The sequence below is a fragment of the Pinus tabuliformis genome, chromosome Q (assembly GCF_031772625.1).
Source record: "Pinus tabuliformis cultivar Carrire ecotype Pingquan chromosome Q, CPIR1, whole genome shotgun sequence".
Taxonomy (NCBI): domain Eukaryota; kingdom Viridiplantae; phylum Streptophyta; class Pinopsida; order Pinales; family Pinaceae; genus Pinus; species Pinus tabuliformis.
In genome coordinates, this window is record NC_142296.1 from 10,732,852 (window position 1) to 10,804,940 (window position 72,089).

Here is a 72,089-nt window from a genome sequence, read left to right on the forward strand (position 1 = left end):
TTCTAGTAATATTGGTTTGCAGCTCACTTGATGAACTACACAATACTAGTTGACCGTGCGGATGTATAGTAGTCGATAGTGATGGAGTCATGAGGTTTTGTGTCCACTGCAAACTTGTTCAATATACACAAAAATATATGATTGAAATCTTTTGCCTCTTTTTTTACTCCATCTTCAGGCTGCCCAACTCTTTGAGATACATGGTGAGGGTCTTATCATCAACGAATTTTTCCAAAAATCCCCATTTGAACATACCCCAGTTATGGATGGAGTTGACAAGAAGGTTGTGATACCATACTGTTGCGTGACTATTCAAGCTACACGGAAACAATCTGCAAGCAATGTCGTCATACCATACCTCGAGTGTCTGCAACTATAGGTAGAAGTTGTCCAAGTGGTCTTCTACTTTCACTGTGCTGTCAGGGTCATACTTTGTGAGAATTCTCTCTGAACGCTTTGGCATCCTGTGAAAAGCACCTAGGAGAGCCAATGGTCCTTGAGTCATCCATGCCAAGTTTCGGTCAGCCATGTCTTCTTCTTCTTTGTCCCCCTCCTCTTCTTTAGAATCTAACGGTTCCGGCTCTAAGTTTGTTAGTTCATCTCTGCCTTCGCCTCCTCTATTTCCTTCCCCTCTACCACTTGTACTAGAATTTGAACCCAAGATCACAAGGGTGTCTCATTCTCCCTGTTGGAAGAATATAGATTCCTCTCCATTCTCAACAACTTTTGCCAGACCTTCGAGTGTAGCAAGAACTGCTTCTTCCACCGATGATACAACAACTTGTGTGGTTGTGGTCTTTGGCTTTCTCGATGCGTATCAAAGATCTTGTATTCTTGGGATCAGTCTGACTGCTTTTGCGAACTGACGAGTGATAGGACAAACAGAGAGGCGGTGTTGATACAAAATTTCATGTTCACGTGTGGGAGGTGAGGAGTAACCAACTTCAGGGTTACGCATAGATGAAAGGAAGTGCAAGTTACTACCTTGACTAGATGATTGATGAGTGGGGGTAAGAGGACATTCTGCCATAAACAACTGGTGGCCCTCCTTCTAGTGCCAGAAATGTTGATGGTGATGGACCCACCAACATTCAGGGGATCTCCCCAGTATGAAGTCCCAACTAGACCTCACACCATTTGGTTTAGGAGTCCCATCTGGTATGATGGCCTGGTTTCCGTTGTCTTAAAGGTTTTCCTTAGCTCTTGCTTGTCAGCACATGAGAGTGGTTTTCTTTGTCTTCGAACAACAAGGTTTACGTGCCTGGTGAGTTCTTAGTGTTACTTGTGTCAAGGTTCTTTCAACATAAAGGGAGAGGGTGTAGGTGAGTCTCAAGTCGAAAGGGAATAGTCCAAACTCTGTTAGAGACACACATCACAGCATGACATGCACAACTTCTGGCAGAGTAGTCCACATGGATGCGGCATTCACAAACACATAGTGAACAGATAGCACATACAACACCCAGCGGAATAGTCCACACGAGTGTGACTGTCGTTATAACAAGTTTATGAGAATGGTTTTGTCGAGTGTCTGGCGGAATAGTCCACATGGGCGAGACAACATTAATAACTTATACCACACATTTTCTAAAGCATGTGTATTAGAACAACCAAATTAGTTCAACTCTCTTAATACAAGTTAAAGCAACATGCATTACAAGTGTCCAAAGAATAGTTTTAAAAATAGATACAATACATGTGTGAAAATGTGTTGGCCTGTTATCAGGCTTTTGAATTAAGCAAACGTTCCAAGACACATTGGTGCACCATTACATCACTAACCTTGATAACGGGGCGTTGGAGCCATTTATCCCTCCTCAAAGAAAAGACTACAGATTCTCAAGGCTATGTGGGAGGAGCCAAGGTGAAAAGTGCTTTGCATGTACAAATGAGGGGTATATATAGCCAAGGGTGAAACAGAACCTTGTGACTGTTCGAATTCCCTCATGACTGTTTGACTTACATTACTCTTCAACTTTACATGTGGGTCTCTTGGACTTCCATGTTACATTACATTGATTACAACAATATCACCCACAGTAGTTATGTGGCCGAGATGACTCATGACATGACTCGACATGACAGAGCTGGTATGTTCATGCTGGTGGTGGTGTCCATGTCAAGCTGCAGTGCTGCTGAGTGATGAATGTGCTCTTGGTGTATCATAGCTTCACCTCCGCATAGAAAGGTGTGCAGAGTCTTCAATGGTCTTGGTGTTCGCTTGATGTTGCACGTGCATGTCTATCCTTGACTTGTACTTGGCATGCTCCATGTGTTAATCCATTCGCAAACAAGTCTCTCAGCATGCACTCCATGTTCATCCAATTCGTCGTTGTGCCATGTCTTATCCATATACATGTATCTGCAATCACTCATGATGATACGACATCAAATCCAGAAATACCCTAGTCTACCATGATGTATTATCTTTCATTTTTGGCTGCAGGTGAACGAGAGAGAGGAAAAGGCTCTGAAACTATGCAGAGCACATTTCAGGCTGGGATGCGAGATCCGGACACTATCAATGAAAATTGTTCATAGGCCACTGGGAGACTGAGATGGGCTGTTCGGATCAGAAGTGACTGTCTACAAGATCTGGCTCAGTTGAAGGGAAGATTTGTGCAATCTTTCTAGGGAGACAGTGTACGAAACAGGGGGAAACCAGCAGTGAAAACTGCATAGATTCTCTGAGGCTGGTAGCGGGAGTTTGCTGGCCAAAACTGCATAGAGCTAGGAAGCTGGCCTGCAAGACATCCCTGTGCAGTTTCTGGGCTGAACAAGATACTGGACAACTGGGAGATATCCCATGAAAATTGTGCAGTTTTTAGGAGGATTAGAAAGCCAGCTAATAGGGTGACTGATTGACAGAACTGCGCAATTTTCGAGGACAGTGCAGTGATAGGTAGTGGGTACCTGTCAGGCATGCTTGCGCAATTTCTGTAGTCAGCAGAAGCGGGAACGCTTGGAAACTTCTACGCAATTTTTTGGAGGAGTGAAGCCCGAGGTCACTACCCAGTCAAACTCTCTAGTTGACCAGCTGGAGTCTTGATGGATTTGCTTGCGGGTAGCTTAGATTGGGATGACTTGTTGAGCAACTTTTGCATTGTTCTAGGTGACAGTCAATCAAGTCGACTCTAGGATTGTGCAGTGCAGACTACTTGGGAGGCAGCCTCAAGCTCTGCGTAATTCGGGGTAGCAGTACATGATCAATGAGAGATGAGACTGCTTAGTGCAGCTCAGTGGGGGTCCGACTGTTTGGGGTTATCTGGTTGATAGAGTTTCAGCAAAATGACTAAGTGTCTGAGTGATTGAACTTGTGCATACACGACCTTGAAAACACACACTCAACATGAGTCGAGAACAAGACACCTTGAATCAACAAGACAACATACACTCAGTGTGACTGAATTACGGGTGTGAGTGATAAGCGTGACACTTGAGATAGATCGTTGAATGACCGTGACGACACTTGCATGAAATTGCATACAACTTCGTGTGTGAATGATACATATGCTTACATAGTGAATACAACTTGTACACATGAAGAAGAGCTCTGTGCATAGCCAGAACATGGGTGCAACCATGACATTGTGACCAACATTCTAAAAGAGGTTCGGTGAATGGTCAAGCGAGGAGGGTACAAAGACTGAACATGAGCTCATGGGATGAGCCCGAGTGCTTGCAAACATTAAGGAAAAACCGATGGAAGGCTCTGAAATTGGATGCGGGCAAAACTTTTCGAGGGTGTTGCAGTCGCTACGACAATTATGTACACAAGGGAAGAAAAAGATCTAATTACAAATGTTCATGGCGATGATCAAAATTATAATCCTAGCTCTCTGTGTGGTAAAAAGGGGTGAGTCCCTTGTATTTGAGGCACTATCTCGGAGGATATACAAGTTTCTCAGGAAATTTATCTTTGTGTTTTTTCTCTTGTAATCAATTCCAAATTGTGATTATAGCAATCTAAATTTTCATGCCTAATATTGCTAATGTTGCAAAGAGATCTCTACGAACAATTTGAGGATTGACCTGGTTTCTGAACTCAATCTTATAAATAGAATAAGGGAAAATTTCATTGCAGAAGCCAACATGATTGATTTCTATTTGAAAATGTTCAAAGTGATCCTTGATGAAAATAAGAAGATCAAGTGTTTATCTCTATGGTAGACCAAAATTTTGATATTTTTATGGTCACTTTGATTTGTATCTTTGAAACATGATCTAAGGGAAAATTTGAGTTTTCATGTCTGAGATTTTTTTTGGATTAAAGGATTGATATTTTGTTAATGAACTCGTTTCTATACATAAAAGACCTAGTCAAAATGCACTACAATGATAGCCTGACTGATCTGATTCTCTTTATTATAAGTAATTTCCTTTATGAGAAGAATGGAATTTGTAAATATGGAGTATGTTGCAATCAAATTATGAAAGGTACTTTAAGGTTTATCCATTGGAGCAATGCAGTGGATACATTATGATTTGGAGCATGTAGCTATGGACATTGAAAATAAATGCAAGGATGTCAAGATTACTCCATTCGCTAAGTCTAAGCCTGAATTTTGATCAAATTATTATTGAGGATTTAAGATTTGATGAGATGGCACAACTAAGGTTAGAAAGTCTAAATGTCTTGGGATGTTTCACAAAACCGTAGTTAGGGTTTGAACAATAAATCTCTAGGATTTATGAAATCCCACGATTGTCGATGTTGAAAATAATGAAGTTGAAAAACAATGCAAGGATGTTGATATCGAAAAACAAGAATGATGAAGATAAGTGTTACTCAAATAGGGTTTCTAAATCCTAGATTGAACTTGAAGAATTATTAGGGTTTGAAGTCAAAACCCTACCTATACAAATTACAAACCCTAGGAAACAGTTGTTATCCCTATCTAGACAAAAAGGGTTGAAAAATCCTTGGGCTTATGGATTGATTGCTTCCACATAGAAAACCTTATCTCCTAGAACATTTGACATCTTAATGATGAGGTTGATTTCTTGTTTGGATGCAAGAAGGATACAGATTAAGATGGAGCTGGCAAGTTCTCAAAATATAAGTATCTTGTATTTTTTTATGTTTAATCATTATTGATTATGTAATGTTGATGATGATGTAGACTCCTTAATGACGTGAACAAGGTTAAATCCTTGACTATGTGGATGAGGATAACTGGATCTATGAAGGATAAGATCAAGAGGGAGTTGACACTTTATCGAAAGATAAGTACTTTATTGTTTGTTGTTTCATTATGAGTCTTGTGTCTTTATATATCTTTCTTGGTCGTATTTATTCTTCCATGAACTCCTAGTGAGGATTGTAGGTACATAATGATGGCTACCAGACTGTGGCAATCATTAGAAATGGATAGAAGAACAATGTGAAAAGAAGACTCATGATTGGATGAAATTTATACTCAGAGGGAGTAGACAAGACTTAGTCTGATTCAAGCATGTTTTGATCCATGATGTAAAGAATTCAGTTGTGACTTCCAATATGAAGATGGTTAGAGTGATGTTATTCCAAGTCTGTTGAATATGAGTTTGTAACTTTTCTACTATGATAGGAGATGACGACCTCTTCAGTGTAAGACGAAGATGACTAAATATTGTAAGATTGAAAGTGTGGCATGAGCTTGATGAAATCATTGCTAAGGTTGTGGCATGATGGACTGTGAGTCCATGGAAACTTGCTTGATGAAAAAGAAAAATGAAGAAGTTGTGAAACTCTGTTGTTGACTTGGTTGATTCTCTTATTGGCTCGTTGAACCACTTGATGCATGGAATTGTTGACTTTATTTGGACCAGATGTACTAAAGAAATAGAGTACATTTTTGGGTTTGTGTTGGTTTTAATGACATAGATGTTTCTATTGCATATTATGATGATTGCTTCTCTGAGAAGCCAGGATTGAAGCTGAATAAATGGCTCAATGTTCAGCCTATCATTGTCTATTTGGATTTGACCATGGTATACTTTTATATTGTTTAGTAGGTTGTTGATGTTTTCTTCTGTAAGAAGCCATATTTTTTCTACTAGATTCAACCATGGTTGTTGATGTTTGGTTTCATGAGAAGCCCCTATTGAAGTTAAATGAATAGATGGATGTGGTTTCCTGCTAAAATGTTTAATCAAGTGATGAAATCCACCATGGCTACTTTTCTGCTATTGAGAAGGTTTTTGATGTTTATGTGAGAAGTCTGCAATGGCTGAGAATCCCTTTGGAGAGGGAGAATTTATTGATAGTATCATGAATCTTCCTTAGGTTTTGGCTATGAGACCTATGGATTGGATAGGAAGATTGTCACTCCATTAGGTCTATTGAGCAAGAGACCAATGAGTCTAGTCAGAGAGATTGGTTTTAAGACATGAACTAATCCCTTAGGTTTTTATCGAGAGACCAATTTGGTCGGGGACACTGATTTTGTGATCTCTCCCTTAGGTGTTGACTGTGAGACCTATGGTTTGGTCAGGGATATTGATCTTCAATTCCCTTCCTTACGTTATGGCCAGGAGACCTATGGTTTGGTAGGCAAGGATGAGTTCTCTCCCTTAGGTTGTGGACCGAGAGACTTTATATTCGGGGATTGACATATGTATTCCGCCCTTAATTTGTGAGTTGGGAGACCTTGTTTGTGGTCAGGGAGATGTACCATGTGCATATGATTGATTTGGCCTCATTGATTGAGCCCACTAGTTAGTAGGACATTGACTTGGATGCCATAGGGTTGTGGATTTTGGGATGTGTTGGATGCTATGTATATTTCCTTATGATGGGACTTGTGATCTCTCCCTTAAGTTGTGGTTGTGATACCTATGGTTTGGTCAGGGAGATTGATCTTGAGAGAGATAATGAAAAGTACCTACCTAGATATGAGGGATTGTTGGAAATATGGTAGGCATGATCGGTATTTTCATCATGAAAAGAAAAAAATTGAATTTGAATTTTGCCTCCTATAATTGATAGATTCAGCCTCCTATTATTAAAGTTGGTTGGGCTCCTTGGAGCCACCCATTCAACCTCCTTTGCAGCCTATATAAAGGATACCACCTCTTCTCATTTAGCACATCAATCTATCTCATGATGAGCTCTATCTCGGCGAAGGAAGTAATAAAAGGGGGTCGAAAATCACTGGAGCCTTAGCACTTATGGATACTCTTGTTTCTAGTTAGTTGTTATGTTTTTTATTTTTCTGGATGTATTGATGAATTGGATTCTCTCCCTCATAAGGAAAGACTTTTTGGGTTTTTCTCTGGCCTTAGGCCTAATTTATGTGTCTCTTATCTCATTGTCTCATGGTTATTTTTCTACCGCTCTTTTATGTTTAATGGTTGAAATTTTCTTATGTATAACTACTTACTTATATTGGATGAATTCTATCTGAAATTAATGTTAATTGATCATTAGAAGTAGTTATCTATGGAAGAAAATTAGTTCTAGCTTGTTTCCTAGAAAATTAAACAATATGATATTCCTAATAGTTAAAGATCACCATGTGACAAAATAGGTCTTAGTTATGTGGGCAAGATTTCATATAGAGAAGATGCAAGCCTTAGGTCACTGGAAAATAAGATTGAGGAAAATCCTAAAAGTCATGCTAATATTCTTCAAATCCCCAACCATATTAGAATCAAGGGAAGAACTTAGGATGAGTTTGGAAGAGCTACTACACTTAGAAGTGTTATGGGAAAATCCCCTAAGGATAGGGTTGAAAACCCCAACAGAGCATAAACAAAAAATCAACAAAGAACGCTCAAATCATCACATAACTTGCATAAAATTGACAAAAGAGGGAATGAGGACTCACAAGTGCATCTTACATTTGTTGTTTATCCCCAATATCCAAACCCTCATTCTTACTCTAGATATATGGACCTACAATACCAACCAAAAAACACATAGCTGAATAACACATTCCAAAGCATACAAGTATATATGATAGATTAGTCCATAAACAATTCCATTATATATTCGCAACATGAGAAATAACAATATATATGGGACAAAATATGAGTTTCTTTTTGTCGAGTAATTTAATTGTGAGTTAAATTACTTATCATTAATTTATCAATCTAGGTCTATACACTTGTGAAGCACACTTGCACAATATATACTAGCAAATTGAATTTCACTTTCAAAGGGAAATCTAGCCTATTGAAAGAAATTGGGAGACTAAAATAAAATCCTAATCATGAAATGATATACAAAATGAGCACACACACTTTATTATCTTATGAAAGAAAAAAGACAAGGAAATAAGAATTGGTCTACGGAAAGCAATAAATTCTAAACTAGAAAGCAATGAAATTTTACTCTATTTGAAATGAAGGTATAATTTTACTCTATGAATAATAAATGCAATTATATTCTATGAAACTAATTATATGCTATTAAAGACAACTAGATTATTATACTATGAAAGTAATCATCTTCTTATGCTAGATTTTATTTCAATGAAATATTTTAAGTTCCTATCTTAAACCTATATTATGAAAGCTTTTAAAATATGTTCTTAAGTTTATTCCATGAAAAACTTCTTAAATTCTACTCTAATGAACATGAAGGTAGATTTATTCTATGGAAGTCATAAGATCTATTCTATGAATTGAAAACTTTGTTCCTAGAAGAAATTAAACTCTATGCTAATAAAAGACATTATTCTAAGAGAAAATGATGAAATGCTATTCAAAGAAATTGAATTGAAATATCATTTATCTATGAGATTGAAATAATGAATTGACCAGTGTGTGTGTTATCTATAAATCTGAGACTAATTGAATGTAGAGATAAAATACTAAAAGCAAGAAACAAGTAGTAAATGTTTTTGTTTCTTTTATAGGTTTATTCAAGCACTTGTATCTTTAGAAAAACATGAATGAAATGAGAAAAACACAGTGTGTAATAAATCAAAGAAAAATAAAGCATTTAAATAGAAGACTTCTAAGAAACTTTGCAAAGAAATGAGCATAAAGAAACTAGTTTATCTTGCATAAATGAAACATAAACAAAATTAAGATACACTCTACTCAACAGGGGGGTCTCCTGGGGTGCACGAGAGAGATAAAACTTAGGAAATGAACTGATCAAACACCAATTTATTCATGAATCCATAACCATATAAAAGGATTATATTCACTCAATAGTGTGTGAACTTCAATAGTATTCAAAAGTATTGAAATCATCCAAACATACTAAGAAACCTTCAACATTATGGTTCACTCAGTGAAGAATTTTATAACATTTTAAAATAACTACTATGAGAAATTGATTTCTAAAAGATAGCTATACAGATCTACATATCAAACTTCTAATTCTATTAATACTCTTATTCACATAATCCGCTATCAAGGAAGTGAATCACATGAGAAACAAATCACCATCCTTCAAATTCTTCCTGATTTTGCTCACTTGATAAGGAATCAACATCTCTGATACTCTGTTCTGATGCCTAGTGTATTTCAAATGTGCCATGTCATTTTTGATAGTAAGTTTGACTTTGAGATTGTGGTCAACTAGGATTCTTATGCTTGCTTGGAAATCCATGTAGGAAACATTTGGTATCTTCCCATGTTCTTTGGTTTATGTATCTCCCATGGGATCTATTTGAACCTTGGATTCAGCTGCAAAATGTTAGTGAGGTTGTGGAATGTGTCAAATTTTGTAACTCATGCAAATTAAATCAAATTTACAAAGAAAAATGTATAGAATTGAGAGAATATTGGCCCTTTACCTTATTTATTATTTATGGAGCTTTTATAGCTTTTTATTTCAAATAGTGGTGTGATGATGTAATGATAAGTGGAAAATGAGTGAAAGAGAAGGTAACAAACTGTCAAAAAGATGCAATTCTTGTGGCCCAACATTCCCCCATGCTTAGGGTTTTGCATGTCCACATGCACTTGTTGGTATAAAAACTTAAAAATTTGTAGCAATGAACTTTAAAGAACTATTTCAAAGGCTTGGATCAAGATGTCCAAATTCCTCCAAAATCCCTTCTTCTACATGGAAATTGCCCATCTAGGTTTCTTCATCAACATTTTGGTCTTTAATCCCTTATCTCTTTGTTGGAGAAACTTGTTAGCCTCCTTGCGTTTTAAATTTTTTAGATACCAATGGTACATGTGTTTAAGGATTTTGTCATTTTGTTCTTTCAGGAATTGATTTTCTCCCATCACTTGATTTTCCAGTTGTTGAAGTTTAGCTATCTCCTCCTTTAATGTTCTAATAATTTCTTGCTCCATATGAAAATGAATGTTATCATATTTTTGTTGGCGCCCATTTTTATCCCTAATTTTCTTCCTCTCATCCCTATTTTCACCATCTTTTGCCTATGAAAGTACTCCTAATACCTACCCTATCGCCTAGATCACTACCTAAACCCCACTAGTACATGACTAAGAGGTAAATGCACTTAACTGACATCGTTTTTCCATTTGTGATTGAATTTAAGTGAATTCATGAGTCATGCCCTTATATGATAACTATCTATTCATGGGTCTAGCTAGAAGCCTGGTGGCAGGATTAGCAGGTTAGCATGAATGGAAAGATGCCTTATCATCAACATCGATCTCAGCTTTCATATTCAAACAATTGATCCTTGACCGAGTTCGAGACAATCTGGCCAGGTGGACTCCTTCTTCTTGTTTTGACCATCGAAGTTTACACAACGATCTGTAAGGACAAGCGCGATGCTTCCAGGATCGATTTGTTATGTTAAGTATGATAATTCCAAGGCTGAATATCCTCCAGATCAGAATCAAAGCAGACTACTCTCATAATATCAATCAGTTACTGTAGAAGGAAGCAGTTTGTTCTAAGTAGAGTGAATATGATTTGGAGCAGATCGATCAATGCTTAGATTAGTTTATAGTTGCTAAGGTTTCCATAGCTAGTTAAATTGTTATTTTTACATTCACACGGTCGCCTTTAAAGGTCGTTGCGATGCAATGACAATGCTAGTGGAGTTAGCTGGTTAAGATTTAGAATTGTTGTTTTCATTAGTAAGATACAATATGATTTATGTAACTCAGTTCCCAAACTCTGTTTTGAAGTTATACATGACCATTTTCAAGTCGTGAACCAAAGCGTTTTTATCATGGTTGATTGCGAGTTATGTCTCTGATGTTTTAAGTCCTTCTTTCATTGTAGTAAGCTAGCTTACTCCAAGCATGGGAGGGCCCACCACCTCTCGAAATGAGCTTCATTAACATATAGGATACCTAGGTGTATGGATGTGATTTCATAGTCTGAATTCCATTGTGTTATAGTTATTGGTGTATGATTTCATAATATGTGTGGTTCGTGCCTTACAGATTAAATGATTTAAGGGTTTCTTTCTTGTGTTGAAGATCTCTTATTCATTTTATAACTTGAGCTCATACTTTGATGCAGAGCCATGCTCTATTCCTCCACTTAAGTCTCATTTATTCATATTTATAATTGGAGCATTCACAATATAGGAATATAATGATTTATGAGTTTTGATGTATGGTGTGGATTTGAATATGAGACTTTTGTATGCATTCAAGTGAACGATTTATTGTTTGAAAGGTTTTGATTGTAATTGCAAATGAATTTGTCCTTGGTAGAAATAGGTGTTGTGTTCTTCATTTTTTCAACTTGAATTGTGCGATTTATTTCAGTATTATGATTGTTTAATTCAAGTTGTGTGATTGATTTTAGGAATTATGATTTAGTTGATTTAATTTAAAGCGTTTCATTCGGAGAACCAATTTGAGTCATTAAATTATCATAGGATAATTTAGATTTATTTTCGCATGATATAATAAGTTTGATTCCCATTCCAAGTACAATAGCATAGAGATTGATTTCATAGTAGTGTGAACACAATTCAATTTTGTTTATAAACTCATATAGTTTAGTTATTATTTTATTTTCCATTAAGCACCAATAGATCAGTTCAATTTGATTTCAAAATCAGTCTTTGTAGCAGTATGGTTTGAATGTATTTTATTTCTAAACAGAATAGCCAAGTTTAACAGTTCAGGGTTTGACTATGGTTTTCTCTTTCAAGTTGTAGAATTACATTTTGATTTCTCAGATATTAGGTTTTGATGATTGCTTGCCTCTACTTTTTGAATAATTAGAGTTTGAACTTCTTGCCTTGAAAAGGTTTTATTTCCAAAATTGTGCTTAGATTGAATTTCATTGAGCCTTTTGTTTCAGGAGGTTTTCCTTTTGATTGCAGAAATTTAGGATAAGAAACAGAAATGTATTGAGTTAAATTGATTTCCTTTAGATTTCTTATGTTAAAGTAAAGAATTCTTTGTGAGAGTGGGATGAGTGCTAGTTTACTTAATTGATAGAAGAGTGGCTTTATCATTCTGTACTTAACAATCGTTATCAAGGAAAATTACATACTCTAACCTTAACCTTGAGCCAAAAACGCAGTACAACTCATGTTTACAATTCCTGGTTGACAATTAAATCTTAGGAGGTTTAATCATTAATTAAAGCTCTCAACATTTTGGCGACGTTGTTGGGGAAGTTGTATTTTGGTTCAGGTAAGATTATTATTATAGATTTTCAAGGGTATTGCAGGACAGTTAGAGGACAGAGAGAGTACGGTATTGAGTGAAGAGCCACACATCCACTATAGTGGAGTTGCACCAAAGTCTGATATTTTTTTATTATCTTTGAACTTTTATTTCCTTTCATTTATGCGTAGAAGTAGAAGTAGGCCTAGAGACAATAAAGGAAGATTCATTTCTAGTTCAAACTTTCCGACAACTTTTGGTCTGACAATCACGCCAATCACTAATCCTATAATCGGTATGCAGGGGTAAAGCAAGAAGAAGGAGGTGTTGACAGTAAAGTGGCTTCGAAGAGGGAGATTCTGAATCAAGACAAGGAAACAATTGAGCACATTGTTTTTGGGAGTACAGAAGGAATTGCATTGGAATAACCAGTCGAGCTGCAAGACCACACAGATCTAGAATTAACTAACATCATGGACCATCCTTCAGTACCTCTTGTTGATCGGGTAATCATTAACATACCTCTTCAAGAACCTATAGTAGACATGGCCAACCAGGGAGGAGAGAACATAAACAATGAGGAATGTTTGAGGGAAGGAGAAGGTCAACGTTGTAACATATTTGGAAGAAATAATGAGGAATGTCAGGGGGAGGAGAAGGCCCACATCACAACCTATTAGGAGGGAACCATGAAGGACCGAGGGGAGGACTGGAAGAAGAAGAAGAAGAAACCACTTTTGGGTTTCCTATTCTCGATGTAACCATGAATATCACTATGAAAAACATACCAATGGCATCTCTTCCACTCTTCTACGGTAAGTCCTCTAAAGACCTAGATGCCTTCTTATTTGAATTTGACATTTTATGTAGGAGTTATAATTATTACGAGGATGCACATAAGCTCAAGCTATTCCCAGCCACCCTGAAAGATGCAGCCCTTAGATGGTTTATGAGCCTAGGTGAACACACCATCTACTCTTGGGATGATATGAAGTCTGTCTTTCTTAAGAAATACCAAGACTTCTGCAAAAGTAGGGATGTGAACGATATTCTTAGGATGCAACAATTAGAAGACGAGAACTTAGAAGAATATCTTGAACGTTTCTTTTATAATTTCCATAAATCTCGAGGGGCACATCTAGATGAGAAGACTGTCAGAACTATCTTTTTAAAGGGGCCGAGGGATGAATGTATCGAAACCTTAAATCTTCTAAGTGGTGGGGATGTTTATAAAAATCCTTTTGTTGAAGTGGTTGAACTATGTCACACTTACTCACGAAGTCAGGCTAAAGTAGGAAAGAAGCTCCGTGACAATTCCAGAGATTATGTGCCAAGAAATCAACAATTTGTACCCAACACTGTCACTAGAGTGGAATTAGGAAACTTATTGGAAAACTTCAAAAGGGATATCCTAAACACTATTTATAACCAACTTGACACAATAAAACTAAAAAAGAAACAATAAGATGAGAGGGCTTCCATGGCAATCTTTTATCCTAAATGCAGAAATAAGAATGTTGAGAGGGAGTTTCCCATTAATGTTATTGAGGTTTGTGGGATTTGTGATTTAGAACATGCAACCAAGAAGTGTCCATCTCTTCCTGCTTTACAGGCTATCTATAAGGGTAATTCTGAAACAAATGACTTTTCACAAACAAACATGAAACCCTCTTGGAGAATCCAAAATCAAAACATGTTTCAAGATCCTAGTTTCATGTCTATGGTAAAAATCAACCCTAGAGTTTCCAGCCATCTTACCCTCCTTGGTTTAATGCTCAATTATAAAATGCTCCTTGGAATCAGTATTGGAGGGGAAATCCCTATGGAAACACCTTTCAATCCTAGAACCAATCCTATCCTCCCTACTCAAACATTCCTAGTACGTCCTACAATCCAAACATTTAACCTTATCAGCAGGGGTACAACCCAAATCATTATCAACAATCCTCGCTGCCTCCTCCTCCTTTACACTAGCTTTTATCTGCACCATCCAACCCATCATCCTCGCAGGCACCACCATCATTTAACCCGCATCATCCTACTTTGTTGCCTGCATAACCCATAGCTAATCCCAACCATAATAAGTAGCCTCAACTTGTACAAAATGTAGAAGTGCAACTTTTCCCTACCTATATGATCACCATTGTCCCAATAAATGAGATTCAACTACGATATGGGAAAACTGTCAATTAGGAAACATCAAATATCATTATTTAGGAAGAGGCCCCTCAAGAAGAAATTGAAAAACACCATTAACAAGAAAAACAAAAACAAAAAGAAGAACCAAATGAACCTCCTTACCTGAAAAGACTACTTGTTAAGAAGGAAGAGATCCCAATCGAATATGATTTAGAATCAAAATTAAGGAATGCTTGTATTAAAATTCCACTATTACAAGTCATTACGGACATTCCTATCTACACTAAAATCATTAAAGACCTTTGTATTAAGAATCCAGGAAGGAAAGGAAACAAGAACCAAAATGTGAAAGTCATGAGTGAAATGTCCAGGATGATCTCATATTTACCATTGAAATATAGTGACCTAGGAAATCCCATAGTGACCATCGAAATCAACGGATTACATATGCCAAACACCCCTGTAGACTTAGGAGAAGCGATTAACACTATGAATTTTGAAACCACGACATCTTTGTAATTGAAAGGGATCAAACCTACACCTATTATTTTAGAATTGGCAGATAAATCCATTATTAAACCCATGGGAACTCTAGAAGACATAGTAGTCACCATTGCTTCCTGGAAATATCCCATCGATTTCATTGTCATTTCTCCTAAAAAACTAGGACACCCTGTAGTCCTAGGACGCCCTTGGTTAGCTACTGCAGATGCTATGATAGGGTGTCGAAATGGAGAAATTGTCATTTCCAATGGTTCATATAATCAAACCTTGTTAATTCTTCCCCCTACTCAAATTGTTGTTGAAGTACCCTTATGGTTAGAGAGTCCTTATGGAGATGAGGATTGTATGTTTCCTTTATTATCATTAGAACAATCTAGAGGACTCTAGGAACAATCAGAAGATCATATTTTGCAGCAATTTTTATCTGATAGTTCTTATATTGATTATTCAATTTATTTTACTCGTTATCAGCATGTTTTCAGTAATGAGTTTTAGAAAACTTGTCATTTAGCTATATTTGCCTCATTCATAGCAATAGAGGACAACAATGAGCTCACTATGGAACCAATTGAAATTCGCGAATGAAAATTTTTGTATATCGAAAATGAACTAAATGAAGAACAAAAGCATAAATTGTTGAGCATGGTTCAAGAAAAATCTGGAGCTTTCGCTTGGGACTACTTGGCCATGAAAGGCATACACCCAGATACATGCATCCACCACATCTACACCAATGAGGAGATGAGACCAATCCGACAGCCGCAGAGATGCATGAACCTAGCCTTGAAAGAAATTCTAAAAGATGAATTGCAAAAGTTATTGGTTGCAAGCTTTATCTATCCTATTTCAAATAGTATATGGGTGTCAGCTTTGGTGGTGGTTCCGAAGAAGAAAGGTAAGTGGCGCATATGTGTTGATTAAGGGAGTTAAACAAAGCTACCTTGCGAGATTACTTTCCGCTACCATTTATTGATCAAGTACTTGACACACTTTCTGGTAAGAAGTATTTATCTTTTCTAGATGGGTACAGTGGGTATAATCAGATTCAAATAGTTAAGGAAGACAAAGAGAAGACCACTTTCACTTTCCCTAGGGGTACCTATGCCTATTGAGTTCTTCCTTTTGACCTTTGCAACGCTCCAGCCACCTTTCAACGAGCTATCCTAGCCATGTTTTCTGACTTGATCCATGACTGTGTAGAAGTCTATATGGACGACTTCATAGTATATGGAGATGATTTTTCCCAAGCTCTGGAAAATCTAGAAAAAGTGTTGATTCGATGTCAAGAATCCCACCTAGCCCTTAGCAGTAGTAAATGTAAAATGATGCAAACTAAGGGGATAGTCTTGGGCCATCACATTTCATTTGAAGGAATCAAAGTCGATCCAACCAAGATTGAGGTAATCTCACATATTTCAATTCCTAGTACACAAAAAGAGGTAAGAAGCTTTTTGGGACATGCAGGTTACTATCGTCGATTTATTGAAAATTTTACAAGGATTGCAACACCTTTATTTAAATTATTAACCAAGGACGTTGATTTTGTTTGGAATGATGATTGTCAACATGATTTTTAGGTATTAAAGGACAGGTTGTCCACCGCTCCAGTATTGAGAGGACCAAATTGGTCCTTACCATTCCACATTTGAACAGATGGTTCAGATACCGCACTTGGAGCAGTTTTAGGACAAAGAGAAGATCATTCTCCTTATGCTATTTATTTTGTTAGCAATAATATTTCCCCTTCTGAACTGAAATATATAGTTACTGAACAAGAATTGTTAGTAGTTTTTCATGCCATTAGCAAATTTATACATTACATAACCGGATATGAGACTTTTGTCCATTCCGATCATTCTTCCATTATATTTTTTATGAAAAACCTATCACTAATGGTAGGATTACTAGATGGTTTCTATTGTTGTAAGAATTTAACATTACTGTGATTGATAGGCCTGGGAGAGATAATTTGGCAGCTAACTTCTTGTCTTGAATGAATTTCATGCAGGTAAATGTACCAACACCAGTACCAGATGATTTCTTAGATGAAGAATTGTTTGCTATATCTACCATTTCTCCCTGGTTTGCATATGTTTCCAACTACCTGGTGTCAGGGAAGTTGCCTCAGAATCTATCTACCAAGGAAAAACATAACATTATACAACGTAGTTCCAACTACTCCTGGATCGATGGAGACTTGTTCTACACCGGACCTGACTTGATCATGAGGAGATGTGTTCAAGAAAATGAGATATTTGATGTGTTGAAGGCCTTCCACAATGAGCATTGTTGGGGGCACTTTGAAGACAAAAGGATCGCACACAAAGTCCTTCGTATCGGTATTATTGGCCCTCGCTCGTCAAAGATGCCAAAAATTTTGTATCCAGTTGTGACATTTGTCAGAGGATGGGGAGGCCAGTGTCTTCTGATGAGATGCCCCTTCAGGCACAAATATCAATAGAACCTTTCGAGAAGTGGGCATTAGCTTTCGTGGGACCTATCTCCCCCATGTCAAAGAAGAAAAGTATATTTTAGTTTGCACTGACTATGTTACGAAGTGGGTGGAAGCTAAGGCTTTGTATGTTGCAACTGAAAAGGCAGTGGTGGAATTCCTTTTTGAAGACATTTTCACTAGATTTGGAGTACCCCGAGAGATTGCTACTGACTAGGTCACAAAGTTCACATCAAAACTGGTCAAGGCCCTCACTAAACAGTATCAAATCAAACATCGGAAATCTAATCCCTACCACCTACAAGCCAATGGGAAGGTGGAATCCACAAACAAAGTGTTAGAATCCATCTTAACCAAGACCATTCAATTACATCATAAGGATTGGGCTGACAAGTTGTTGGAGGCATTATGGGCTTACCGCATAACTTGGAGGAATGTGACAAGGCACACCTTGTATGAGCTAGTTTATGGTAAACAGGTGTTGTTGCCTATTGAATTCCAAGTGAAAACATTTCGAACTGCCACTCAACTCGGGATGAATCTTAATGAAGCCCAAGAACAAAGGTTAATGCAGCTGAATGAGATTGACAAGATTAGACAGGATGCAGTCCATCGAACCATGTTGGTGCAGCATCAGAGAGCTCACTGGCATGATAAGTTTAATAAAAAGAAAGTTTTCGTCTTCGAGATTGGGCCTTGCTTTATGATAGTAAGTTCAAACACTTCAAAGGTAAATTATCAACTAGATGGTTAGGTCCCTATGAGGTGGATGAATTTTTTGACAAGGGCTCTATCTGTATTACAACTATTGATGATAGACAAACCTATTTTATAGTAAATGGCCACCGAATCAAGCTCTATCACTAACCGCTCTCTCAATAACAATTCCTCCAGGAAGTAAGAAAGCATCCACGGATGGACTTGGTTCATGAAAATGACCAACCTCTTGTTGGTTCATCTGGTTGATTTCAGATATAGAGAGAGATACAGAGAATAATCAGTGGGCTGTCATTTTTCATATTTTTAGGTGTTTCTCCCCAAAGCCCATGTAGAATAAAGGAGAAATTTGTCTTGGGTAGGTTTATTCCTTTAGCCAGAACTGACAGATTAAATTATGGAAAAGGAGCCTTTCAGAGTCTTCTTTCGATGTTTTCAGACTCTCAAAAATTGAAACTCCTAATTTGTAACTGATCCAGGCTCGTAAAAACTACAGGGAACAATGGTAGCCTAGGGATTCCTTGACGAACATGTTTATTCTTTTCTGGGTTGTTGGGTCGCCAAAATACCATATTTTTACCAACCTTTCACTTCACTTTCACTTCACTTTTAAACCATATTTCTCTTTCCCATACCCTTACATTAAACTATTTTCATGATTACAATAGGTTTAGACCTATTATTTTCCAATGCATATGTTTTAGTGTTTTTTAGTGAATTTATGATTAAATTTTTGAAAAATAACATGTTTTCACTTATATATGGAAGTGGGATAAGTTTCATGATGTTTGTAGGTGTATTTGAAGACTTCAACAAAGTCATATTTGACCACCAAGCCTCAAATTCGAATTTCTTCTTCAACCCTTTGAAGATTTGATGAATATTTGGGAGATTCCTTCAAGCTTACTTTATGGAGAAGAATCATGAAACTTTTGATTAGATTTCTTATCAAAGATATTAGATATTTGTGAGAGTATCTTTAGAGATGTTACTTTCTAAGTGTTAGCACATGGTTGTAACCACATGAGACATTTGTGGATTTAGAAGAGATTTGTGGATCTCAAATCTTTGTTAGTTATCTTAATTTTATGTATAAATAGGAATGCCTCCTCCATGCGAAGAGGAGGACTCTTGGAGCATGTATCCAACTTATGATGGAATAGAATAAAGCTTCATTTTACATAAATTTCCATTCTATAGTTACTTAGATGTGTTATGATTTCTGTATGATTTTTGGATGATTTTGGTTTAAATTCTAATTTGCGTACGAAAGGACAACCAAGGATTTAAGTTAAATTCTCTTTCTATCAAATTATGAATCACAACTAAAAAATCATCCTTTTGCATTTCTTGAATTGTTTCTTGAATTTCAGTTTATGATTTGATGCAATGGTAATGTTGTTGGAGTAGAACTCTAAGGAAGGACAACCATGACTTCATAAGTTAGGAGCCTCTTCTCTTGCTTTCTACACATCACAAACTATTGCTCTTTAGTTTCTTTTCTTGAGGAAAGTAATGTGGGGAAATACCACCAGGACCTCCTAAGTTAAGAGCCTCTCCCTTTGCTTATTGCATCTTGAATCAGAGACTTTGCTTATTTATGCATGTAGATCACGTTTTTATGGATTTACAGAATAGTATGTCACTTTGATCTTAGGAGAATTGAGCTCACTCCAAATGGATCAATGAAGAATTTTATTTCATTACGACCAAGTTTTCTTAACTTAGAGACAATTGCTTACTCGAGCATATATTTTGATGGCATCATAGCAAGCTTACGAGTATCCCTGGTTGATAATTAGTGAAAGAAATTTAAGCAATTGAATTGCCCAACATTTTTAGCGTCATTGTCGGGGATGGTGCTAAGGGATTAGGCATTAGGAATTTAATTCAATACCAATATTTTTCTTTGGTTTGATTCATGGAAAAGTTAACTTATGTTGAAAGGATGACTTGGTGACAGTAAGATCTTAGTAACATGGGGAAGTATACATAGGGGTTAGCTTTGAATCTTATTTTTAGATGCATATATAAAGCATGATAAATAGGATGCATAAATTTCAATCAATATTTGCACTATAAGAGTTTCCAATTAATCCATTTATGGACAATAAATCTTGAACGATATTCAAACATTTGGAGGAGAGGCAAGAGAATGCGGACCACATTGAAGATTGGTTTCAAAAGGTAACTAGGCTACAACATTCTTCCATTCTTCAACAAATTATAGCATTTAATCCAAATGTGCAATTGATCTCTCATATCCTTGTAAACATTCAAGTATATTTTTCACATTTGGATGTGAGCATACTAGAGATTTTGATCCGTAAATGGCTTCATTGGAAATACTTCTACACTTGAAAAAAAACCTCTTTCTCAAAATAGAGTAGGCTAGAATAGGAAAATAAAACCAAGCTTGGAGAGTTTTTAAAGTTTTTGATTTTCATATTTGATTACATTTATTTCTTGGAAGTTTTGGTGGTGCAGTAAGAGCCGCCTCATTCACTGACCATTGGCAAGAAGATCTACAATGAAAGGGATATTTGTGAAGAAGGAAAACAAGTGGAGTTTAGAGTGCTAAAATTTGAGGTTTGAGATCAATTCTTCTTACATTGTTTTTCAAATTCAAAAGTTCAAATGTATAAAGAATTAACAAAATTCCTAAGTATGCTCTATTCTTGTGCCTTCTCTGGCCTGGAAGATCAAAAAGGAAATTGAATAAGATAGCTTTGCAATTTTGTAATAAAATTCATAAATATGAAAAATAACTAGTAGATCTAAATTGACTATTCCTTCTACAAAAAATTGCCTAAATTTTGATCTCCATCTCAATTTCTCGTCTCAAATCTTCTTAAAACAAATTATTTTTCTTTGTTTATTAATAAAAAAGAACCTAGTTAATTTATTTATTTTTCAAAAAAGTACTATATAAAATCTTTATTTTTCAATTAAAAAAAAACAAAAACAAAAAACAAATTAAAAAATCCAGAACACTAAAAAAATTCATTTAAAAATATATATAAACCCAAATTAAACAAAACAATTAAAAAATTAAGACAAATATAAAACAAAGAAATATTAAAAAAACAACAAACAAAAATAAAACCTATAAAATAAATAAATAAACAAATAAATCACATTACACAAAATCATAAAATAAAAATATATAACAAAAACCAAATTTAACATTAACGAAGTGTATAAATTAAAAAGGAAAAGAAAAACTAAATAATAAGAAAAACCAAAGACAAATATTGAAAAACAAAACTTTAAAAAATAAAAAAATCTTATGCATAAAAGCCATAATCCCACCCATTGCATGATATAATCAAAGCAAGCACAACATAAATTCGAATGAGGTCGTTAAGGGTTTGAATGGATGCGCAGAAAAAATAAGAAACAACCAGCTGCAATCTCCAATTCTAGTTTCTGCTGCGGTCTTAATAGAAAACCTGCACATAAAATTTATGCCTCAAATCCTTTGAGCTTCGAGAATTATTAATTAAACTTCGAATTGTATAGCTATGGCGATGGAAGAATGCAATTTAACAAGAATGCATCGGTAGACGTTTACCAAATGTGCACGTATATTGCAGTGGCACGTAATGAATGCGACACGTTTTGCTGGGTGGAGATTTCATTTTGATTTGTAGGCAGAAATTCGGTAGAAATATTGGGATTCAATTCGTTGAGCAATTGTTATTTTGTCGCATATTTTGCCATGTTGTCGCATCAATAATAATTTAAACTGTAAATAATTTTTTTTCCTGCATCCATTCACAAATTGTGTTTGGGTGGTAAATTGTTGGATATTTTTGGATGAGGTCATGAGTTCTGGTCAGAGGTGTTGATTTAACTATTCAACATTTTGACACTTTATTTATGCGATAATTTGTTGGCACATGGTGACATTAGATTGGTCCACGTGACAATTTATTATTGGTCAATATTATATAGTGATTGTCTAGCTATCTATCACGTCACCTTATCCAGTCAGCGTCCACATCAGCGTCTATACTACTGCGTGGCACCTCCTGTAGCTGCCACATGGCACCCTTGCTACTGCCACGTGGCACCCATGCCCCCATTTTCACCGTTTTGCTAAAACTTCAAACATCAATAACTTTCTCATACAATGTTTGTTTGAGGAGATTCAAACGTCGTTGGAAAGATCTTGGAAAGATCTGCACGATGAGATAGGTTTCAATAACATTTGGAAAAAAAAAAAAAAGTTCAATTTTTCTGGATTTTACAGCGATTGGACTTGGAAAAAGCATTAAATCATTAAAAACATGTTTCTGATATGAATTTGTTTTAACCTGGTTTTTGAATCACTGAAATTCAATATCAAACAAACAAATTATCAATGAAACACTGACGGGTAGTCCAAGGTGCACCACTTCCTAGCAGATAAAAAGTGCAATTTATTTTTATTGTCTTCCTAGAATTTGTTTTATTAGCACTAATTATGAATTTGTTGCGTATATATTGTATGAAGAGGGACTGATCACCTCTCTCCTTCGATAATCTTACGTTTTATTGCAGATTAGTGCTAAGTTTTTGTAGGTTATAGGAAGATCAAAGAATATCAATCTATGCACAAGTGATTTTCAAAGACCAATCTATTTTTCAAAAAGGAACACGAAGAATTCAAGTCCATTTTAAATCACATCCATAATACCATTGCTACTCATTTATTTTCCTCTTTCTAAGCTTACAGTCCATCCATCAATTTCCATCTTCCTAGAGCATAACTTCAAATCATTTTTCCTTTGCAAGTTTCACACTTTCCTACCTCACTTACATTTCATTCCTAACCCATGAATAAAGTCATTCAGCTCACTTACAATGCTGAGTTACCTCATTGTCCTTTTCCTTTTGAAAAATAAAACCTGCTTCATAAATGCAAATCTTTCATCTATGGTCCTCTAAATCATTACTTTATGCTCGTGTTAGATGATGGGGGATTCATTAAGGCCCTCCTTCTAGCAAGTCTTCACCCATCGACTTCAGCACATTATTTGGGTTTCAGACTAGAGTTATTTTTAGTACCTTGAGGCTTGCATGCCTTAATGACAAGTTCTCTCACCAATGAACATTGGGAATATATCAATGTCCCATATTTGTCGGATCTTCTAGGTGACTCGACTTCAACTCATTTATTCGTACCTAGTAAGATGTACTTGGGCATCTTGACTCTCATTGACATTAATGGTGAGTAGTCTCGTGTTGGTTAACGACATTCATTAATGGTTGATAATCCAACAATTTCTTTCTATGTTCGACATCAACAAAATTTATTCACATAGAAAATAATTATGCCATGATGTGGATATGAATGAAGACTATATGGTTCCATGACATTTACAGCAGATTGTAGCAGTGTTCCAATAAATCAAAAATTTATCTCCAGAATTCAGCACCAACAGCTTAGTTCCAACAATAAGATGGTACAAATGTACCAATTTCAAATCTCATTCTATGTTCATACAACCAAGAAGATCAGATTGTTTCACTTCAAAGATCGATGATCCAACAGTAGCAGCCAAAACGATCCCAGCCATACAAAGATCTCTTATATGCATAGCTCATAACCTTCTCAGGTAGGTGAAGATATGTTGTTTTTCATTCTTTAATCAATAATTCCTTGAATACTAAAATACATGTATTTGGAAATTTTCCATATTTGTCTTTTCGTATCCTTCCCTATTTCATGTCATTCTAGGTCTTCCTTATTTGCTACATTTTCCAAGGATGGAAAAGACCTTCAGTTGGGGGGGGGGGGGGATATTCATCATTCCTTATATTCATTACACTATTTTTCGATCCCATATTTCATAACCTCATATATTTTTCACCAACATGTTTTTCCGAATTGAAAGTTGTTGTTCTTATAAACACCTTGATTGGCATCCATAATGCATCAATGGTTTTTATATGAAACATACATTCGTAAGCAAAATTACCATGTGGATGATGTTCCAAATAATTTTTGCATCCATTGAAACATAAATTTTCAATAAGCTACCCATAATTTTGTGGTTGCCTATACATAGCCTATTTAAAAAGCATGTTTTTCACAACAATTTCAAGCAAATGAGGTTAAAAAGATTGAATGGTTGATGCACACATTACCGAACCATCATTTGGAATGTATTCATATGGTTGAATTTGCAAGTTCATTCTTTATTGTAGTAAGAAGAAGAGTAAAAAGGAAAGTATTGTCACACAAGAACCAACACTTGCAATATTTATGGTTGTAACACAAGAACCAACCATAACAAAAAAATGTTGCTACACATCAGAAAAGAAGACTCCATTATACAGTTCAATAAAGTCAATGCAAGGTTGCATGAAGACATACAATACCTTCAATTGGGGGGAATGTTGGGTCGCCCAAATACCATCTTTTTACCAACCTTTCACTTCACTTCACTTCACTTTTAAACCATATTTCTCTTTCCCATACCCTTACATTAAACTATTTTCATGATTACATCGGGTTTAGACCTATTATTTTCCAATGCATATGTTTTAGTGTTTTTGAGTGAATTTATGATTAAATTTTGGAAAAATAACATGTTTTCACTTATATATGGAAGTGGGATAAGTTTCATGATGTTTGTAGGTGTATTTGAAGACTTAAACAAAGTCATATTTGACCACCAAGCCTCAAATACGAATTTCTTCTTCAACCCATTGAAGATTTGATGAAGATTTGTCCTTCAAGCATACTTTAAGGAGAAGAATCGTGGAACTTTTGATAAGATTTCTTATCAAAGATATTATATATTTGTGAGAGGATTTTTAGAGATGTTACTTGCTAAGTGTTATCACATGGTTGTAACCACGTGAGACATTTGTGGATTTAGGAGAGATTTGTGGATCTCAAATCTTTTTTAGTTATATCAATTTTATGTATAAATAGGAGTGCCTCCTCCATTCCAAGAGGAGGACTCTTGGAGCATGTATCCAACTTATGATGGAATATAATAAAGCTTCATTTTACATATATTTATGTTCTATGGTTACTTAGATGTGTTATGATTTCTGTATGATTTTTGGATGATTTTGGTTTAAATTCTAATTTGTGTACGAAAGAAAAACCAAGGATTTAAGTTAAATTCTCTTTCTATCAAATTATGAATCACAACTAAAAAATCATCATTTTGCATTTCTTGAATTGCTTCTTGAATTCCAGTTTATGATTTGATGCAATGGCAATGTTGTTGGAGTAGAACTATGAGGAAGGGAAACCAGGACCTCCTAAGTTAGGATCCTCTTCTCTTGCATTCTACACATCACAAACTGTTGCTCTTTAGTTTCTCTTCTTGAGGACAGTACTGTGGGGAAGGACAACTAGGACCTCCTAAGTTAGGAGCCTCTTCCTTCGCTTACTGCATCTTGAATCAGAGACTTTGCTTATTTATGCATGTAGATCAAGTTTTTATGGATTTACAGAATAGTTTGTCACTTTGATCTTAGGAGAATTGAGCTCACTCCAAATGGATCAATGAAGAATTTTATTTCATTACGATCAAGTTTTCTTAACTTAGAGACAATTTCCTACTCCTGCATATATTTTGCTAGCATCACACAAGCTTACAAGTATCCCTGGTTGATAATTTAATGAAAGCAATTTAAGCAATTGGATTTCCCAACACGGGCTCAAGGAAACACTTACAAAAAAGAATGTAGGAATTTACAGGGTCATTTCTTCAGCACCAAAGGACACCACTCACAAATAGATCACAGATCAATACACTAGTATTGTTGACGTGGTTAAAACCCTCAAAGAGGGAAACAGTCCACGGCCTGAGCCAACGTGGCCACTTTAGGCAATTTATTAATAAAAGAATGAAAATTTACATAAGATTCTCTCATGAACGGTTACCCTACAAATGACCTTCCATGCTCTTTAAATAGAGATCATGGACCAATCAGGTGTTAAGCCACGGATCAACTGTCGTAATACCGAGGAGAGAATGAACCGTCGGATCACTACATATCGTGACCATCGGATTGTAAGTTACAAAAGTACATAGTAAAGAAACACACCTTACCTAACTCTATACTAGACCAAGTTATACTTAACTATTTCCTATGTGTCGGAATATCCTAACATCCCCCCTTAAGAACAACTTGGGATAGGATTGAAGGATGTACAAATATGACACAATAGGAGAAGGAAGGAGGCATTAGAGCCTATCCCCCCTTAGTGACAACTTCCTGAACTCCAACCATAAATCTAAGTTTAGTAAACTTTGCCTCTGTGAGAGCCTTTGTAAAGATGTCTGAAACTTGATCATATGTTGAACAATATTGCACTTCAAGAACATGGTCATGAATGAGCTTTCTGATGAAGTGCATGTGCAGTTCAATGTGTTTGTTGGGTTGATGTTGGACTGAATCTTTGCATAGTTGAATGGCACTTTGATTATCACACCAAAGTGAAGTCGGATGTTGTTGCTGAAAGCCAAACTCTGACAGGATCTAACAAAACCACAGGGCTTCCTTACTAGCTTCTATGGCACCATGATACTCTACTTCTACTGAAGAAAGAGAAATGGCACTTTGTTTCTTGCAAGCCCATGTAATAGGTCCTAAACCAAGAGTGAACACATAACCTGTGGTAGACTTCCAATCATCAGGGTCACTAGCCCAATCAGAATCAGTGAAACCAACCAATAGAGGAGATGCTTCTGCACTGTAATGAATCCCAAACTGAATTGTACCTCGAACATAATGAAGTATTCTTTTAGCTGCTTTCCAATGACTTTCATGTGGATTTTGAATAAACCAAGCAATAAGACCAACAGCAAAGGAAAGGTCAGGACGAGTATGGGTCAGATACAAAATCTTTCCTACAAGTTGACGGTATAAGGTAGCATCAACTTCAGGGGAAGTACAAGTGCCTGAAATTTTGGCTCCAGACTGAAAGGGAGAAGGGGTTGGCTTACATCCTTCCATGTGAAAATGGCGTAGAATATCACAGGCATACTTGGACTGGGAAAGGGAAATACCTTCCTTGGATTGCAAGACTTGAAGACCAAGAAAATAATGCAAGTGTCCTAAGTTTATCATTTCAAACTTCTTTTTAAAGCTGGACTTCACATGGTTTATAAGGTTGGGATCACTACCAGTAAGGATAGGATCATCAACATGAAGAACAATTATGATAAGAGACTTGCCCACTTTCTTGGTGTAGACAGTATTGTCAGAATGACACCTAGAAAATCCAGTTTCTAAAAGAAAGCTATCCATTTTGGCATACCAAGCCCAAGGAACTTGCTTGAGACCATAAAGGGATTTCTTAAGCCGACATACAAGGCTGGAGTTTGTTTGTATAAAGCCAGTTGGTTGTTCCATATATATTTCTTCATGCAAGTCCCCATGCAAGAAGGCAGATTTAACATCCATATGATGGACTTCCCATTTGAAAGAGGCAGCAAGGGAAAGAACAAGGAGGATAGAGTTCATTTTGGCAACAGGGGAGAAGGTTTCAGTATAGTCAATGCCTTCAACTTATGAAAAACCCTTAGCAACAAGACGAGCTTTTTGTTTATCAACTTTTCCATCTGGTCCATACTTGGTTCTGTAAACCCGTTTGCATCTAACAAGTTTTCGTCCCTTTGGTAGAGGAACAAAATCCCATGTATCATTTGCCAATAATGAACGATATTCTTCATTCATAGTTGCGTCCCAATCTAGATGGCCTGAAGCTTCTAAAAAGGTGTCAGGATCATAATTCGCTGAAGCTTGAGCCAGTAAAGAAGAGGCTCTATCGAACTAAGAACGTGTACATCATTGATTTGTAGGATCACCAGCAAGAGCGCCTGCTGCATCCCGAGTATCACGGACCCATTTTGGAAGCTGAGGAGCTGAAGGAGGATCTTGAGAAGGTCGAGGAGGATTGTCATCCTCGCTTTCATCATCTGAAGAATAAATATTTTCAAAAGTAGAAGAGATAGAGAGAGGTGGCACATCCGCCGAACTAGGCTTGTAGGCCGATATATTTTCAAAAAACTTTACATCTCTTCTAATGATAACATTTTTGGACTTAAGTGGAATAAGTCTATATCCTTTGACATCTTTAGAATATCCACCAAAAATACATTTTTCACTCTTAGGTTCTAAATCTTTATGTTTCTCATCTGGAATATGGGCCCATGCTTCACTTCCAAGAGCACGAAAGTGACTTACATCTAGTTTAATTGAGCTCCATGCTTCTTCTGGAGTGATATTCTTTAAAACCTTAGTAGGAGTGCGATTTATTATGTAATTTGCACAATTAATTACTTCTGCCCAAAAATTAAGACTAAGTCCTTTAGATTGAAGTATACAATTAACCATTTCCTTTAAGGTGTGATTCTTCCTTTCAGCTACACCATTTTGTTGTGGAGTATATGGAACAATATGTTGCATTTGAATTCCATTCTCAGTGCAAAAGTTGATGAATTTGTTGTTAACATATTCTCTGCCATTATCAGATCTTGGCTTAAGAATTTGATGTCCAGATTATTTTTCAACAAAGGCCTCAAAGGCCAAGAACATGTTAAATACTTCACTCTTGATTTTTAAGAAGTATACCCAAGTGCATCTGGAGAAATCATCAATGAAAGTTAAGAAATACTTGTAGCCAAAGAATGAAACAACTAGAAGTGGACCACATAAATCACTATGCACAAGCTGTAAAGGGGCTGAGGCATGCCAAGAGGCACGTTTTTTAAAACTATCCCGATGATGTTTTTCAAGTACACATCCATAACAAACACCATATCTACAGGATACGATTGGAAGACCTATCACCATATTTTCTTTACATAGATTCTGAAGGGAGCGATAGTTTAAGTGACCAAATCTCTCATGCCAAAGTTTTCTCACTTCATCATTATGAACAACAAATACCGAGGGAATATTTGATGACCCAAAGTTTTTAAACTTATACAACCTTGTAGAATCATTAGCAATGCCGGTAGCTAAAATCTATCTAGGATCTCTTAGGTCCTTAATTACAACATCGTGAGGTGAAAATTCAACGATTTTACCTTCACCTGAATGAGTTATCTGATATACAGATAGAAGGTTGCAGGATAAGGTTGGAACACATAATACATAATTAAATTGACCATTGTCTATATGAATAGTTCCAATCCCTACAACACTAAGAGATCTATCATCACCAACATATATATTTTTGGTGTTACAATCATTTAAAGAAGAAAACATGGCTTTGTTTTTGGCCATGTGATAAGAGGCTCCAAAATCAATGAACCACTCATGAGAATTAGAAGAAGAAGATATATTTAGTGCATATCCAGATCAAGGTGTTTGACAACCACATGTAGAAAGTGTTATTCCTGAAGATGAAGTTTAAGTTGAAGAGTGCTCCAAATGGATGTTATGCTTCTTCATTGTTGCTTCCAAGGCTTCCATCTTCTTAAAGCATTTGGATTCTAAGTGGCCATCTCAATTACAAAAGTGGCAATGTCTATCAGTATTCTTCCCTTTGTTTTTATTTGCCTTATCATTTTGTTGAAATGATTTTTCATTTTGAGGTTGAAATTGCTTAGGACCCTTGTTTGGTTTAGGACCATTCTTTTTAGGATACAGCTTCTTAGAATTCTTTGAATTTGGTTGTTTTTGGGCGGCTAAGGCTTTCTTAAAAGAGTTTCCAAGATTAAGAAGACCAAGGTGTAAGACTTTTTCTTGTTCTCTTATTAAAGAATCACAAAAGGCATCAAAGGAAGGGGACTTGTAGTCTTGTCCTTGAGAAATGAAGGCTTCTCTTGTAGAATTGAAGGTGGAAACAAACACAGAGTAGGTTGGTCCTAACTTAGTAAAAATGGAATAGATAAGGTTACCATCTTCTTTCTTAACCTTAACACCTTCCAAGAGAAGTCTAAGGGTCTTGAACTTGGACAGAAAATCTTCAATGGAAGAAAAATTATTGGGGTCCAATGTAAGAAACTCATTTTCGAGTTGATGGGCTCTAAGTTCATTTTTAATTCTAAAAACTTTAGTGATCTGTTTCATTGCTTCATTAGGAGTATCAAGTTCTGCGATATGGAATCTAAGGTCTGGAGAAATAGACATCCCTATCAACCCATGTGCTTGATCTTGCCTATTTTCCCATTAGGCTGCCTTATCTTCGTCTTTCGGTTGGTTTCTTGGCCTGAGGCTATTCTGTAAAGACCTTTACTTCTAAGTAAATCCACAATGTAGGACCACCATTGGAAGTAGTTGGTGCTATCAAGAATAACTTGGCATGGACTTTCCATTTTAACAAAAACTGAAGTTGTAGATGTTGAAAATAAGTGTTCCAATGGAAAGATCTCAAAAAAATAGGCTAATTAAAAAAAACGGCTCTGAAAACGGCTTCGGGATGAAGAAGTTATGGCTTTTTGAAGAAAAGTTGTTGAAGATGCTGAAGAAGTGCCAAAACGTGTGGAAATGAATGATAATGTTATATTTAAAAAAAAAATCTACCCCCTTTCCAAACTTAATCTAGTTAGTTCAACACAAAGAAAGACTTGAACTCAAGACCTCTATTATCATAAAGTAGCTTTGGACCAAATGAGCTAGATTAAAAGGTTAGTAATTTTTGGAAAAGAGAAAGGGGTTTTTTTTTTTTAGTCATTGAAGCTTTGGGGTGCATGCTTACTTTGAGAAAGATCTTTTTTGCCTACAAAACAAAAAACACAAAACCCAACACGAACATACAAAAAAAAAAAGCAAAACTTACGGCTTGAAGTTAGCTTTACCCAAAAACTAAATATTTTCCTCAATGTTTCTGATTTTCCGAATTCACACTAAGGCGCAGCAGAAAAGAGAATACACATGAGAAAAATCCTTCCTTTATGTTTCTGATTTGCCCAAATCGCACAGAGTCATGGGACAAAGAGCATACGCAGAAATGAAAGGTATGTTGGCATTGTGATACAGGTGTTGTCCTTGATGGAAACTCACTCAGATGTCAATTCTCAGTGCAGTAGCAAAGAATTACATATCAGACTATAGAGTATGAAGAAAGAGCGATATACGTAGGTTCATCTTGACAGAGTAGTGTATACACGTGGGTTAACAGACCAAAAGGAGTGTATAATGTACACACGCACTTTCAAAGAATGAAAAGCGTGTATATCTTGGAAAACTAAGTTTTGGTCCAAGGTATTTGGTCCATGGTATTTTGATCTATGGTATTGGTCCATGATATTTGGTCTGAGGTATTGACCCCAGGTATTGGGTCCAAGGTATTGGTCCTAAGTGGTTTTGGTCCAAGTTTTTGGCCCATGGTATTGAGAAGACCTAAAACTATATAAGGAGGAGAAGATCATTAGGACAAGGGGTGCAAGGATTGAATATTTGATGAAGTGTGAGATCCAATATGCAAGTTATGGGTTTGTGATGCTTTTCTTAATCTAAACTAAGGATGCACCTATGTGGATGATGATGGATGATGGATCAGGATCTTAAGGCTTGGAACATTTTATCATTATGTGGTTTGATCATGGATAGACTAGATCTAAATTACTGACGCATATTTTATTCTATAAATGTTATGATCTGGGTATGACTAATGTCTGGAATAGCTGCAAAGTTATGAGTAAATATTTGCAGATCTGTACGCAAGTTCACGTTGGCAAAAGCGCATATACATGCTTGTTCGGCTCATCAGAGTAGCGTATACATGATGAAATATGATATCTGAATTTGCAGATGGTTCTAGTGGTTGTTGTAGAGTTATAGGTTTTGCTCTGTGTTCTGGTGACTGTGTTTTGATGATAGGCTTTCAGTGATTCAGTTATGGGTGATTCAGAGTGTGATGATTGAGTATTTAATGATTGGTTAATGCAATGGTTGTATTGTAGTGGTGATCGATTTTAAGCTTCAATGTTGTTGATGGGTCCAGTATGAAAATTGGATGAAACGTGGCCTTCAGATTATGGTGTTGTGATCCAGGAGTATCCAGTCTGAAAATTTATGAAACGTGGTCCTTGGAGGAAGAGAGAAGGTCATAGCCTTCTGTATGTCGACCCCTACATACTGGTAAACATATCGGCCAGTACAAGAGCCAAGGAGTTGGAGCTCCCTTCCAGTAGTAGCTGGAAAATGAGTGAAGGTTGGAGCCTTCAGTAGGTCGGCGCCTACATACTAGTAAACAGATCGGCTAGTATAGGAGCTAGGGGGTTGGAGCTCCCTTCCAATAGTAGCTGGAGAATGAGAGAAGGTTGTAGCCTTTTGCAGGTGGGTGCCTGCGTACTAGTATGATTCTGCACCCGTAAAAGATTGTAAACAGGTTTTTTCTTATGTTAAAAGGAAGACAGCAACAGGTGGTTTTTGTCCCGCATTCGGTTTCCACCTTATATCTTGGTGTTCATGTGTGTTTCTTATGTGTGATGGTCTGTTCTGTTTTTACTGCAACTGGTTACTATTTATATGGTTAATGAAGTAATGATGCACTGATTAAATATCAACATATGATGAATTAACTGAATCATAAGTTTGCTGGATATACACTAGTTTCCTTAAACACAATTGCGTGTACACACGGGTTACCTTCATTGAAGTAGCATATATGAATTTGAGTATGGAAATGAAAAAGTTATTAATTTGCTAATACTAATTCACCCCCTCCCCTCTCAATATTATTTCCAACAAGGTATAGATCCGGTAATAATAAAAAAAACAAAGAGCTAAATAAACTGAAATAAACAGAGAGAAAATAACTAAAAACTACAAATAAACATTGTATACCTCCAAATCTTAAAAATGACATAGCTAGGGCTACCAGAAACCTTTTCGCGTGAAACGAAAGGGGTTCCTCACTGGAACAAATGTGCCTAACACAATAGAGCAGTCCTCTCGGACTGAAAGCAGTTAGAAATAGCAGATCTAGGAAATGACAGTCGGATGCAGTTCTACCAGCTTCAGATTTGGATCACCAACGGATGCGGCCCTCAACTTGGCTCTGATACCATGTAGGAATTTACAGGGTAAGTTCCTCATATAGAACACCAAAGGACACTTCTCACAAACAGATCACAGATCAATACACCTATATTGTTGGCGTGGTTAAAACCCTCAAAAAGGGAAACAATGCACAGCCTAAGCAAACGCGGCCACTTCAGGCAATTTATTAATAAAAGAATGAAAATTTACATAAGCTTCTCTCATGAAAGGTTACCCTAAAAATGACCCTCCATGCTCTTTAAATAGAGAGCATGGACCTTTCAGGTGCTAAGCCACGGATCAAGTGTTCGTAATACCGAGGAGAGAATGAACCGTCGATCACTACATAATGTGACCATCAGATTGTAAGTTACAAAAGTACATAGTAAAGAAACACACTTTACCTAACTCTATGCTAGACCAAGTTATACTTAACTATTTCCTATGTGTCGGAATATCCTAACAAAGAATCCCCTTGGAGTCTTCTTTGAGTGGTTTAGACTCTCTAAATATGAATACCTCGAGCAGTGGCTACTTTAGGCTCGTTAAAACTATGCAAAGATCATACATTGAATGCAACAAACAAAATATGGTTGAAACACAAGAACCAACCAAGTTGCAATTGAACAAACACACTTTGCAAACATTAGTAAATGATATCATGCAAAGCTTAAGCCAAAAAGCTCAAGTATCAAAAGTAATGTAATAGATTGCATGAGGACATGCAATACCTTCAGTTTGGGGGTATGTTGGGCCTAAGAATTATCCTTAAAATACATCCATTTTCACTCCATTCACACATTTTCTCACCTCCATTTCACCACCATGTCATCACATCAAGATTCACTTTCATCATTAGATGGGTTACCCTTGTGTTTTCCAAAACATTATTAATTCTTAGTATTTTTAAGTGAATTTGTGGTTAAACTTTAGAAAATAATATCCTTATACTTATACCTAATAATTGGAATGAGAAATTTGACATGTGTAGGTACAAAGGAAGCTTCCAAGGCATCTTTATGTGGCACTCTATGTTCAAATTCGAATTTGAGGAGATCATGGACCTCATGGAGGATAGGGTTATGTGTCACCATTGGTTGAGAAATATGTGGATCAAAGGAGGGAATAGTGGATCTACATTTATGAGTTTGTTATCATAGCTTTTGTATAAATAGGAGTGTTATCTCCTTCATTTGTAATCTTAATTTTTAGAATCTTAGAACCTAGTCCTTCATTGTAACCTAGTAATGTTAATCTAGATAGAATTTAGAATAGTTTTGGTTTGGATCATATGAGCTTATAGCCATTGTACTTTGAAAATTATGATGAATAAAATGGAGCTTCTTTGATCCTCTACATTTGACTTCTCTTTTGGTGTGCTTGTGAATCCTTGGAAGGATCCCCATTGCCTAGCAAGTACACTTTTGTTTTGGTAAGCTTTTATTTTATGTTTGTTTGTGAATTTCATTAGATTAAATTATTAGGTTCATATGTTTGAAATATTAATGAATGACCTTTCGTAAGAAAGTATTAATGTTTCCTTCAATGAATCTGATTTTTTATTTAATGTTTGATTTCATTAGTTTAAGTTTCTGATTTATATGCTTGAGATATAAAAGAATAGTCTCTTGTAAGAGAGCTTTAATATTTCATGAAATCAGTCAAAATTATGTTTAAGAGCTTTGATTTCATTAGTTTAAATAGATGATTATAAATATTAATGAACAGTCTCCTGTAAGGGAGCTTTAATATTTCTTACACTTATCACAATGTCTTTTAATTTTTAGATTTCATTTTGTTAAATAGATGATGGAGATCCCAATGAAAAAAACCTCATGTAAGGGAGCTTTAGCATTTATTCACCTAGCTTAGTTTAGTTTGTATCTGAGTCCATATATTGGATGATCCTCGAAGTTTTATTTATCCAGGTTGAAAGTAAATGAAACTCTAATTTGTATCCGCATGTTAGACCCAACAGTACCTCTCGCTGCTCCATACTTTTATATCGCAGCTATGATGTGTAGATTGTTTGATATGCCGATACAACCAAGTTTTCTATTGAGTGGTTGCCCCTAATAGATGCAATGGTAAACTCATTTATAATTGATTGGGGCACTATCTTTCCTAACAACCTTGCCTTATAAATTCAATAATATAGACAAAAATGATATGTCACCTATAGAACAATCCCACCATTCTTTATGAGTGCCTACATTATGGATGTAGTCTGTTTCACTTCAAGTTTCCCAACTATGGGGTGGAAATGGACTATTCAAGATCCTACCCCCGTTCAAATATATCACAAAATCCTATGGGAATCCAATTTCCAAACCCATTTTTACAAAATTTTCCAAGGATTTATACTACCCATCTACCAAGTTGTTTTTTACAAGAGGGCCCCAAGGTTATCTGATGAGGCCAAGATTGATATTTTACTAATAGGTAGTTGGTTTAGGGAAGAATTGCTTACTTATGTCCGATCCTTTGGAAGCATAGCACCTCCCCATGTTCTCCCATGGTATGTGCCAAACAAACTTCTTGCTAGATAAATTGCTTACCAAACTGTAGGGGATGGGATAACCAAGACCCTTAAAGAATCTAAAAAGTATCGTTGGCCTTCCTTTCCCCTCCAATGTGGTTTCTATGCATTACATGATTTCAAGCATGTTGCGCTTGAAATAGATAACATTACTTGTTTAAAGCTTGCCACCATTCCTGGCAGATAGTTTGACCCCAATAAGGTCGCACAGAATTTCACTGCTTCAATGAAAATAAGACAGTTCAGCCATGAGGAGGATGATTTTGATGACTTGTTTGAGTCAACTGAGTTGTTTTCACAAGTGCAACATTTGGATACTCTGAGATTCATCCCATAAGATTTAGCCCATTTCCACCAGTACAGGAGGAAAAGGTTACAAAAGGTCCCTTTGGATCTGTTAGAGATCCCTCAGCCAAATGTTCAAAAGGAACAAAGCTCAAGCCAAAATTCAAAGAAGGGCTCAAAACACAGTTTTGAGCATGATTTAGAGAATAAATAAGAACAAGGTTCTGAACAAACCTTGGAGCAGAAATCGGCCCAAATTTCAGAGCAAGACTCATAGCATGACTCAGAGCATAACTCACAGAAGAACCCGGAAAAGAGCCCATAGAAGAGTCCTTAAAAGGATACTGAGAAGGAATCTAAAAAGGCCTCAATAGAGAAAGAAGTGGAAGATGTTTCCACTAAAGTTCATACAAATGAAACCCCCTTAAAGAATCAACTGGATGAGGCATTGCAATAATTTAATCAACAACTAAGAGGACAGCAAGGGGAAAAAGGTGTTGAAACAGAAACAACATTCAACACACCCCAAAATACTGGACAAAGCTCGCTCACTGATAGGGCTACTGAAAACATTGTCACCACAGAAGAGATTGAAATCATCCCGGTCTTCCCTTCAACATAAATTGTTCTCAGGGTGGAGGAAAATCCTCCTCTTGATGTCTTCTATAGTCCAAAGCATCGAGATGTATTAAAAATACAAAGGAAAAGGAGGAGAACAGAATAGTCCTCAACGATAATTCCTAATAATGAACCAATGGATGTAGTATGGAAGGATACCCCCGTGGATCCTTCGGAAAATCTGACCAAACTATCACATTATGCAGGCACTTATGCATCTTCCACTATTGACAAGGCAGTGGAAGTCAAACAACTAGTAAGGGATAAAGATGAAAGGATACAACAACTAGAGAAGTAGTTGGCCGAAGAGAAACATAATGTAGACCATCAAATGAAGGCACAGATGGCACAATTACAACAAAGCTTTGACCAATTAAAACTCCAGTATCAAGCAGAGACAAGTGCCAAAGATAGTCAAATACAAAAGTTGTAGTTTTCTATAGATCAGTTGAAAGATAATCCTAAGATTGAGGATTGTATAAAAGAAGCATTAGAACTCAATTATTTATTATCTAAGCAACATGATACCTTCAGATAGAATCTATCAGTCATCAATCCAATGTGAAAGCAAATTGATTTACTGATAAATCAAGCATCTGATCTAAGGATCACATTTAATGAGATTGATGAAAAGATTTCAGGGTACATTACATGGTAGGATACTCTAGAGGGCGAAGTGGCAAACCTTCCCAGGATAGAGGAATCTCATAAAGACATCCTCTTTACCGATTGGGATATTCAACTAAAGCAGGCAGAAAGAGCAATTTCAAGATCAACTGGTGCTGCAAATAATATCATTGAGACCATCAATGATAATTTTCACAACGCTAGTTTGATACAAGAATGCCCACCTAGGAGTCTCCCCGATATTAGATCCATAGAAACACACTGGAAAGAAACTTTCAGAGCAGGAGAAGAGGCGATTAAACAACTAAAAAAAATTGATTGGGAAGTGTATTCGAGATATCTGGTGAAGCCACATATTCAGTGGCTAATTCTACATTGCCTTGCTGACTCATCCACGCACATGCTTCCTACTCTTTCAGATGCAGTGTATACAGGACAGCTGCACATGAGGAAGGTCATCCTCCTAAATTCAAGCCAATGATGGATATCTACGAGCTCAGACAAGGAATGAAGGAATAAACACCATTACATGTTGGAGCTCATAATTTTAATAATTTATGTTTTATGTAATTATGTCACTTATTTTAAGGAGAGTTATTTAAACCTCCTCATAACTTTCATGTAATTTATATTTTAGTACTTTGTTTTTATTATATAAACCCTTTCATGTCTTTGAAGAAAGGGTCCCAAATTTTATAAAGAAATACTTCAAAAGCTTGCACTTATGTACTTTAAAGTTATCTTAGTAAAATAATTGGGTCAGAGTCCTCAAGTCTTGTGAAGATGGCTTTTGGAAGCTTTCACTTTTGTACTTTTGGAAACCATCTTAATGAAAAACACTGGGTTGGAGCTATTTACTTCATGAGAAGATTTATATGCATCGGGTACTTCTATCATTGTGTATTTATTTGTTTTATGAATTGATATCCATTTTCCTTTATATTGGTTGTCATATGTATCTCTTTCATGCAGTTTTGTACTCATTCACTCCTGAACATGCTTGGATTGTTATTTTTAATACATAGATGGGCAAGTGTTCGAACGATATTTGATGTGATATATGTTTATCATTTATTTTGATTAACTATTTAATAAAAGTAATTATTTCAAAGGCTTTTCATCTCTGTCAGTGTTTGATTAATCGTCATTGTCATGCACTAAAGATAATTATTGTAGATCGCACAAGTATAAGTAAAATCTCAGGTAATATATAAATAGGTTAGACATATATGTATTTTAGTTGAAAGCCTATCAATTAGTTTTTGGTAATCAACACCTTATCCATCCTATCACATTTTTATTAGGAAACTAGTCCCATGATATCTAGTCGGAGCCACTAATCCAAACGAATAAGGGACGGTAATCAAGTCCCTGACCAGGTGGTTTTCCCCCATGTTTTTGTAGCGATTTTTTAGGCTTCAACAGAAGTTCGGGACCTGAAAAATTGCTAAAAATAGTAAATGCTACAATAAACAAGGAAATAGATGAAACTGACTCGAGGTCTAGGTGGAATAGGAGGGTGGCCACTAATATCCACTTGGATCATTCCTAGTGCAAGTGGTTCGGAAAATAATGTGCATAAATAAAAAGGTTAATAACCAAAGGTATTGCAGCAAAATGAACCCAAATGTATAAGTGTTAATTATTTTATTTTGAGTTACAATTTTGAGGATTCAAATTTTGATCATGTTGAATTGCATAGTGGAGATGAGAATGTTATTAAAGGTCTTAGAGCTAAGATTTCAAGACTAATAGTTGCATGCAAGGATCAAGAAAAATTGATGCAGATCTGTGATGATAAGGAGGCCAAGCTCAAGGAAGAGATTGACAGCGTAAAGATTGAGTTGGCATAATCTAAAAGATTTGAGGAAGCCATTAGGAAGTAGTACAAACATAAGGAAAATGAATGTGAGAAATTAGAAGTTGAAATAGTTTCCTTAAGAAAGAAACGAAAGATGGAGAAGAGCACAGTAGCCTTCGATAATTTGCTTGAGACCGAAAGATTTCCATTGGATAAATTTGGTCTTGGATTTCAAAAGGGTGAGTCTAGTTTGCATGCAAGTAAGAACATCAAAGAAGAACCCATGAAACTTATAGAAAAAAATTCCAACAACAAAAGAGAGATCCAAGGAAACAAGAAGCAAATCTAGTAGCCAAATAGCAAACAAAAGAACCAACAACAGAAAAACAAGCAGAACCAGAAGCATATCAAGCAACAGAAACAGCAGTAGAGAAGAAAATATCAAGGAGAACCTACATTCAGAAAACGTTTTACTCCTAGAGATGATGGTGACAATTTTTTAAAGTTTCGAATTAATCAAAGTCCTTTTGTTCCTTTTGTGCATAATGTAAAATGTTATAACTATCACAAGTTTGGGCATATTGCAGCAAATTGTTGGAGTAGAACGTATAGACCACATCAGTATAGATTCTAGCAATATCAGTAGCCAAGAAGAATGTCCAATAGGTATACTTGTGATTTTTATGGTTATTTCTACTCATGTCACTTGTTTGGCCATTGGGAAATAGGTTGCAGGTCTAACAGTTGGAGAAGACACACATTTAATGCAATGTTTAGATCTAGCATGAGAAGAAGAAGATTTGATCCTCTTAATCATCTAGAGTGCTTTATATGCCATAGATTTGGGCATATGGCAAAAGATTGTTTACTTCCCCGTTACACAAGCCAAAATTGACAAAATCAACAAAAGAAAAGAGGGCATAGCACAAAACCAGTGAAGGAAGAAAAGAAGAAAAGAAGCAGATGAAGGAAGAAAAGAAGTAGCCCAAGACCTTGTGGAAGAAAAATGAACTTTATCTCTTCCACTATTGAAGAGAATTCTCTCGTATAGTCCATGATTATTCATGCATACTGATAGAGGACTCCAGAATTTATGAGATGTGCACAACCTCAAGGGGAATTTGGTCACTTGATGAGTACGAAATTATTGCAGCAGCACTTGATGAGTTCTTTTGAGCCGCATGCACTTTCAGGTCCACAAGATCAACATGTTTATTGGAGGTATATTGAGCTCAAGGGGAGCTATGCATGGTACGGATTTACATGTGATATTCAACATTTTCTTCATTGTTTTTCACTCAATCATTTGTGGAATATTTATATGTGCTTTCATGAGAGAAAAAGAGCGCTCTTTTTAGCCATGTATATGATTTTGGTTTCCTCTAACAATTGGTTGAAAATATGTGCAACCATCCATAGGTTGTGATCATCATTTCAAGTGTATTAATATGACTTGTGACATGGACCAACCATGCATAGTCTATTATATGATGATTACTACAACCATGTATTTTATATTTGTTGCAAAAAATACTGAGAGGGGGGGTGAATCAGTATTTTAAAAAAAAAATTCCAATTTTTATATTATGAGAAATATATGCTAATGTTATTAAAGCAACCTATGTATGTATGCTAATTTAGAGAAGGAAACCCGCTTATATCTAGTTTACTGATTTTTATGTATTTCATCAGATGATTATTCTTAATCAGTGCATTAGTAGATTAATTAATTTTTAGTATGCAGTAAAGAACATAAAGCAATCACACCAACACACACATATAACACCAGGAATTTTTAGGTGGAAACCCGATGCGGGAGAAAACCAACACTGTTGTTGTATCTGACTTCTTTCTCATTATATAAAGAAAAGTATTATATTTTTACTGATGAAATCTTGTGTTAGTGCACAGGCACCCACCTGTAGAAAGGTGGAATTTTCTCTTTTTATCCAACATGCATTGGAAGGGAGCTCCAACCCCCTGATATCATTTACAAGCTCCTATCAAAAGGGAGCTCCTACAACCTTTCCGAAGGGTGAAACCCTCAACTCCTTATGGACCACTTTTCATAATATTTTAGACAGGATCCATATTTCAAACAATTATCACAAAACTTGTAGGCCACCTTTCATGAAATTTCAATCTGGACCCATATCAATCATAAACCCAAACAAATTGAAGCACTGAATCTGAGGTATTATCACGCTGCAAATCAACTGAAATTCTAATGTACCAAATCACTGAATGTAGAACCCAACCAGAAATAACAAATATCAAATTATGTACGTGAATATATTGAATAAGATTCATGTAAATACGTGTTTGCCCTGTATAAGACCCACGTACATATCTCAGAATACTAAATATTGAATCATCAATCATTGAAACATATATAGATCTTTTGTCAGTCACAAATCACTTGAACGAATCATAGATTGTTGAATCAAACATAGATCACTATACTATAGCATCATCACTAATCAACATTCATAGCCAACTCAACCCAACCAATATGTTAAACACACATTATCATGATAGAGACATTATCGACAAATAGCAACAAACAGAACATAAATGATAAAATTTCATCTAGAAGTCATACTGAAAAACCTTGGAATGTATACACGACTTCCCTACATCTAATCACATATGTGATGAGCACCAGTATTGCAGCAAGAATGCTGCAACTCCTGGGGCTACCAACATTACTTTATCAATGCGGGGTTCATCTAAACTTGGAGGGGACGATGTTGTATACACAAGCAAATGTAATGGGCCCACTCTTTGTCACTGCTGAGCTGGTGATAGACCACTATGGTTTCTCAAACCAACCTTCTATTGATTTAGAATAAGTTTGATTACCAATGAAGAAAGGGAATTTTACCCTAATTGAGAGAATTGAAACATTGTCTACTGCAGTAATGAAAGACTAAAATAAATTATTTAAACACACCACTCATCTAACTATTTGTTAAGAGATCTTGCTTCAGAAGAATTCTAAGCTAACATGTGTGTAATCCTAACTATCTTAAGCATGCAATCTGAGATAATCAAATACTTTACTACTGTGCATATGAACGAACAAAATAACTCTTTTTTCCTTTTTGTCCTTTTTTGTGAAAATGTGTATGCTAAATATTCTTGGTGGTATGACAGGTGGGTTAGAGATAGTTTTGAAGGGTCAGAAAGCTCAGGAGGAAAACAAGGGTCTACTCCCAACCCTGCTGGACCTACGAATTACTTCTATCCTCCTGCTTTTTTTTCTCTCACTCGATATTCGGCTTCTTTTGTACCTTCATCGTCTACCAGACCTTTGGCTTCTCAACCTTTCGACTTCTTCTTTCGTTCGCTTGACCTTTCAACTTCCTATGTTCCTTCAAGTTCACGAGTTGTGAACTATTACCTCTTCTCTGTGATAGATGCTCGAGATACGTTACCCATATGGAGGTCCCACATGCCACGTCATCACCTTTAATCGCAACCGCAACTTCCAAAGGTCTTCTCATAACATAGTCGATCCCCTACGGTCGACGGAGCGGATGCGATATGATCTTAAGCAGTTGTTAATAAACTCGTTGGGTCCACAACCTTGTCGCAATCAGCGATTTGACATCCCTTAGAAAATAGCGATGTTGCGGATGCGAAATTGTATAAAGTCATGTTATAGTGGTGCAGCGGGTTCGCAATACGATATCGCAATCGGACGTTTTACCATCGTTACATCTCTTCAAGACTTGTGATATGTGACGAATGCAATATTTCTTTAGGACGTATTATAATGGTGCAGTGGATCCACAATGTTATCGCAATCGGAGGATTTTTAGGATTTCAACTGGCACAGGGATTAAAACCAGCCTTAACCCCCGCAGTTGACCATGATCTAAGGCTTGACTATGAGATCGACGGCTAGGATTGAGTGTGGAACTTCAGGCACGATCAAGGAAGTCAGTACTTTCATACCCCCGCTCTTCCGATATCTGTTGCTCCTATGACTTGTTTCTTTGATGGCTTTCGATAAACTCTTCATCTTACTATTGCTTTACTGGATCTACCGCGTCATTTTCTATTCAATTGTTGTTCAATTGCTGATCAATTAACCTCCTGCATCATTTGTTGTTCAGTTGTTGTTCAATTGCTATTTAATTGTTGTTCAATTGCTGTTCAATTGTTGTTCAATTGACGCGTCATTTTTTGTTCAGTTGACCTCATGATGTTCAATCCACTTGGGTCCTCCATCTCATCATATCATCATATATCAAACTTTGAGCATTATGATCAATGGGCATCAATGGGCAATCATGTGTCAAAGAATTTTTCTTCACAAACACTGCTATATTAACATCAATGACAACCTAGATTAACACATTATTTGTGCATTTGAATTCCAATTTGCAAGTCAGCATTGTCTTCACACCTTTAGGATTAATCAATATGCAACCTGCTCCTGCACCATCACTTGATTTCGACCCATCAAAATATAATGTCCAGAATAAAGAATTAACTAATGGTTTTTCTAGCATATTTACACATTTGGAAAAGTCTATCTGTGAAAAAATTTCAATTTGAGAAGTTACAAAATTACTCAGAAATGGTGATGTTTGTGCTTTAAAATTCTCAAAAAATGATTCAGTAGAGTAGTTTCCAAGAATGTTGTTATTAAATGCTACTGCCTCATTTTCACCTTCGAAATCTGTTACTGAATGTTTCATGTGTTTTTCTCGGTTGATTCTAATTTGATTCGGATTTCCATTAAATGGGAGCCATAAGTGAGACCAATCAGTGGCAAAATAACCGTGTAGTTTTTCTGACCAATCTCTACTAAGAATTAAACTGTAGAAATCTAGGATATCGAAAACAAGTATATCAATTATTTGACAAAATTCAGGATTCAAAGATAATCTAATAAGAACTGAATTCATTTCTCCTATGACTTTGACTTTTGTCCTATTGAGTTGCATAATGTGAGCTAGGGTTTTCTAGGGTAACATGTTTACTTTTAGACAAACTAAATATGGCACAATATTCAAAGAAGCCCCTGAATCTACCAAGCAGTTATGTACATTTTTATTAAATATTTCAAAAGTCAAAAGAAAAGGAGGAGTGTGTGAGTTAGACCTATCACCTATCCGAATAGCATCAGTGGAATAAAATACTTGATGAACAGGACGTTTACCCATTCCGTTAGAAGCTTTGGATACCACAGCAGTAGGAAGAGGAGAAGCAAGTACTGCATTCAACTCTTTTAGTAAAAAAATTTGCTATTGTTTGAGTTTAGTGCGTTCATGGAGGGAAATGTTTGCTTTATTTTCTCCATGTCCTCAACTATATTGTACTCAATAGTATCTGAAACTACTAAGGTTCTAGGTGAAGATGGAGAATTGGAGGAAGATGGAATTACTTTGGGGGAAGTGGAAGTGGATTTTTTAACAGCATCTTTAGCTTTAGTAGTGGAAGTTGAAGGTTTATGTTTTTGAATTGGTTGTATAGGATCAACTGAATCTTTACTTCTTGTGCTAACAGGTAATGCTTCATATTCATTTTCACTATCAGAAATAGGAAGCATAAAATCCCACATTCTATTTAACTTAGTTATTTGTTCATCTTGGGATTCATCAGCAGAAAATGTCGCTTCTTCCTCATCTTCATCATCGGTTTCTGCATTAGAGATCTTGTTTGGAGGTTGTGGATTAGGTGGCTGATTTCTTCTGAATTGTCTAATAGGTTTTTTGGAAGAGGATTCAGCTACTTGTTTTTCGATTTGTACCATCTGACTAGACAAAGTTTTAAGGACTTGTTGTAAGCCATCAAGATCAAAATGATCTTTAGGTGCTTTCTTTTTAGTTTCATCATTAAATGTAACTCTTTTTAATTTTATGTCTTCCTCGTCTTTTTTCTTTTCTAGTGCATTTATCCCCTTCTCTATAGACACAACTTCTTTCATGTTATGTACCAAGGTATTTTTATTAGCTATATCTACAAAAATTCATATTTTAGAAGGAAGAGATGAAATATACCATTCAATCTGTAAATCGACACCACGTTTAGAAGTAGATGCGATTTTATTTAACAATTTGTTAATTCTGGAATTGAAATCTTTTATATTTTCCCCTGAATTTGTTTTTAAATTGGAAGGATCATTGATAAGAGATGCGGTTGAGCGATCATCACTAAATTTAATCAAAAAATGTTCTTCAAAAATATCCCAACTAGTAATAGAATTGGATGGTAATGAAAATTACCAAGACCCTGTTGATCCTATAAGAGTGTATGGGAATAATCTAGCAACAACATCTTATTCATCTACCTCACTAAGATTGATGGATAACATATAGTTGTGAAGGTGTTCTTCAGCAGGTAACCCATCATCGAGATTGAATTTGGGAAGCCATCTTTCAGGATGTTTTGGTAGAGGATGAAGTGGTGTTGGTATTTGAGCAGTTCTTGGATTGGACCATGGTTTGGTTGCTATTGCAACAGTTGGAGAAGTGGATGTGATGAAAGAATAAATGATAGTTGTGATAGTACTGCTTGAGGCAACACTAGAGGAAATGGAAATAAATGAAGTGAACGGTAGAGAAAAAGGAAGAAATGGAGATGTTGGTGAATGAGAGAATGAGGTAATCTCATTAGTAGATGTTTGGGAATCTGATGTAGCATTTTTTGTCCGGAGGGATTGAAGTAGAAATTCAAATGGCGAGCTGCCAAGTTTTGTACTTTGGGACCGAGTTAAAACACCAGTTCCTTGAAAAATAGAAGTTATTCTTCATTCAAAATCTTTGGATGATTCAGGCTTTTCTGCTGAAATGGAGACGTCTTCCAATTTCTTTATCAAAGTTGTAATTTTGGTGATTCTGGAGTATAATCCGCAAGTATTACTTCAGGAAGTATTCTAGGAGACTTGGTAGGTGATTGTACAACTTCTGATCTAAAAGCAGGAGATTCTAGAGGGGATCTGGAAGTTGTAGGAGATTCAGAGGGAGAATGACTCTCGGAATGGCCTTTTGTTTTTGGATTGTACTTACTTGCCATTCATGGTCTGCAAGCCCTCCTTCTAGTGCCGAAACGTGTTGAGGCCTCGAAAATAGTTGCTTCAACACAGGGGGAAAACCACCCAATCTGGACCTTAAGGCAGCTCCTTTCCCATTTAAGTAGTGGCTCTGATTGGGGATAATGGGACCAATTTCCCAATGAAAGATGAATGAAAGAGTGTTTAATGCTTATAATGAAGTGAAATGGATGGATTTTCAGTAATGAATTAAATGGAAAAATAGCTATTAATCTACTCTATAACCGGGGATTGTTTAACTTTTATCTAGATGCGATCTATAATGATTTTCCATAGTAAATGACAATATAGATTGCTCAAACACCAATGGAAATGAAACTATTTCAAGATGATTAGTTTGATTAAATAGTTAATCAAAATAATGTGTAAACTCATATCGCATTTAGAATATCACAACAAATTGCTTAACATGTATAAAAATATCAATGGCAGCATGATCAGTAGTGAATACATGTAACATTGTTCTTTAAATATCAAGTAATAAGCAATTTGAAAAGATAAAATTACTATTTACTTGTTAACAAAATAGAGGTAAAATGATAGAAATGCAAGATATACTTCGCTCGATTCATAAAAGAAATAGCAGCAGTTTATTCCTTTCCATGAAGATGATTCCAGGAGTACAGTAATGCAACTTCTCAAAACTATTTATGAAAACTCCTAAACAATGTTCCGGTCATTCTATTGAGAAAATAATGAACGTACAGTAGTGCAAGCTTTCGTAAGCATTTTTTCATAAAATTCAAGACCTTTATTTCCTACAGTAGCTAAGCTTAAATATAAGAAAACAACTCTAGTCTATTGTGCAGAGCATTGAGGGCATTAAACAGATCCCTTCAACAATGCTTAAAGGAAAATAGTATTTGGGTAGAAGTTTCTGAAAATGATTATCTATCATCATTAGCTTCATTTGTTCCATCAAGTTCTCTGGATGTTTCTCTGACTGTTTGAACTGATCTGCCACTGTCAGCACAATTGTCTTTCTCTGTCATAAACCTAAACACGGCAAACAAGAATCAATAAGATAAACATGAACCAGGTAATAAACGAATTTTATTTGAAACAAATCACTTTTTCTAGAAATCATGAAAACATAGAGTGCAATAAATATGACGCTGACATCATGGAGAGGAATGCAGAGTAAGGAGGTGGAGCTTTACGGCTTATTGTAATCAGAAATCAGATTTTTGGGGAAGATCATAAAACAATTGCAATTGGAATAGAATCAAGGGTAAAACTTTAGAACAAACACAATTGGTTTAGACCAGGAGTATTTCATATAAAATCCAAAAGGGAGCCTTCTCAAATAAAATTGTAATCACAGTCGGAATGGGCAGGAGACAGAGAAACAGTGTTCTTTTGTTATTTGTGATAGCTGCAGACGTGGGGTATGTATGATTTGTATTGGATAATCCCGTCGGGTCTGGTCTAATCACAAATCGCAAATTGGCTGGGGTGAAGGGTTTATTATAAGTCGTGTCCCTTTAAATCTTGTGATTGCGGGTTCCTGGGGTGACATCAGGATGACATCATTATGATGTGGCGAATGATGTGGAGTGGTGACGTGGCAGATGACGTGAATTTGACATGATGGGAGACATGTCAATGACGTGGCAACTCATGTGGAGGATGACATGGATTTGACATCATACCGCAGTCGGCGTTGGGATGCATATCGCAATCGGCATAAGGCAATGGTCCTTGCAATTGCGCAGATGTGGGAATTTAATGGAATGAAGTTGATAATCCCCACGGGTCCGGTTATATCACATATCGTAATCGGCAGTGTGTAGCGGGCAAAACCTTTGGACTCTTGGATACTCCGATAGCTCCGGACACGGGATTTCAATGAAATTGATTTTATAATCCCGCATTGCATATCGCAATCGATGGTGGGGTATGGAGTTAAGCTTCTTTTTCTTAGAATTTGTAGTAGTCACAGACGCGGGGTTTTATGGTTTGTATTGGATAATTCCCGCGGGTCTGGTTTAAATCACAATCGCAATGGAGTTTGGCCGAGTGGTATTGAGCCTTATGAAACTTGCGATGTGGGGTATGGAACCTTTTGTGAAGTTATGGACGCAAGGATTTATGAATTGGGATGTATATCTTCCCGTCAAGTCTGGTTTAAATGTAATCACAATGGAGTTTGGTAGATGGGTCTTGAGCCTTTGGAACTTTGTTTATTTGCGATGCGGGGAAGCGGGATGAGTCAGAGTTTGTTAAGGTTTTAACCTTACAGGATTAAAATCTCCAATTTATTTTGTTTAAATAACCCATATTTTTTTAGTACTTAAGGTTTTTTAAGCTTAAGTATAGTTTTGATCTTGGGGGCTATTAAAATTTGGTTTTTTGGGATAATCAAGGTTTAATACTTGGGTTTTAATTAAAAATCTGAAGTATTAAACTTTGATTATAATATTTTTCTAAAATGAAAGGTCCCTATTTCAATATAATAAATTTCATAGGAAATTTATAATATATTAAAATGGGGGTTGTTGGGCAGTACAACAAAAGGTTAGGATTTCCATTGAAGGACGTGATAATTGATTACCTTGCAAAAAACTCCTCCTGTTGGAATTTCCCCTGTGAGCTTCTTAAAAGATAAGTTCCAATACCAAAGCATTTTCAATTTGTTGAGAGCAATTGGTATTGTCCCTGATAAGAGGTTGGAAGAGAGATCTAGGCTCATAAGGCTTTTTAAATTTTCAAGTGAATCTGGAATAGAGCCTTGAAAGGAATTTTGAGATAAATTCAAAGACAATAGTTCAACACAACTTTCAAGGGTAGGTGGAATGGACCTAGACAAGTGATCAGCATAAATATTTATAGCTTGAGCCATTGTTATTTTACCAATCTCCATGGGCAAGGAGCCTCAGAATATATTCCATGACAAATTCAAGTAGAAATGTAGATTATAAAATGCAGCAATTTCTTTTGGTATGCTTCCAGTAAGTCTATTGTGAGACAATTCCAACAATTCCACATTTGTACAATTTCCTAAGTTGGTGGGTATATGTCCTGATAATTGGTTGTGATGAAGGAGGAGATCTCTTAGTTGTCTAAGGGGTTCAAAGGAAGTGGGAATATTTCGATAAAGCATGTTTTGGCTAATGTCCAAGAGACCAAGATGTTGTAATTGTTCAAATTCATCACATATGTTTCCCTCTAATTTGTTGTTGTCTAAATATAATATTTCTAAATTTTTAAGGTTTTTGAACAATCTCCAATGAGATTTGGTATATTTCCACTAAGTTGATTTCCCCATAAATTGAGATAACTCAAGTTAACCATATTCGAAAAGTAAGTTGGAGTGCTTCCTAATAGTTCATTCTCATGGAGGAGAAGGAATTGGATACTAGTGAGTTGACCCAATTCTTGTCGCATACTCCCTGTGAGCTTTCTCTTCGCAATTTCCAAGTCGGTCAAAGTAGAGATCTTTGACAAAGATTTGGGAATAGTTCCTCATAATTCATTATCATAGAGATAAAGAAGTTGAAGACTAGTGCGTTGGCCCAATTCTTGTGGCATACTCCCTGTGAGTTTGTTTGTATAAATTACCAATTTAATTAAAGTGGAGATATTTGACAAAGATGTAGGAATGTTCCTGGATAATTCATTCTCAAAGAGATAAAGCAATTGGAGACTCGTAATTAGGCCCAATTCTTGTGGCATAATCCATGTGAGTTTTTTCATTAAAATGTCCAACTTAATCAAAGTGGAGATATTTAACCAAAATCTAGGAATGTTACCTGGAAATTCACTATGACACACCGTTATACAAAAAAAAATTAGAAATCACTAAAATAATCAACACGTAATGGTCTCCAAAAGAAAGAGGAATGGTACCTGTGAGGTTGTTTCCTCCCATGTAAAGTTTTTGTAGATGTGTTTAGGAACACAACTCCTACGGAATACTTCGAGTGAGATTGTTGTACATGAGCACCAAGTGAACCAGATTTGTGCAATTGGAAAGTTCAGTTGGGATGTTTCCTTTCTATGCATTGCAGTCCATCCAAAGCTTCCTCAAACAAAAGAGGCATCCCAATTGAGTTGGGATAGGACCGTGGAGAGCATTTCTAGTGAGATCAAGCATATGGAGAAATGACAAATGGGTGAGGGAAGGAGATATGGTGTCATGTAGTGACATGGAAAAGAGGTTGAGTGAGACCACTATGTCCATGTGACATCGGCTGCAGGTTATGGCACTCTAGTTGAAGAAGGGAACTGCGGGAACCCAGTCGGCCATGGAACCATGTGGGTTGCTTGTTACTGCACTCTTGAATGATAGGAGCGAATGTCAATCATCATGGAATGAATGTGTAAGATCTGTTCAAGGTTTCAATTGTGCTCATGATCTAACTTAGGCATTTTTTCAAGGAGGAGATACAAAGGTTATTTGAGGAAAGACTTAGATTCACAGAGTCACAAATCCATTAAATCTTATTATTCCTATGTCATAACATAACTTCAACACACCTTCACCATTCAAAACCTTTTGCTAAACATTGTGACTAGGGTGTTGAAGTATTTACCGAGATCTTTGATTACTATTGAATGACTTAACAAGCATTGAAGAGCACAATAGTTTTATTTACATTTATTGGACTGAGACTTGTTGACAAACCAAAACCCTAGTGTAGAATTAAGGTGTGACCTGGAACCAACAGTTGAGATTGGATTTTGAATGCAAACCTTGTAGTAATATGACTTGATGTGAAAATATAGTTTGCATTATTTATTATTGTGACTGCTTGGTTTATCAAGTTTGCATGTTCTTGTTGTCAATTTGGTTTACAGAGTTTGCACTTGTAATCATTGGAACAATGGCTTACACTTATGCACTTACAATATTTTATGAATAGTGATTGCATAAAAGACTATTGGATGAAGGAGGTTTTGATCATTTAAACCATATACATGTGTTATCACTCTGTAATTTCTTAACGCTATAAAAGAAACCTAGAGGTAACCACAGAACCACTTTTAATCTTGGGAGCTAGCCCTTCTAAACTCAGAGAGGGATCTCCCTATCAGATTTAGATTTGTTGTTGTGGGATTTTAGGCTAGTTATTACATTCAGAGTTTGGTTTTTTGAAATGTTTGGTTGAAACTGCAAGGAAACGCCATTGGGCTATGGAGTCAAAGTCTTAGGGTGATCAGATACAGAAATATAATAACAAATTGAAATAGGGAAAGGTATGCAGGGTATTGGATCTTTGAAGCTTTGTGGAGTGAAAGGGAGGAAAAGATTCAAATTCAATTAAACATAGAGCATTTTAACATGAATTCTATATTTAATCTCAGTTTGAAAACATATATATTGCTTATAAGCCAGGACAGAGTGTAATTAAACAAGTTCAGCGCTTCATCTTCTTTAAACAATATAGATAAGAAAGACATATGAAAAACAAAGATATAACAAGTTTACAAGAGAAAAAACATCACCAATTGGCCTGACACATGAATCCTGGAACGATCTTCTGTATTAATGAAATGATCACTTTTAGCTCAGTGAACAACTTTACATCAAAGTATGCTTTCTTGATACAAGTCCCAACCTTTGTACTTCGATTTATGAGGTACTTATACAAAACTTAACAAAATATCAAGATTTTCCTTACAAAATATCCTAAAAATTGTTTGCAAAAACAGTACAGAAATATAGGTAAATAAAATTATTGTAGATCTCTGGCACTATCTTCGAGCATTGCTAGTGATGAATCGGCCTGAAAAAGTGTTGCTTTTTTCTTGAAGGTGAAAAATTGTTTTACCCAAGTAATTGGCACAATTTGTCCCATCTCTCTTCATCTGGAGTGAAGAATTTAACTCGCTTCCTGTAGGTTTCATGATGCAGGAGCATCCAGACTTAGCCAGCATTGTGATTGTATGTTCACATGTTGTGGCTTACAAGAGATGAATTTCATTGAGCTGAGTGTTCAAAATCAGTTTTAGTAGAGAGGGTTGGATCTCTTGAATTAATATTTATCTCAATTATTGTAATAATTAGAATATTGTATTATTTTTAGACTACGAGATAAGTTGTTAGTATAGGTGTGTCTCAAAGCTTGGAAATAGGGATTTGATTGTTAGATTGTTAAAAATAGGGATCAAGTTGTCAATGCAGTTAGGATAGGATTTGATCATAAAAGAGAAAAAGAATGTAATGACAGAGATTAGATGATTGAGAATAGAGTGTGTAAGCGAGAGTTTGTGTGACAGAGATAGGGATTGAGATTGAAAAGAGGTCAGACAAACTATTGTAATCGAGCCGAGAGGGCCAAGACTCAGTAATTTATATTTTGTTGAATAAAGGATTAAGTGTGGTGTTGTGCGTTAATCCTGGTGCAGAAGTTCATTCGTATATGTGTATCGGCGTTCTGAACTTAATCGGGTATTTTCGCTATTTATAACACTTTATTCATAAATCACGGTCAATTAGTATTAAGTGTTAATAATGAGCTTAAACGCTAAAAACCTTTCCTTAAGCGCTTTTTCTTAAAGAATGAAATAAAGCACGTGGGTTGTATTTGATAAGCGGGAAGCGGTATCTTGCGCGCTTCAAAAGAGGTAAATGGTATTGTTCTAAATCCGCACGATTAACCTTAGCGGCTAACATGTAGCCGAGGAAAACCACTTTTCTTATGTGCTCTCGATTTGATATCGATCGTGCAAGAATCCGCGTGAGATTGCGCGATATTCATTCAATTGGATGGTTCATTTTGACAGTGGAGATCGCCCGGCTAGTTTGCGAGCAAACGACGCGATATCCATTGGATCTAGGGAAGTGAGATCAACGGTGCAGATTGAAGTGCTCGGTCTGTGGAAAAGTCAAGGTGGGACCGACGGTGATTGGTCAGGATAAGCGGGACCCTTAGAAGGAAAACACACACACAGAACCTGTTTGCGCGCAGCTGATTGGTTATAAAGTTAACCATTAGTCTAATTAAAGACTACCACCTCATTTTCGTCAACCTCCTGCGTCATTTTGGTATCAGAGCACAGAGATTAAGTTTTTCTACAGCAAACATGCCACCGAGGAGAGGAGCTGGCATAGGTCGGGGGAGACCTGTAGCGAATGTAGTTCTGCTGGATGATATCTGGAGTCTGCTTACAAGGATGGATACAATGGAGACTGCTCAGAGGAGAGAATTTGATGAAGGAGATGCCAGTGTGATAGAAGAATCTTCTGAGGAAGAAGAAGAGGTTGAAAGTGAAGCTGCCAAAGTTCTCAAGGTGTTGGCCAAAGCAAGTGGAAGACCAAAGATGGAAATACCTTTGTATGATGGGAATCTCAATGTAGAAGAGTTGATGGACTGGATCAATTCATTGGATAAGTATTTTGACTATGAGGAGGAGATTGATGACAAAAAGAAGGTGAAATTTTCAGTTACCAGATTGAAGGGTCATGCAGCTATCTGGTGGGATGAAATACAAACATCCAGAGCAAGAAAAGGGAAGTCCAAGATAAAACAATGGGATAAAATGGTAAGTAAATTGAAAGCTAAATTTATGCCAAACGATTATTCATTTGCTACATTATCATCTATTAGGTCATGGATACATTATTTATTCATTTACAAATAGAAACATGAGGAGAGCCATACATCATCATTGTCAGAATACATGCCCATAACCAACAACATACTAACAAAAAATACCATGAATACATCAGCCATAGAATCCACATATAAACCAGTACATTTACACATGAAAAACCAAGGGAATGAATTTCTCATTAATGAATGAAGAAACCAATCAGGGATGGGACTACCACATTCCACCTGACCATAGATTGGTTAAGCCAAATATCTCTTCAGCCAATCACCCTCGTGACATGTTTCAAGCATGAATGTGGGACTCATAACCAACCAAAAAGAACCAAACAAGCATGGATGCTACCGGAGTTCTCCACCTACACCATGAGGAATTTTAGTTCCTCTTAGTCTCTCGGGCTTTACCGTAATCTACAGTCTGATCCAGGGATCATTAGGCCCTACACTAAAACCCACTCTCCAAGATTTACCATACATCCTATCCCATGACTACTAGGCCCAACATAGAGCAATCCGCCTCTTGGCTTTACCGTATATCCTGCCATTCACTGGCAAGTATTCTTAGACCAACCGAGGCACATAATCCTGGATTTATTGTAATGCACATTCTAGCTCAGGGGTTACTAGACCAATGGCTTTACCGTGATCCACAATCCAGTTCAAGGATCACTAGGCCATGTGTTTTTCATTTCGGAGATCCACCTCACTCAGCTTCGAATCCATCCGGCAATCCAAATCAACCAAAGTATGAGAACCCATCTCATCAAGTTTATCCAGAAATGGAAAGGCTAGGTTGAAAAAACTATCACACCTGGAAAAACCCATGCCATGACAAAAAAGAACCACATGCAATACCATACATGCCAATTCGAGCAAGGAAAATACACATGCAATTCAATACCTGCAAAGAACCCTGTTGTAGCTGCTTGATCCTACTCTTCCTTGCTTGCTCCTTCCAAGTATGCCACACTCCTCCAAGACTGCTCCAAAAAAACTCTAAGTTTCCAAGAGTATGATAGAGAGAGAGAATAATGAGATAGCTCTAAAACTGAGCAAAAGATTCCCAATTGATCCTCAGAAGCCTTTTTATCAATTAGGCCTCTATTTTCTTTAGTTTCCATTATTTTCCTTTAATTTCCTCCTCACGTGCAACCTGTGACCTTTCTCTTTCCTTTTCTCCTAATTTCATTTATTTTCATAAATAAATGTGCCAAAAATGCCATTTTTCCTTTCCAAAGCCTTTTCTATTGTCTTTACCAATTTCCTTTAGTCATAATAAACGAAATGAACACTCACTAGGATGTCTTGCCCACCATTCAGCTTGGAATATGAGTCCCATAAACCGTGGTCTTATATATTTTGACATGAGTTTTTAAACCGGGTTGTTACAGTCCTTATGTTTGATTTGCTCAGTGAGTTAAGGAGTTAATGATCAGATTCCTAGTTGATTGGTATTAGGGTTTTCTCCTCAATTAGTGTTTACTTGTCAATTGCCAATAGTTAGGGTTTGCTTTCAATCATTGTTAGATTGCGGGATTGGTATTTTTAATAGCTAGAGTTTTGTTTCTAATTAATTCTTTTGAGTGCAGGATCAGAGTAGATATTTGACTAGTGCAAGAACTCAAGGTATGACCACATAATTTAGGGTTTTACTTTGCAGGTTGATAGAGTCATTCTTTGTCATTTCCTATGTTGTGCCTCGATGTCCATGGACCCCAAATTGAAAAGTAAATGTTGGTCCATTAATTTACCATATATTGCACCCAACAATCCCCGACATCGGTGCCAAAATATATTGTTCCTAGGAGACGACCTCTAGCAGTAGGGGGTCAATGCCCGGGACATCTATAGAAATCTGATGAATTTTTTTTTAAATGACTAGTTAGAGTAGGATCATGAGGGATGTGATGAATATTATAGTTCAGAAACTCATCAATTTCAACTAGAATGGTCTGTCATTAAGGATTTCATACCCTTTAATTGATGAGATGGCAAGAAGAAACTTAGAAGGGACAAGATTAAAACTTGATCGTGGTGGAATTCAAACTCTAAAACCTGAGAGTGATATTAATGAAAGAAGCATAAATATGAATGGATTTCTGGAAATGATGGAGTGCCCATTAAGGGATTTAAATCAAAATATGGGTATCATTTATAATGGACAGTCATATGGGTAAATCCATAATCTTGATTTAAATTATCTTGCTACTACATACACCTATCCTAGCAAAAGAAAAACACACATGAAATACTAAACACATAGGAGAAAACAAAACATAACACATACTGCAATTTACCAAAAAATTAGAATCAAAATGATTTTCATTAATTAATTTCTAAGAGACTTCATCATTACAAAGTCATTGCAAATCCTAGCCTTCGAACCCTCATTTGGTTCTCATTTTTCATTTTTATTTCCCCTCGAGAATTAAATGTCTAAATAAGTTACATAACCAATTTATCAAATTGCTTAATTTCTTTTAAATGGTTTATATAATTTACTATTAATAAAACATTTAAATAAACTTAATATTATACATATATAATGATATATATATTAAATTGTCTCTTCCCTTTTAATAAAGTTATTACAATGCATGGTTGGGGATTTTATTTAACCTGCATACTTATATACAATAAGCTTTTGAAAAATTCAAACAAAGTACAAGTGTGACCGGAGGACAAAACCACAAACCGCTAAGTGGGACTTCCTATGGTGGTTTCAAATAGAGAGCGGGGTCACCGCTTTTCATCATCTTTGATAATATTTAGATGGGAAGTTTTTAAAAACAACTCAATGTGGGGTTCCCCTCCTTTTTAACTCTGATATGGCATGTACTCCCTCATATTTTTGATTTGATTGGTCATATGGGTGCATACCGTTTTGGGCCGTCTATCACTGGTTCAAGAAACTTATGTTTACTAGTGGAAATTGCAAACAACTCCAATGCTTTTCCCTAACATGGATGGGATTCAATTTTCTCAAACTCACCCTGCGCTGACTACAAATCATTAAGAGAAGATGGAGGCAAGTGATGAAACAACTTCATTATGATGCTTTGTTGTATTCTGGTTTTTCGTTCATAGTTGTTGAATGATATTTAGTAGAGGAGACTCCACTTAAAAGGGATGGTTCAATTTTACCTTCATCTTCAAGAGAGGAGCCTAATTTGACTCACATTTTTTCCACGAGGAGCCAACTTTGATTATGTCCAAGACATCGAATGACTATCTTGGTCATTATATTGCACATATTTATTAATTTCCCTTTATTTACACCCATCATGTACTTGTTCTTATCAAAATTAAGCGTGGAAAATTTGAACGGATCAATTACACATCCAAACAGGATGCAACCCTTCACTATCCATATTGTTGTGGCATGTTTCGCTATCTTTGACCACACGTCTTTTTATTAAATTGTTATTGTACAAGATGTAATTAGTTTCATATTAGGTTTTTATAGTTAATAATTTAAGCAAAGTCTTTCGATAGAAATCACATAAGAAAAAAATTTGGCCAATGCATTTCGAACCAACAAGTGTGGTTCATCATCAGGACCAGATGAAGAAGCACACTATGGCAAAGGCTTAAATAGAGAGCAATGTAGAGACCAAAATTTCAAGTAACGGCTATATTTGAACAATAATATTTAGATTATGATATTAATTTATTAGTATATTAAAAACAAATATTATTAAATAGCAGCTATATTAAACGGCTAGTTTTTGAAAAATAATATTTAAATTGTGTCAAAAAATGGAATTTAAATTGACCCTGATAGAATAAAAGAAATTTCAGAAATTTCTCCACCATATAACAAAAAAAGCATGCAATCATTTTTTGGACAGATCAATTTTGTCAAAAGGTTTGTCTCTAATTTCTCATAAATCATTTTACCGTTACAACAAATAATTAAGAAAAATGCAATTTTTAAATGGGGTCATCATGGAAAGCAAGCATTTGATTTAATCAAACAGGCAATTATCAATGCTCCTTCTTTATATACTCCGAATTTCTCCAATCATTTCATCTTATACACTTTTGCTTCTTCAACGTCTTATGTTGTTGTTTTGACACAAATTAATAATCAGAAAATTGAAGCACCCATCTCATTTTTCAGTTCAAATTTTCAGGGTGCTGAATTGAATTATTCAAAAGTAGAAAAATAGGCATTTTTGTATATAAATCTGTAAAGCATTTTAGACATTTTCTCTTAAAAACACACACGAAAGTAATAGTCTCATTCCCAGCAGTGAGGCAAATACCATTGCAGAAAGAATTAGGAGAAAAGCGAGAAAATTGGGTAACAACTTTGCAGGACTATGATATCGAAATAAAACTAGCCAAAATTGTTAGAGGGCAAGGTTTCTTCAAGCTACATACAGGAGAATCCAACATACCATCCGAAGAGGACATAGGTAACAATGAAAACATTCCTGAGGTAAGTGTAATTGATGTTGATTCTTAATACGTTGATTTAATTTTTTTATTTAAAAAATGGATATGCTCCTCTCGAACTCAATTATAAAAGAAAAATAGCTTTACGGTTAAAAGCAAAAAAATTATGAGATTGTTGATAACGTGTTATTTAGGAGAAACTATGATTCCATATTGTTAAGATTCTTAGAAAAATCTGAAGCACAAACAGTTTTGCAGGAACTTCACGATGGACCAACAAGTGGACACTTTGAAGGAGACACTACAGCACACAAAATCTTACATCACCCGATGCAATGAATGCTAATTGAACTATTCAAATCATGAGAAATTAGTCACTTATGACTACCTCTCATGGAAAGGGTCATACGTGAATGACTTACTTAACGCAGTTGAATCCCAAAAATGATATCTAAAATCTTACATGTTGGACCAATTCATCATTATGTGATTAATCCGAAAGGCATCTATATACATGTTGGATACTATTGGCCCACTCTCTTGAAAGATACCCATGCATATGGGAGGAAATGAAAACATGCTAGATTGCTTCTGGAAGACAAAGGGAACCATCTTTGCCTCTACATCCAGTCAACATCGAACATCCATTCGAACAATGGGGACTGGATATCATAGGTGAGTTCGTTCCTCATTCTTCTGAACAACATAGGTATATTCTGGTTGCTACATATTACTTCACTAAGTGGGTGGAAGCAATTACGCTAAAGGTAGTCAATTCTGAATTTGTTATTGAATTTATTGATCAATTTATCATTACAAGATTTGGTTTGCCTTTAGCACTTATATTTGATAATGTATCTTATTTTTCAGGTACCAATATGATTGAATTTGCAATTAGGAGAGGTTTTAAACTCAAATATTCTGCTAATTACTATCCACAGGGAAACTGTTTGACAGAATCCACTAATAAAAATATCCTTAGAATAATCAAAAGAACTGTAAATCAAAATCAAAGAAACTCGCATAAAGCTTTAATATTTACTCTATGGGCTAATAGGATAACTCATAAGGCCTGTATAGACACTTCTCCAATTAATCTAATCTATGGGAAGGAAGTCATCATTCCATCACATTTAGCTCTTCCTTCATTCGCCCTAGTTCAATTTATTGAAGAAACGTCTTCTTCTTCATTCTAATTAAGAAATTGACAAATCCTAAAACTAGAGGAAGGAAGGGAAAAGGCCAAACTCACACACACCAAACATCAACAGATTGTGAAAGCTTCTTTTGATGCAAGTTCAGTCACACAAAGATCCTTCCAAGTTGGAGATCTAGTTCTCAAGTGGGACAAAGCACACGAAGAAAAAGGGAAACATACCAAATTTTAGAAATTATGGCTTGGTCCATTTCAAATTGTTGAACATATAAGCCCATATACATTTATACTTCAAGATTTATCAAGAAAGAGACATTCTCTCCCTGTAAATGGGCTTATCTTAAGGAAATTATTTTCTTAATTTCTTTAATATATATATATATAGATAGAGCGAGAGAGAGAGAGAGAGAGAGAATAAATTTGTAAAAAAATCACTCCCATTGTACATCCCGCTGCAATTTATTTTCCTTTTACAGATTTTGTTAAATAAATGTTAAATAGTACTCTATTGACTTTTCAAACATCTCTTGAAGTTATTTTTATTTTTCATTTTGAAGGTAGAATTTTTTTAAGAAGTGGTTACCAAAATTGAAAATTAGACAAAAATTATATAACTTTGAAAATATTTTCCATTAAATTGTAAAATATTTAAAAAACCTTAAAAAAAATTATATCCTTTTACTCTAGTTTCAGTCAAAAAGATTATCTTTAAAAAGTAAAGACTGTCTTACGACTTAAAACTTTCAACTTGGATTTGTCATCCAAAACTCTTAAGGAGTTAACAATCCTCCCCATCCACTAAAGAGGGAATTTTTAGAGTGTAATTCTAAAATATAATAAATCTAAAAAAATAAGAGGTCTCATCACGAGCCTGCTTACCATGTTCATAGGGAACCAATTAAACTGACATTACCACTCTGAACACCAAATCAGGGTAATGGCTTATGATTTTTAATTGTAAGACAAGGGGTCTCATCACGAGCCAGCTTGTTCAGTTTAATTATTACCAGTGAATGGCATTGTCATTATCTGGCCACCAAACCAAGACAATGGCCTTTCAGTATTCAAACAAAAAACAAAAAACAAAAAAAAACCTCTAATTATTGCACTATTAAATGGATGGGACACTGTATTTTTGTTGGTTAAAAGATAACCCTGTCGAGGCTATGAACGCTTACTAACAACAATGGCTCTACCTATGACGAATGAGTACATTTTAAAGCTAAGTCGTAAAAGGCCCCTTACTTTATTTTTTATAGCAAACTTTACAACGTTATAAGGAACTTCAAGACATTATAGCTATTCTTGGACTGGATGAATTATCAGAGGAAGGTCGTTTAATCGTGGCTGATCAAATCAGATTTCATAAATGGGTTTAGAGCTTTCAATTGCAGAACAGATAGGATATCTATATCTATTTTAGATGATATAAGATAGAACTCTTATAGACACAAAATAGGTATAAATATCCAAATTTATATATATATATATGAATATGGTAGTTGGTTAGATCTAATATAGATCGTACATGGGCGATAGTTGGAGTCGGCGGCTCTCCTAGGGTTACTTCATCTGGGATCCCTGGGGAAGAGGATCAAGTTGGCCCTTGCGAACAGCTTGATGTACTATCTCCCTTCAACAAGGAAAGAATAAAATATTTCACTATAAATCATAGGGATCATCATATTGGATCCAATATTCATACTAGAAACTATGGTCAAAAGTTATTACATCAATCTTATGAACCTCAGAGTCCAATTCTACATGTCAATGTCAACAACAATGCAAATTGCAGTAGGAGGAAAATCTGTTTGCTTTATAGACCGTGAGGGTTCAAGTCCCTCTATCCCCACCCAGGTGAATCTAAGGGAGATCGAACAGAAAGCCGCTGAATCAGCCCGTTTCTTGCATGTATCCATTGAAGGGTTTTGAAATCGGGGGTGTCTTTATCCTCGACATACATTCAAATGTAAAAACATTTGAATATATGTCGAGGATAAAGGAACATGAATAAATATGACTAATACAAGTAAATAGGTGATTTTTATTCACAAAAGGTTTTTAAAAGATATTGCAAGTTAATGAGTTTTATAGTGAGAGTAATTTTATTTATCTAGATGTTTCAAAAAGTAGTTTCACTTCCTAGATTATTTTTACTGGATTTTTGGAAATTTTCATTTATCAGAGATAACTGGTTCTTCCAGTGAATCGCCAATTGTTGTACTGTCCAACAACCCCATTTTAATATATTATAAATTTCCTATGAAATTTATTATATTAAAATAGGGACCCTTCATTTTAGAAAAATCTTATAATCAAAGTTTAATACTTAGGATTTTTAATTAAAACCCAAGTATTAAACCTTGATTATCCCAAAAAACCAAATTTTAATAGCCCCCGAGATCAAAACTATACTTAGGCTTAAAAAACCTTAAGTATTCAAAAATATGGGTTATTTAAACAAAATAAATCAGAGTTTTTAATCCCCTAAGGTTGAAATCTTAACAAACTCTGACTCATCTCGCTTCCCTGCATCGCAAATAAACAAAGTTCCAAAGGCTCAAGACCCATCTACCAAACTCCATTGTGATTAAACTGGACCCGATGGGAAAATATACATCCCAATTCATAAGTCCCCGCATCCATGACAATCGCAATCCTTAGCCGATTGCGATATCACTCCAGACCTGACCATAAATTTAAATCTTCCAAGTTGAAATATCGCATCCATACCCCACATCGCAGGTTTCATAAGGCTCAAGACCACTCTGCCAAACTCCATTACGATAGCGATATAAATCGAACCCGCCAGGATTATCCAATACAAACCATAAAACCCTGTGTCTGTGACTACCGCAGGTTCTAAAAAAAGCTTAAGTCCATACCCCACTGCCAATTGTGATATGTGATTAAGCCTGGACCCGCGGGATTATAAAATCAATTTCATTTAAATCCCACGTCCGTAGCTATCAGAGTATCCAAGAGTCTAAAGGTTCTACCCACTACACACTACAGATTGCGATATTGGATATAACAGACCCACGGGGATTGTCAACTTCATTTCATTAAAATCTTGTGTCCACGCAATCGAAAGAACCAATGCCTTATTCCGATTGCGATATACATCCCAATGCCGATTGCGATATGACGTCAGCAGTGACGTCGGATACACATCAGCTTCCACGTCATTGCCACGTCTCCCACCATGTCAGATCCACGTCATCTTCCACATCACCATTCCACGTCATAGTGACGTCACTATGACGTCATCCCTGACGTCACCCCGGGATCCCACAATCGCAAGTTTTAAAGGGACACGGCTTATAATAAACCTTTCACCCCAACCGATTTGCCATTTGCGATTAGACCGGACCCGACGAGATTATTCACTCCAACTCATACATACCTCGCGTCTGTGGCTATCGCAAATAACAAAAGAACATCGTTTCTCTTACTCTTGCCCATTCCGATGGGTTTGCGATTTCATTTGAGAAGGCCCCCTTTTGGATTTTATATGAAATACTCCCAATCTAAACCAATTGCGATTATTCTGAAGTTTTGTCCCTAATTTTATTCCAATTGCAACTATTTTATTATCTTCTCCAAAGCTCTTATTTTCGATTGCGATAAGCTGTAAAGCTCCACCTCCTCACTCTGAATTCCTCTCCATGATGTCAGTATCAGATTTATTGCGCTCTATGTTTTCCTGATTTCTTGCAAAAGCAATTTTCGAGACCTCGACACTACCATACCTTATAATCCAAACCAAAATGGCATCACAGATTGTATGAACAGAACTTTGCTTAATATGATTAGATCTATGATGTTTTTAAAAAATGTGAAATTGATGTTTTGATTTAGGTGACTAGTACTAACGTAAACAACTATGTGGATCAAGCAATATAATTATCGTCATGTACCAAGGTCTTCTAATATAATGCCAACAATGCATTATTAGAAACATATGCTCCCCCTGAACCTGTGCCAATTGTTTACTATCAGATCTGATCATTGCATTTGTTAGTAAGAATCATCAAGGCATCATCATCAACCAGTTATTCATCAACTTATTAACAACTTATGAGGGCCAAAAACACTTCCACATATCATCAGCAGACTATAACCATCATCAATCAGAACAGAATAGATAATTGATAATTGACTGAACCATATCAGACCCCTTTTCCTGAGTCTGTCCCACTGCTTTTTCTTCAAAACACCATATACGCGACTATGCAGCTTCTAACTCGTGTATATACACGACTTCTCTTTATAATAACTGCGTATGAGAATTGGAATACTGAAGTTTTACACTTTCATCTCCCCCTGGGTTTGTTATGTTTGTAAATTGAGCTATGCCACATCTTTCTGAGAGCAATTCCTTCTTCTTCAATACCTTGGATTGTGATGATGTTTTCTCCTTTTGGTATGGTGGCCGAAATTTGCTCCTGCATTCCTTTGTTTTATGTCCAAACTTGTTACACGCATAACATCTTACATGTTTCACATTCCTTCTATTGCAATCAATAACTTTGTGACCAAACATATTGCAAGCAAAACAATATCCCTTAAAGTACCTGGAAACTGATGATCTTTCTGTGTGACGATCTTGAACCATTTTACTTCTGCATCTGGCTGCAACATGTCCAAAATTATGACATTTAAAACATTCAACATTATTTGTTAGAGAAAAGAAACAATTATCCCTTCCATAGTTAGGTGGAAATGTTTTCCTTTGAAGTCTTTCTTTCCTTGGTTGTTTATGGGGTTGACCTTTTATCTCCTTGTTGAGTATTTCAGATTTTGCATTAGAGTTCCTTACCTCATCTTGTGATCTAGATTCACCTTCATGAAAACCAAGACCAGTCTTTATAATAGGCGGACACTAAAGTTTGATGATTTCATCTAACGTTTCTGATCCTTTAGCAAATCTAAGATTCAGAGTCTTTGTCTTTTCAATTTCTTTTCTTGGACTTACTACTTCACATTCTAACACTTCATTGAGTTTGTCCTTTTCAGTGAGTTGATGTCTCATTATGTTTATAACTGTATCTTTTCTGCCAAACTAATTTTGAGTTGACTGATTTCTTTAACGAAATCTTCCTTTTCTAAGGCATCATTTTCATACGCCATGAGTAGTTTAATTTCTTGATCATCTTCATCACTATTGGACAAGGCATCACTATCATCATGAGTATAATAACTTCTATTACCTTCTGCAGACATCTTTCCTTTGACATGAGGCCATTTAGCAGCGTAATGACCAACTCTACCACAAGCAAAGCATTTGAATGGTACCTTACCTTTGAATCTTCTGGAACCCCCTTGAAGCTTCTTCACAAAATTTACCTCATCTTCTTCTTCTGAAATGTGTCCTGATTCATTGTGCTCTTCCTTTTCTTTTCCCTTTGTTGATGCTTTAAAAGCGGCTTCTCTCATATCTGATGGACCTCCTTTTCTCATTTCAAAGGCAGTTAGGATTCCATGGAGTTGAGTCACAGTAATAGTTTGAAGATCATGTTTTTCTTCTATGGAAAACACTTTTGACTCAAATTTAGAAGACAAAGATCTCAAAATTTTCTCAACTAAAGTAGCTTCCTTTATCTCTTCACCCAGATTTCTCATATGATTTACAATCCCATCTACTCGCAAGAAATAACTAGAAATGCTTTCATCACTATGCATCTTGAGAGTTTCATACTGGATTCTGAGAGTTTGTTGTTTAGCACGTTTTACCTGGGAGTCACCTTTGTAGCTATGAATGATCTTGTCCCATATTTCCTTGGCTGTGTTGAGTTGCATGACTTTGACGAATTATGATTCTGATAGACCTCCCAATAAGGCATTGAGAACTTTGGCATTGATTTCATATGTTTTCCTTTATTGTTGGATCCATGGGGACTGCTGCTGGATATTGATATTCTTTCTCCACAATTTCCCAAACATCTGCTCCAAGTGACTGAAGATACGCTCTAGTTCGTGTTTTCCAATATACCAAGTTGTTCCCACTGAATATTGGTGGTTTGATAGATCCCACGCCTTCGTGATTATTCATTTTGAAAGATCTCCCTTCAAGCGATCAAGCTTCTTATGAAGGACCTGGCTCTGATACCAATTGTTGGAAATAATACTGAGAGTGGGGTTTGGGGGGTGGGTTGAATCAGTATTATCAAATAAATAACTTTTTCCATTTTATATTCACATTTATATACGCTACTTCAATGAAGGTAACTCGCGTGTACACGCAACTGTCTTTAAAGCAACCAACGTATATCCAACAAACTCATGATTCAGTTAATTCATCATGTGTTGATATTTAATCAGTGCATTAGTACTTCATTAACCATATAGACAGTAACCATGTGAAGTAATAACAAAATAAACAATCACACATAAGCAACACACATGAACACCAAGATTTAGGGTGGAAACCCAATGCGGGACAAAATCCACCTGTTGTTGTCTTCTTTTAATATAAGAAAAACCTGTTTACAATCTTGTAATGGTGCAGACTCGTACCAGTACGCAGGCAAGCACCTGGAGAAGGCTACAACCTTCTCTCTTCCTCCAGGGACCACGTTTCATAAATTTTCAAATTGGATACTCCTGGAGCACAACACCACAATATGAAGGCCACGTCTCATCAAATTTTCATACTCGACCCATCAACAACATTGAAGCTCAAAATCAATCATCACTGCAATACAAGCAATCACTGAAAACCCATCATCACTAAAGCAAATCACAATCAATCAATCTGAACATTCAAAACCCTGTCACCAGAACACAGTCACTAAAACATAGAGCAGAACCCAAAAACTCTACATCAACAATCAGAACCAACTGCAACTTCAAACATCATATTTCATAATGTATATGCTACTTCGATGTGTCGAACCAACATGTATACATGCTTTTATTAAAGCAAACCAACGTACAGATCTGAAAATACTAACATAAAACTTCACAACTATTCCAGACTTCTGCCATACCCAAATCATAACTTTTACAGAATTAAAACATGCATTAGTATTTGGATCTAGCCCAATCATCATTAGATCATATAATAATAAGTCATTTCAATTCTTATGATTCTGATCTAACATTGTATCCAAGGTGCACAAAATATTTCAGATCATCTCATAATCATAGCCCCTGCAACATAACATATACTTCAAATAGAAGTATTCCTCAGAAACCCATTCACATGCACATCATGGGTTATGATCTTCTCCTCCTTATATAGTTTTAGGCCTTTCTTAATAACTTGAACCAAAACCACTTAGGACCAATACCTTAGACCAAATACCTCGGACCAAAACCTTGATTTTCCATCCCATACGCGCTTTTCCTTCTTTGAAAGTGCGTATATACGTATATACTCTTTTTGTTCTGTTAACCTGCATGTATACGCTACTTGGAGAAAATGAACAAGTGTATACTTCTTAAACCATTTATGGAGTCTGATCTATAATCCTTTGTTGTTAACCTGTTGCATTGTGAACTGTCATCTATGTGAATTTCCATCAAGGACAACACCTATATCATAATGCCAACACCATAAGACATACATATCAGAGGACGAAGTGTAACATAAGACATGATAGATGTGCAAGGATTCGAAACAGACTTTGAGGACTCAGCTTGTCATTTGGCCCTCCTTCTAGCGCCAAAAATGTTGACGGTGTTGGACCCACCAACATTTAGGGGATCTCCCTGGTATGAAGTCCCAACTAGACCTCACACTGTTTGGTGTAGGAGTCCCATCCGGTACGATGGCTCAGTTGCCATTATCTTAGAGATTTGCCTTAGCTCTTGTTATTCATCACATGAGAGTGTTATGCTTGTAACTTCAAGAAAGTGAGGTGAGTGTGCCTGGTGAGTGCTTAATGTAACTTTGTGTCAAACTTCACTTACTATCAAAAGGGGGGGCAGTAAAGTGAGCCTTTTGATGAGAGGGAATAGTCCCAATCCAGGAATATGTTGAAAAGTGTGCAACAAGAAATTCTTGTTGAGATTGCAACAAGATGATGGAGCTTAGTGAAAAGAGTCGCCTTCACTAAGTGGGCCCGCAGGCTATTTTTGGCGCAAGTCTATTTTTAGACTATGTCTATTTTTAGACATATGGATCATGTCTATGGATGATTGATCAAGTTGGGAAAAATAGATGGACTTCTATTTTTTATGAAAGTGTGAGTGATCACAGTGTGAGTGATTACAGTGTGAGTGATCACAGTGTGAGTGATCAAAGTCAAAAATAGAAAAGTCAAATATTATTATCTCACAATAATATTTGGACTATAAACTTAATCTTATTCTCTTGGAGCACTTCAGTTTGAGCTACGGAAGTGGCACATGCAGCTGTCAGAAGGAAATTCGTTTTTCTTATGAGTCAGTTGAGTTGTTGCATGCATGACTTCAGTTAGAACTCAAGTGAGTTGAGTTTAGTGGACTGGAGGTACAGTTGATGGAGTTGTGTTCAGTTTAGCTTTGTTAAACTGGTTGTATTTAGTCTAACTGATCAATAGACTAAAGATGAGTTGGGTGAATTAGTTATTAATTAATTCACAAGTTATTAACTCATAATGCAACTATAGAATACATCAGTTAACTCAGTTGCATGTCAGTGCATGTTCAGTTCAGCAGGGACAGGTGTTAGAGGATCAGATTGCTATCAGTTGTGACTATAGCTGTGCATGATGATTTGCACAATCAAAGGATTGAGTATGCCAATGAGTTTGCTCACGTATCTTCGTGATATTATAGCTGTTGCTCACGTCCAACATAGTGTGGGTGACTATTTTGCAGTGTAAAATCGAGTTTGGGAAGCTATTCTCATCAGTTCTCGAGCAGGTTTGAGCAGTGGAGGCAGGCAAGCAGCGGGAGAGATTTGGAGATCAAATCTGAGCTGTATTGTGTGTAACAGGTGGAGATACTTGTGAGAAGTATTATGCTTTGTATTGTTACATGATTCAATCAATATAATATACAGATAGTGTGGGGTTTTTAGCGAGATGCTTTCCCCGGGATACATACTGTGTTTATGAGTTTGATTGATGCTTCTATGTGTGCCTGTGGATGTTTCTGCTTCTGTAAATTGATGATCAACGTAGAGGAGATTATGTATTATACATGTTCCGCTTAAATTGTATGATCGGGATAATCTCTGTTGAATATGTGTCATATTATTCAAAATTTCTACAGAATAAACACACGTGAACAACAACAAGGGTTTGTCCAGCATCCAACGAAATAGTCCAAAGCAGATGCGACAATCGTGAAAACCAAAGTTCAAGGGAAAACACGTACACCGTCCAACGTAATAGTCCACACAGGCATGACGGTCGTTAAAACCAAGAAAACACAAAGATGATTTGTCTAATGTCCGGCGGAGTAGTCCACACGGACGAGACAACAATGATAAACAATACAACACATCTTCAACAATATGAGTACTAAAATAACTGAAGTAGTTCAACTATCTTAGTACAAGTTAAGCAAACATGCATTACAAACGTTTAAAGAATAGTATTACAAATGGATACAAAATATGCGTGAAAACGTGCTAGCCTGAGACAAGCTTCTGAATTAAGCAAAAGATCCAAGACACATCTGTACACCATACATCACTAGTCCCAGTAGTGGGACAATGGAGCCACTGCTTGCTCCTCGAAGAACATACGACAAACTCTTAAGGCTGTGTGGGAGGAGCCAAGGTGAATAGTCCTTTGCTCATACAATGAGGGGGTATATATAGCCAGGGAGGATAACTGACCCTTGTGACTCTTCGACTTCCCTCATGAATTTTTGATTTCCTATGACTTTTCGACTTTACATGACTCTTCAGCTTCATATGTGGGTCTCTTGGACTTCCACTTTACATTACATTGATTACAACAAGTATGGCCCATAGTAGTGACGTGGCCAAGATAACTCATGACACTTCTGACATGTACTAGCTGACTGTGGTGTCCGTGTCGAGATGTTGTGCTACTGAGTGATGGTATGCTCTCGATGTAACATGTCTTCACCTTCGCATGGAAAAGTGCGCAGGGGTCTTCGATGGTCTTGGTCTTTGCTTAATGGTGCATGTGTATGTGTCCCTTTCGCTCATTGATCGATGTGTTACGTACATTCATTCGACTACAATAAAGTCTTCTAGAATGAGCTTCTTCTTCATCCTGTTCGTCATCATGCCGTGTTTTATCAATGTACCTATTCCTGCAATCACTCATGACAAGACGACATCAAATCCAGAAATCTCCTAGTCTAACATGATGCATTGTTTTTTGTTTTGGTACTGGAAAAAGGCACTGAAATTGCGCAGAGCACAGCTCAAGCTGGGATGCGAGGCTCTGGAGCACTGTCAGGAAAAACTACGCAGATGTCACTAGGAGGCAGATTTGCACAATCTAGGATAGTAGTGACAGCTGCGGGGAAAATCCTAGTTGGGAGGCAGAATTGCGCAATTTCTGGGAGCAAGACTAGGTAGGGTGTCGGGGAACTGTTGGGCCAATCTACGTAATTTTCAAGGGGAGCACTAGGCAGGTCATCCAGTTGGGATCTGAGCAGTTACTCCGAGGAAGACAATGCGAGCAGCATGAGGCATTGGCATAAAAATATGCACAATTTTCCAAAAGAAGATAGGATTGAGCCGCAAGAGCTGCTGGTCAACATTGCGCAATTTTGGGAGACAGTTTGGGTTTCTGGGACATAAATGCGCAATTTCTAGGTTGATTGCAGAGCGAGACAGAAGGGAAGGTGGTATACAATTCTATGTAATTTCTAGGCTGATTGCAGGGCAGGGTAGAAGGGCCGGTGAAAGCTAAATATGCGCAATTTCTGGGCTAATGAAAGAGCAGGCCAACAGAGAATCCTTCCTATCAAATCTGCGCGATTTCCTGGGACAGTGCAGTGATAGGAAACAGAGGCATGTCGCACATGCCTAGGCAGTTTTTGCAAGCAGTGCAAGGTAGCCAGACTCGACAACTTCTGCACAATTTTGGAGATCATTGCAACCCTGGGTCACAGCTCAATTCATTTTTTCCGGTTGACGAGCGAGAGGCTTGATGGGAGTTCTTGTTGAAAGCGCATATTGGATTGGGTTTTGGGACAACTTCTACGCAGTTCCAGGAGACAGTCAAACTGCGCAAAGCACAGCTCAAGCTGGGATGCGAGGCTCCGGAGCACTATCGGGAAAAAATATGCAGATGTCACTAGGAGGCAGATTTGCACAATCTGGGATAGTAGTGATAGCTACGGGGAAAATCCCAGTTGGGAGGCAGAATTGCGCAATTTCTAGGAGCAAGACCAGGTAGGGTGTCAGGGAACTGTTGGGCAAATCTACGTAATTTTCAAGGGGAGCACTAGGCAGGTCATCCAGTTGGGATCTAAGTAGTTACTCCAAGGAAGACAATGCAAGCAGCATGAGGCATTGGCATAAAAATATGCGCAATTTTCCAGAAGAGGATAGGATCGAGCCGCAAGAGCTGCTAATCAACATTGCACAATTTTGGGAGACAGTCTGGGTTTCTGGGACATAAATGTGCAATTTCTAGGTTGATTGCAGAGCGAGACAGAAGGGAAGGTGGTAGACAATTCTATGTAATTTATGGGTTGATTGCAGGGCAGGGTAGAAGGACCGACGAAAGCTAAATATGTGCAATTTCTGGGCTAATGAAAGAGCAGGCCAACAGAGAATCCTTCCTGTCAGATCTGCGCAATTTCCCGGGACAGTGCAGCGATAGGAAACAGAGGCATGTCCCACATGCCTGCGCAGTTTTTGCAGGCAGTGCAAGGCAGCCAGACTGAACAACTTTTGCACAATTTTGGAGATCATTGCAACCCTGGGTCACAGCTCAATTCATTTTTTCTGGTTGACGAGCGAGAGCCCTGATGGAATTCTTGTTGAAAGCGCAGTTCTGGGAGACAGTCAACTGGCTCATTTCCATAATTGCGTAGTGCAGGCTACCCAGAGGACAGCCTCAAGCTATGCACAATTCTGGGTAGCAGTGCAAGGTCACTAAGATCGAGGTCCGTTGAAGGAGGGTTGTCGATTAACATATTTTCAAGAAAATGACTAAGTGTGAAAGCAAGTGTACTTGTGCATACATGACCATGTGATCACACGCTTAGCATGACTTGATGACAAGACACCACAAACCAACAAGACATACATGTGCTCAGTGATATTGACTCAAAGGTTAAGAGCGACAAGTGCGACACTTGAGATATGTTTTGAACGATCATGACGACACTTGCATGACAGTGTTTACACCTTTGTGTGTGAGTGCGACCAATGTCGACAGAGCGAAAACAACTCATGCACACAAAGTCAAACCTTCAACATTACTAGAACTGATTTGCAAGCATGACATAACAATCGACATGCCAAAGACGACAGTTGGTCAAACAAGCGAAAAGGAAGCAAGACACATAGAGGAAACACATGAAATGACTTTGTGCTTGCAAACATGCATGTTATTGAATATATAATGATATGATAATGGCAAGCAGTTCTTCAAGCAACACTAAGAGATGTACTTCAAAAGATATTCTTTACTTACCATACTTACCCTCGAGATGAGCATGCATCCAATGGAGTTTTCATGAGGTCCCCATCTTTTATCATAACTCAGTTCCTTGGTCCTTCTCCTCAACTCCTTGAGCATGATGTACCATGTCACCTTTTCCTATAGTCACCGAGAGATAGATCAGCGCAGTTTCAGTGGACAGTGACTACTGTCAGGATGATCTATGCAATTTTCTAGAGAAA